The following is a 72,089-nucleotide window of genomic DNA, read 5'->3' as shown; positions in this document are numbered from 1 at the left end:
AAAAAAAATTGACCTCATACATATTTAAATGGGTAGCTTTATCATTTCATAATAAAAAAAATAGAGGAAATATACTAATTCAGGAAAACTTGGCTTATTAGGCAAATCAGGCCTTATATAGTAGGCTGAGAAGTGCGTTCTGGCTACTAGGTACGACATATATATATATATATATATATATATATATATATATATATATATATATATATATATATATATATATATATGCGAACAAGCCTGAATGGTCCCCAGGACTATATGCGAATGAAAACTCACACCCCAGAAGTGACTCGAACCCATACTCCCAGGAGCAACGCAACTGGTAACTACAGGGCGCCTTAATCCGCTTGACCATCACGGCCGGACGAAAGGAAGTGATAGCCGAAGCTATTTGAACCACTTCCCCGCCGGCAACTCGGATGGTAATCTTGGGCATAGCATTTCACCAAATCACCTCATTCTTTGGGGCACACGTGAGGAACACAAATGCGAACAAGCCTGAATGGTCCCCAGGACTATATGCGACTGAAAACTCACACCCCAGAAGTGACTCAAACCCATACTCCCAGGAGCAACGCAACTGGTAACTACAGGGCGCCTTAATCCGCTTGACCATCACAGCCGGACAAAAGGAAGTGATAGCCGAAGCTATTTGAACCACTTCCCCGCCGGCAACTCGGATGGTAATCTTGGGCATAGCATTTCACCAAATCACCTCATTCTTTGGGGCACACGTGAGGAACACAAATGCGAACAAGCCAGAATGGTCCCCAGGACTATATGCGAATGAAAACTCACACCCCAGAAGTGACTCGAACCCATACTCCCAGGAGCAACGCAACTGGTAACTACAGGGCGCCTGAATCCACTTGACCATCACGGCCGTCAAAAGGAAGTGATAGCCGAGGCTATTTGAGCCACTTCCCCGACGGCAACTCGGATGGTAATCTTGGGCATAGCATTTCACCAAATCACCTCATTCTTTGGGGCACACGTGAGGAACACAAATGCGAACAAGCCTGAATGGTCCCCAGGACTATATGCGAATGAAAACTCACACCCCAGAAGTGACTCGAACCCATACTCCCAGGAGCAACGCAACTGGTAACTACAGGGCACCTTAATCCACTTGACCATCACGGCCATCAAAAGGAAGTGATAGCCGAGGCTATTTGAGCCACTTCCCCGAAGGCAACTCGGATGGTAATCTTGGGCATAGCATTTCACCAAATCACCTCATTCTTTGGGGCACACGTGAGGAACACAAATGCGAACAAGCCTGAATGGTCCCCAGGACTATATGCGAATGAAAACTCACACCCCAGAAGTGACTCGAACCCATACTCCCAGGAGCAACGCAACTGGTAACTACAGGGCGCCTTAATCCACTTGACCATCACGGCCGTCAAAAGGAAGTGATAGCCGAGGCTATTTTATCCGAGGCTATCACTTCCTTTTGACGGCCGTGATGGTCAAGTGGATTAAGGCGCCCTGTAGTTACCAGTTGCGTTGCTCCTGGGAGTATGGATTCGAGTCACTTCTGGGATGTGAGTTTTCATTCGCATATAGTCCTGGGGACCATTCAGGCTCGTTCGCATTTGTGTTCCTCACGTGTGCCCCAAAGAATGAGGTGATTTGGTGAAATGCTATGCCCAAGATTACCGACCGAGTTGCCGTCGGGGAAGTGGCTCAAATAGCCTCGGCTATCACTTCCTTTTGACGGCCGTGATGGTCAAGTGGATTAAGGCGCCCTGTAGTTACCAGTTGCGGTGCTCCTGGGAGTATGGGTTCGAGTCACTTCTGGGGTGTGAGTTTTCATTCGCATATAGTCCTGGGGACCATTCAGGCTTGTTCGCATTTGTGTTCCTCACGTGTGCCCCAAAGAATGAGGTGATTTGGTGAAATGCTATGCCCAAGATTACCATCCGAGTTGCCGTCGGGGAAGTGGCTCAAATAGCCTCGGCTATCACTTCCTTTTGACGGCCGTGATAGTCAAATGGATTAAGGCGCCCTGTAGTTACCAGTTGCGTTGCTCCTGGGAGTATGGGTTCGAGTCACTTCTGGGGTGTGAGTTTTCATTCGCATATAGTCCTGGGGACCATTCAGGCTTGTTCGCATTTGTGTTCCTCACGGGTGCCCCAAAGAATGAGGTGATTTGGTGAAATGCTATGCCCAAGATTACCATCCGAGTTGCCGTTGGGGAAGTGGCTCAAATAGCCTCGGCTATCACTTCCTTTTGACGCCCGTGATAGTCAAGTGGATTAAGGCGCCCTGTAGTTACCAGTTGCGTTGTTCCTGGGAGTATGGGTTCGAGTCACTTCTGGGGTGTGAGTTTTCATTCGCATATAGTCCTGGGGACCATTCAGGCTTGTTCGCATTTGTGTTCCTCACGTGTGCCCCAAAGAATGAGGTGATTTGGTGAAATGCTATGGCCAAGATTTCCATCCGAGTTGCCGTCGGGGAAGTGGCTCAAATAGCCTCGGCTATCACTTCCTTTTGACGGCCGTGATAGTCAAGTGGATTAAGGCGCCCTGTAGTTACCAGTTGCGTTGCTCCTGGGAGTATGGGTTCGAGTCACTTCTGGGGTGTGAGTTTTCATTCGCATATAGTCCTGGGGACCATTCAGGCTTGTTCGCATTTGTGTTCCTCACGTGTGCCCCAAAGAATGAGGTGATTTGGTGAAATGCTATGCCCAAGATTACCATCCGAGTTGCTGTCGGGGAAGTGGCACAAATAGCCTCGGCTATCACTTCCTTTTGACGGCCGTGATGGTCAAGTGGATTAAGGCGCCCTGTAGTTATCAGTTGCGTTGCTCCTGGGAGTATGGGTTCGAGTCACTTCTGGGGTGTGAGTTTTCATTTTCATATATATATATATATATATATATATATATATATATATATATATATATATATATATATATATATTATTAAATATGACCGAAAAAGTAAGATTAATAATTCTAACACGAATTTTCTCAATCTTTCGAACATTTCTTTTCACTGTTGGAGGTAATTCAAAAATCAATTCTCCAAAATTCATTTTTATTTCTTGTCTAGAAGAGATTATATAGGAACATATAATCTCTTCCCATAACCAAACCATCGCCAGAGATATCCAAGTAAACAACACAGAAATCATCGATAGATACAGCGATAGCAGATGGCTTGACGTTTGCGGGGCACTGCACATTAAGAAGTCAACACCAGCAATCAACAGCCAATTAATGCACAACTATATTCTACCCACCTCAAGACTCCGCTCCAATATAGAAGCATCAAGAAATATGGACCAATAGGCTTTCTACAATCACTTCCATTTCTATACCCATTGTTTCGTGTTCTGTCTTGTGTTGATGAAATTAATACCCTATTAAATACCACCTCACTCAAATGTAGATATAAACAAATCGGAGATATGTAAGTTCTATTCAGTTGTGTATGTGTAAAGTCTTTGAAAATGTAATAAGTTTTACGAAACGCGCTCAAGTGTCGCGTCAAACTAGAAATAAAAATGAATTTTGGAGAATTGATTTTTGAATTACCTCCAACAGTGAAAAGAAATGTACGAAAGATTGAGAAAATTCGTGTTAGAATTATTAATCTTACTTTTTCGGTCATATTTAATAATATATATCTACAGGAAAGACTGCTACCAAAATATACTAATATATATATTTATATATATATATATATATATATATATTTTTTTTATATATATATATATAGGGGGGTACTACCACTGGTGTAATTATAGGGACCCACAGCCTCAGAGAAGGGAACACAGAGCACTCAGGGAAAAACTTGATATTTAACTCTGAATACGAAAGAGTGTTCACTTCTCCTACCACCCCCTTTTTTTTTTTTTATTACGATGTACACTTTATTATGCAAGGTTATACAGTTACATATCTGATTTTATACAAAAAATGAACATTAAGAGGACACAAGAAAAAGTTCGCTTCCTAGAGGCTGTAGATTTCCTCGAACTCCTCCGACGCCGGGCAGGAACCGAGGATGCAGCGGGCATTTCCCCTCTGGATCGCGACACTGAGGCGCTGAAAGAGAAAACTTGCTGCTCTAGGGTCTCTTGTGGTGTCAATGAGCTTGGAACCAAGATCTTTAAGAAACCTTCTTGCACTCTCACCCCATGGGCCTAGGGTCTCAGACCCTATTGGAACGAAATTGTACCTTTGATCTAATTGCCTGTACTTGACTGACTTTTGTTTTTCTCTGTGTGTCGCTGCGGCTCCTGCCGTGCCGGCAGAGAGGGTGATGTATGTCGTTGCCAGGGTGGATACGCAAGTATAGTCCCATGCTAACTGCCTGCCACCCTTCCACGGACGCAGTGTGATTCCGTCTGGTCGGCCGGCAAAGCTAACAGAGTCACGGTTCAGTAGGTTGCGGGGCTCTCTCTCCGCTGGACACTGAGCAGAGGCAAGGCTTCTTTTAATGATGTCGTTGACTTCGTCGTGTCTAGTGTGCCAACCACCCGATTTTCCACAGTGCAGGCCATGCAATCCATATTCGTCAGCATCTGCCTCGCCGCAAATACACCTGTGAACAGTGTGGATAGGGGCAGCAAGGCGGAGAGCGACTGCAATACGGAGCTCCTGCGGATCAAGACGTGTGCCTGTCGCAGACATAGGGACTGCCAGAAGGAAGTCCCCTGCATGGGGAGCCTGCACAGCTGTGAGGCGTGCACGATCACTGGGGGTTGTTGCTGCCTCCAGCAAAGCTGTGGCTTCTTTGTCTACAATGGGGCTGTCCCAACTGGATTGTTTCTTGGCTTTCGGCATGGCTGGTCTGAGTGCTGGGTCTGTCATGGCACCCCATTTCGTGTCACATTCCGTGTAGTGGGGGTCCTGTATCCCCGCTACATCACTCAGGGTGTCAGGTAGAATTTCCTTAACCAGGTCATCTGATGCTGAGGAGGAAGACAGGAAGGCTGGGACTGCAATTTGGGTGGCGGTGCGGACACCCAAGCCACCGAGCCTGACAGGAAGAGTGGCTTGTTTCCACTGGCATTCGTTGAGAGAGAGGTTAACAACTTTTTCCAGCATGGTCTTCAGTAGGAGGTCATACTCGTCAAGCTTTGGGTTGTTGCACCTCAGAAAGTAGGTTAGCCTCGGAAGGGATAGGCATTTGGTGAGGAGATAAAAAGCATCGTGGGCATCGATGTCACCTATTCTGTCTTCCATCCTCCTAAGGTCTGCGATTTTCTTGTCGAGGATCTCCTCAATGGCGTTAGACCCGAGGGGAGCTCCAAGGAGGGTGCTGTTCTCGGCCCTAATGACATGGGCTCCAGGCAAGGCAGACCTTATTCTAGCTACGATGTCTGGGTTGGAGGAGACTACTTCACACTTGGAAGGGTTCAGGACGAGACCCAGGCTTACTTCTTGCTCCCTTATTTTCCTGATATCTGACAAGAGGTGGTCTACGGTGCCAGCTATAGTGCCATCATCCAAAAACCAGATGTTGAACTCGCTGGACAAGCTTTCGGTGATTTCTTTTAAGACTAAGCAGAAAAGAAGGGGAGCAAGAGGATCACCTTGCTGAACACCTTCACATGATCTGATTTCATGTTCACCAAAGAGCAGTTTTGACTCGCCACTGTAGCACGATAGTATGAACGGGTAGAGGGGCCGGAAATGGCGATGTACGGCACAAAGTACTGCATCTCTTCTTACCATGTTGAAGGCATTCTTAAAGTCCAGTTTGAGCAGGGCCTTTTCATCAGAAATGTTTGTGATGTATGCTCGTGCTGCATGGGCAGCCGCTTCACAGCCTTGGGGGATTCCAAATCCTAGCTGGATTGGTTTCAGCAATTCAGCCGCTTGCTGGCTGACAACCCTCGTAGCAGCCTTGGCAATCAGGCGTCGGAGAGTGTTGCCAACAGCGATTGGCCTGATTCCTTCGTCCTTCTTTTTGAGAGCACAGAGGGAGGCACCAAAAAAGAGAGGCCTGATGACCTCAGGTATCTCACCAGCCAGACACATGTTGACGAACCTTGTGAGTTCCATAAGAAGATCTTGTGCAGCATCACCAACCGCAGGATTTAACATTTGCTTGATATGTTGAGGTTTTAACCCTGTAAAGCCGCCTGCTGACCCAGGTGGAAAAGAAAGGGCTGCTTTGTAGACCTCAGATTCACCAACTGTTAATGGGTCTGAAATGGTGTCGGCTGATGGCGGAACGATGTTGTCGCCTTGATGGGCTCTGGGTGGGTGCTTGCTTTGCAGGGCCCGTGCTGTGGCTGAGTTTCGAGGAGCAATTTTCTCGTCACTGGTGAGGACTCTAATAGCACTTGCGGTATTTCCCTCTTCAATTTTCTTGGTGATTTGTGCTCTGATTTTGTACGTTTCCGGTATGTTGTTGTAACCATTTCTGCGGTGGGTGTGTTTTGCTCGGAGAGGCAGGCGAACTAGGTTGTCCCCCCTTGGGTATTCATTTATCGCCCTCAGGACCGAGGAAGCAAGTGATTTGTCCCTCCTTGGAGGGACGGTGAGGCATACATTGCCAAACAGAAGGACATTATGCCACGCTTGAATGTTTTCCGGTGCATCATTGACCCTTTTCAGAAGATTACAAAGTTTGGCTGCTGCATTTGGGCGGGCTGCTTTTGGGATGTGTGGTAATGTTCTAGCAGACGTCGCTATGATCGCTTGGGTGAGGTTCTCAGATGAGATTAGGTTAATGGGAGTCTCTCCCCTAACTGTTAATGGCAGCTGGCCATTGCTTCCCTTCGGAAGCTGGTGGGAACCACTGCATCTTTCCTCGTTGAAGGTGTGAAAGCGGATAACACCACCGATGGAGTTTATGGCGGTGTTTTTGTTGCAAACTCGGCAAAAACCTCTTTTAGGAGCAGTTGTTGGCACCTCAAGGCTTGTGGAGTCCTGCCCGACCGCTGGGACCCCTTCCATTTCAACTCGGTTGGCCGAGTTAAACTGTGCATTATTCTATAGAAGGGGGCAAACACACTGGGTCATGGCCAAGCAACTGGGTGTGGAGCCAACAACTGGGTGTGGAGCCAGCAACTGGGTGTGGAGGCATCAACTGGGTGTGGAGCCAGCAACTGGGTGTGGAGGCATCAACTGGGTGTGGAGCCAGCAACTGGGTGTGGAGCCAGCAACTGGGTGTGGAGGCCGCGGCTGGGTGTGGAGGCATCAACTGGGTGTGGAGGCATCAGCTGGGTGTGGCGGCATCAGCTGGGTTTGGAGGCCGCGGCTGGGTGTGGAGGCATCAGCCGGGTGTGGAGGCCGCGGCTGGGTGTGGAGGCCGCGGCTGGGTGTGGAGGCCGGTGGGGCGAGGGTCAGCTCAGGTAGTGAGGTGCGGGGGGGGGGGATGGGGTCGGTTTGGGGGGGGAGGCGTGGTATCGAGTGGGCTATACACATGACACAATATACATTCACATATATGTACACCAGGGTATGTATGACACTGAGAATATGGGGTTGGCACTTTGTTATATGTATGACACTATAAACTGGGGTTGACACTTTGTGGTGTGTATGGCACTGAGTATCGGAGTTGGCACTTTGAGATGTATATTTCACTATGGCACTATATATACATGGTATTCACTTTGTATGTCGGGGCCGCAAAGTATACACCAAACAGACAGAAATTGTTCACTATCATTCACTGAGCCCACGAGGGAGGTGGTGGGGTGGTGTGGTGGTGAGGGCAGTTTGAAATGCGGCCACTACCAGCCTCCTCCGCCTGACTGGTGAGCGGGTGTTCCTAGTGACGCCTTACTCTAAGGTTCACTTTCCCTCACGCGCCTCCCTCCGCCCCTGCCCTTCCCCATCCCGCCCCGGCCGTTAAGGTGGTAGGCCTCCCTCACTGGCACTGTTGCTGGTGAGTTCAAGCTTGACAAACAGGAGAAAATTGTAAAATACCGTTGACTGGGACGATGGAGGGACTTCAAACGCTGAAGATGTCTTGTAATGATGTTCACATATGTCCTGACCAACGCCCCACCTGCTTGACCTCACTGTTTTGTGATATATATGATATTGTGATATATATGATAGTTTTGTGATATATTATGATATATATATATATATATATATATATATATATATATATATATATATATATATATATATATATATATATATATATATATATATATATATATATATATATATATATATAATATATATATATATATGTCGTACCTAGTAGCCAGAACGCACTTCTCACCCTACTATGCAAGGCCCAATTTGCCTAATAAGCCAAGTTTTCATGAATTAATTGTTTTTCGACTACCTAACCTACCTAACTTAACCTAACTTAACTTTTTCGGCTACCTAACCTAACCTAACCTATAAAGATAGGTTAGGTTAGGTTAGGTAGGGTTGGTTAGGTTCGGTCATATATCTACATTAATTTTAACCCTAATTAAAAAAAATTGACCTCATACATTATGAAATGGGTAGCTTTATCATTTCATAAGAAAAAAATTAGAGAAAATATATTAATTCATGAAAACTTGGCTTATTAGGCAAATCGGGCCTTGCATAGTAGGCCAAAAAGTGCGTTCTGGCTACTAGGTACAACATATATATATATATATATATATATATATATATATATATATATATATATATATATATATATATATATATATATATATATATATATATATATATATATATATATATGTATGTCGTACCTAGTAGCCAGAACGCACTTTTCAGCCTACTATGCAAGGCCCGATTTGCCTAATAAGCCAAGTTTTCTTGAATTAATATATTTTCTCAAATTTTTTCCTTATGAAATGATAAAGCTACCCATTTCATTATGTTTGGGGTAAAATGTTTTTTATTGGAGTTAAAATTAACATAGATATATGACCGAACCTAACCAACCCTACCTAACCTAACCTAACCTATCTTTATAGGTTAGGTTCGGTTAGGTAGCCGAAAAAGTTAGGTTAGGTTAGGTTAGGTAGGTTAGGTAGTCGAAAAACAATAAATTCATGAAAACTTGGCTTATTAGGCAAATTGGGCCTTGCATAGTAGGCTGAGAAGTGCGTTCTGGCTACTAGGTACGACATATATATATATATATATATATATATATATATATATATATATATATATATATATGTCGTACCTAGTAGCCAGAACTCACTTCTCAGCCTACTATTCAAGGCCCGATTTGCCTAATAAGCCAAGTTTTCCTGAATTAATTTATTTACTATAATTTTTTTCTTATGAAATGATAAAGCTACCCTTTTCACTATGTATGAGGTCAATTTTTTTTTATTGGAGTTAAAATTAACGTAGATATATGACCGAACCTAACCAACCCTACCTAACCTAACCTAACCTATATATATAGGTAAGGTTAGGTTAGGTAGCCAAAAAAAGCTAGGTTAGGTTAGGTTAGGTAGGTTAGGTAGACGAAAAAACATTAATTCATGAAAACTTGGCTTATTAGGCAAATCGGGCCTTGCATAGTAGGCTGAGAAGTGAGTTCTGGCTACTAGGTACGACATATATATATATATATATATATATATATATATACATAAACCTATATACATAATTGTATATGAAGGATATTGGAAAATCCCTTGATGATGGTGGGACAATGTCATTCTGTATTATATCATATATAGGTATGATCACAGCGTATACCAGTCATACTCGTGTATGCTGGATCATAACAGACGCTATAGGACATGACTAGAGTAGAACTACCGTTAGAGAGAATAATATAATTAAAATCAGAAATAGAACTGCTGTAACATCTGCTGATGGAGATTTGACTAAATGTAAACTGTCAGGAGAACAATTCGCATACCTTGCGTCATTATATAATGAAATGTGAAGAAAATTGTGGAATTCAGATATAACACCATCAATGGAGTCCAAGAAATGTGTAAGTACTTCATTCATTATGATGTGCTGCCTGGAACGTTAGTGAAGTATCCAAAGTTTGCTTACTGTAGGTGTTAGCGAAGTATCCAAAGTTTGCTTACTGTAGGTGTTAGCGAAGTATCCAAAGTTTGCTTACTGTAGGTGTTAGCGAAGTATCCAAAGTTTGCTTACTGTAGGTGTTAGCGAAGTATCCAAAGTTTGCTTACTGAAGGTGTTAGCGAAGTATCCAAAGTTTGCTTACTGTAGGTGTTAGCGAAGTATCCAAAGTTTGCTTACTGTAGGTGTTAGCGAAGTATCCAAAGTTTGCTTACTGGAGGTGTTAGCGAAGTATCTAAAGTTTGCTTACTGTAGGTGTTAGCGAAGTATCTAAAGTTTGCTTACTGGAGGTGTAGCCTGCACATGACTTTAAAGCTGCCGCCCAGTTGGGTGGGTGTGGAGCAAGGCCAGTAACTGTGCGACTCACCATAGATGTAAAGTGCCTTGTATAGTGACTGTTGTAAGCCTCTTGTTGAATAATTTTGATATAAAAGATGATCGATATGTATACGTATTTGTGTAAATGACTGTAAATATATGTATATACGTATGTAACATTAACAATTGTGTAACTAACTTCAAAAGATTGTCAGTTCCTTAGCTAAATGAGCTGTGGGGTTCAGTTCCTGAACCACCACAGGATCGGGTTCAGTTCCTGAACCGATTATGTTCCTCTGTAACCCTTTCCATCACCGCCTCAGAATGGGTATGGGATGAATAATAAAGCAAGGAAAAAATATTGAGATTCTGGCTGTTAAAACACGGCCTTGTGTGGATAATGGCTCTACAGGCATACTAACACCTCAGGAAAATGACCCGTTAAAGACGAGTGTTATAATGGATAAAGTGTTATTTATTTCTTGTTTCTTGGGTGCAGGGGTTGTGGTGTGGCTTATTAAATTCTGTGAGTGTACTTCTGTATTCCTTCCCCCCCCCCCCTCCCCATTGTCCCATCCCAAATCCCTATCCTGATCCCTTCCCACTGCAATATAGGCATAACGGTTTGGCGCTTTCCCCTGATAATTCCCTTCCCTCCTGTTACACTTCATATCTACTTTTGTACATTTGTTTCTTTGTAACGCGGGCGGGAATGTGAGTGTTTAAAGGGTGGCAGTAAGTGGTTGTGATGTGTCAGGTGAACCCTTCCATGCTCGCTGCTCTGTTGTGGTTGTTTGGGAGCATTGTACTCACCTAGTTGTGCTTGCGGGGGTTGACCTTTGCCTCTTTGGTCCCGCCTCTCAACCGTCAATCAACTGGTGTACAGATTCCTGAGGAATTGTGATCCTCTGTACCTGAAGTTTGTTGTATTATTCCGTTTGTTTTTGGTTTGTTATACTTAAGTTATATCTTTAGTTCTGCCCAGTTTGGACAATTTTCATTATGTACTTTGAGTGGTCAATTATTTTGGCAGAAACTGCCAAAGGTTGTCCAAGGGCGACCTCGATAAGCCTGCCAGGCTACCTGTCCCCAATTATTTATGGTAATCCATATTAGTAGGTACGTGAGCCATATATAATAACCGTTAATTACATCTTTTAAGTAATATGGTGAAGTACACTTGTTTTTTGTGTGTGTTAAGACTATAGTACTTCAGTGTCTCCATAAGTGACAAAGGACACACACCGTTGCCAGTAGTCACGTGACCAGCCATCATCTGAATATTAAAGTCTGCTTCGAGAAGATTAAAAGTTTACAGATGTGAATTAATGCACATACCACCCCGTGGCCGCCAGCAGGTGCAGGTACACAGGTCCTGGACCCGTCCACCCCGTGGCCGCCAGCAGGTGCAGGTACACAGGTCCTGGACCCGTCCACCCCGTGGCCGCCAGCAGGTGCAGGTACACAGGTCCTGGACCCGTCCGCCCGCCTCGCCACTGTGGACAGCCGCCTCACGCCTCAGTCAGCCACACTCACAGCGCTGGACGGGACGCTGCCAACCACACTAAGTATGTAATACTTTATTATGTATTTTTACCCACATTAAGCAGCTTGTGCGAGATTTATTAGTAAACTATGCTGATCAAGTACTGCAGAGTTAACACCGCTGTAATACTGTAGAGTGAACACTGCTGTAATACTGCAGTGAACACGGCTGTAATACTGCAGAGTGAACATGGTTGTAATACTGCAGAGTGAAGACGACTATAATACTGCAGAGTGAACACGGTTGTAATACTGCAGTGTGAACACGGCTGTAATACTGCAGTGAACACGGCTGTAATACTGCAGAGTGAACATGGTTGTAATACTGCAGAGTGAAGACGACTATAATACTGCAGAGTGAACACGGTTGTAATACTGCAGTGTGAACACGGCTGTAATACTGCAGTGAACACGGCTGTAATACTGCAAAGTGAACACGGTTGTAATACTGCAGTGTGAACACGGCTGTAATACTGCAGTGTGAACACGGCTGTAATACTGCAGTGAACATGGTTGTAATACTGCAGTGAACACGGCTGTAATACTGCAGTGAACACGGCTGTAATACTGCAGAGTGAAGACGACTATAATACTGCAGAGTGAACACGGTTGTAATACTGCAGTGTGAACACGGCTGTAATACTGGAGAGTGAACATCGCTGTAATACTGCAGAGTGAACACGGCTGTAATACTGCCCCGGTGAACACACCGGGGCAGTATTACACACACCTGCACCGGTGGACACGGGGCAGGTGTGAAAAAAAGATTGACAGTTGAGAGACGGGCCGAAAGAGCTGAGCTCAACCCCTGTAAGCACAGCTAGGTGAATACAGTGTGATTTCATCAATAATACTCCAGTGTCAAAACAGGTATACTACTACAGTGTGATTTCATTAATAATACCACAATTTGAACATATGTACTACTACAGTGTGAACATTGTTGTAATACTCCAGTGTCAACACGGATGTAATACTGCAATGTGAACACAAATTTAATTTACATTTCGAACACATGTAATACTGAAATGTAAACACTGCTGTAATACTACAGTATTACCTCGTAATACTAGGAGGCCTCATGGCTGAGTAGACAGCAATCTGGAGTCTTAGTCTGAAGGGCCCAGGTTCGATCCCCAGCAGAGGCAGAAACAAATAGGCAGAGTTTCTTTCACCTGATGCAACTGTTCACCTAGCAGTAAATAGGTACCTGGAAGTTAGACAGCTGCTATGGGTTGCTTCCTGGGGTATGTGTATTCACCTAGTTGTGTTTGTGGAGGTTGATCACTGGCTCTTTGGTCCCACCTCTCAACTGTCAATCAACTGATGTACAGATTCTTGAGCCTACTGGGCTCTTATCATATTTACAATTGAAACTATGTATGGAGTCTGCTTCCACCACATCACTGCCTAATGCATTCCAGCTGTTAACTACTCTGACACTGAAAAAGTTCTCAAATACAGAACATGCATTTGTCGATATTAAAAAGCATTTGCCAGTCATCTGACCATTTGTGTGTGCATGTTATAGAGAAATATATGTGATAGACATAATATAGGAAAAAGAGGTTGGTTAGAAAGACGGGGAACAAGAGCTAAATAGCTCGATTAAGCAGCCTCAAAAAGTGAATACAATGTGAACACAATGTATGGACTTCGTTCATTCTCCTCATTCCTACTTTTAAGCATGTTGCAATTGTAGATTTGTATTGAAACATTTGGCTTAAGATTTAGTAAGGGAAAGTTTAAAATTCGGACAAATTCGCGTCCCCCTCTTACCCCGCTCCATATGCCAACACTCCCTCCACCTCTTACCCCACTTCCTTCTACGGCTACCACTTACTCCCGCCTCTACTAGCCATTACTTCCACCCACAGCTCCACCAGCTTACCCCCTTTTCCACTGGATTTCTTCCCTGCTTTCACCTTACACTTCGCATCCCGCTTCCACCTTACACTATGCACCCCACTTGCACCTAACACTATCCACCCTGCTTCCATCTTACACTGTCCACTCCACTTCCACCTTACACTATCCACTCCGCTTTCACCTTATACTATGCACCCCACTTCCACCTTACACTATCCACCCTGCTTCCACCTTGCACTATCTATTCGGCTTCCACCCGTAACACCCTCGAGGTATAACACCTGAGTCATACTCCTCCACCTATAACACCTGGTCAACACCTGTTGGTAAGTCCCTTGCCCCGTAGTGTACTTACCAGACTCGTCTGCACAGATGTTCATCAATGAAGAACACAAGAACTAGAATTGTTATGCCTTATTAATTAATAAAATCTTACTTTACTGCAACTACCCCCTGTCTGTTGCCCGAATGTGACAGCATTTACTGATTTCCCAGGGAAGGACAAAGACCAATAAATATTCTCGGAGGATGTAGGAATCTTGGCATTTAATACTTGGAATAAATTATAGAAACTTTTATTTACTTATTGAGAACCAGGGGACATCTTTTAGTCACAATGGGATGGAGAGAAACACAGGGAACTTCCAATACAGCATGAAATGAGAAATCTTAATAAGACTCAAAAAATAATAAAAGGGAAAATTAGCTAAACACCAAAATTAATCAAAATTAACTATTCAAATAAATGACGCGAAAATATATCCTACCTTTTAATAAATCCTACCGAGGTAATTGGTGTAGTAAATAACTGAAACGCACAATCAAAATAACACATTGCCCCTCTCCCTGCAGTTACCAGCCACAGATGTTGACGGCCTTCCTAGGTCCCCCTGACTTGTCCAAGTTCACATTCCTAACATTAAGTTCAACATCCTCCAAGTGGAGAATGGCTCCTCCCACATTGCTACAGAATCCAGGCTCCTCAAATTATTTAGGCTACAGCCAATCATTTTAAGACTAGGCCTGGGATCTGGCACTCTGACGTATTAATGCCCGGCCTCTCTTTGGTCTTCCACCAATATGCGGCCACTAACCGAGGCCCTTTATCTGTACCCAATCAGAACCCTGGGTCAACTTGGCCTGCTTCAACCGGTTGCCCAAAGGCTAGTAAGTTTATAGAAACGGATGATTAATGTAAACAACACTGTCACTTGGCCGTGGAGGAACAGACACTTGACTCTAGGGGCCTGTATGGCTGATATGAGAGAGATGAGGCAAGGGGGAGGGGAGGGGAAACAAACTAGAGGAAAGGGAAGATGAAACCAAGGGAAAGGGGGAAAGGGACAGTGGTCGACTACAGCTTTACCGTTACACATCTTACACTATCCACTCCAGTTCCACCTTACACTATCCACTTTGCTTCCACCTTACACTATCCACTCCACTTCCATGTTACACTATCCACCCCACTTCCATCTTACACTATCCACTCTGCTTCCACCTTACACTAGCTACTCCGCTTTCACCATACACTATCCACCCCACTTCAAAGGGAAATTTACCTACCACAGGGTTTCCTGATCTCTCGCGCACCTGTAACCATGCATCACACCTTCTCCTCCCTCCCTCCTGTCAGCTCGGAATGTTTCCTCACCTACCAGGAGGTAGACAAGACAGACACATATAAATACCTTGAAAAACGCAAAACCGGAACACATTTGCAAATTCTGCGCTAAAGGAATATGCAAATATGGAAAATTAGGAGCAAAATGCCATTTTCTGCATCCTCGAAAATGCAGGAACATGTTGGCGAGGGGTACATGCCGTTTTGGAACAGGGTGTAGATACTTCCACCCTAAATTAATTCAAATTTTCAATTAGGGACAAAAATGCTACAATCTTCAGTGTTCGGAATTCCATGTAAGAGGTACACAGCGTTATAGACAGGAAGATCAATATGACACTACTGGAAATTTTTCAGAGGAAGGCAGAAACAGAGTAGTAAATATAAGAGAGAGGAATAGTCAGATGGAACCACTACAGGATTACAGAGGGGAAGGGAGATACCCACAAGACTGGAATACAAATTACCAACAAGCACACAGGTACTACACCACACAACACCCGTCCTACTACCAAAACTGGACGAATCACTTCCAAAACAACACACCCTGGACGCAAACACAGTGGCCTCCTTACCAGAGCCTCAGATATTAACACCAAGTAAGGCATCCAGCACTTCCACTAACACGATAACATCATTTATATTTCCCAACATCCGGGGTATAAAAACACGCAAATCCAAGAAAGTTCACTTTATTGATGGTCTCCTTCATGAGGCAAATTCAGTGTTTGCAGCCCTAACAGAAACCCACACAAAGGACTACCATGATGGTGAAATATGGATCTCAGAGTACAATCTTTTCAGATGTGATAGGAAACACCGGCTTCAGGGTGGGGTCAGCCTCTACATCAAAGACACACTCATCTGTACTGAGCTGCTAAACACCTGAAATGATATGGTGGAAGTGCTGATAATCAAAATAGAGGTTCTAAATGTAGTTATTGTCCTTGTATATAAGTCACCGGAGGCAAACCCTCAGCAGTTTAAAGACCAACTAATGAAAATAGAACACTGCTTGGGAAACCTCACAAATCCAGCTCCGAACATCATCCTGCTGGGGGACCTCAACCTACGGCACCTGAAATGGAAGCACCTGGCTAATACAGTAATATCAGAAAGAATACCAGGAAGTAGCCTAAATGAACAGGCACATGCAAATACCCTGCTACGGATGTGCGACAGGTTTGCCTTAAACCAGTAAATAGTAGAATCAACTAGGAAGGAGAACACGCTGGACCACATTTTCACTAATAATGATGAATTGATCAGGAACATAATGATTACAAATACCTGTTACTCAGATCATAACTTAATTGAAGATATTACCATGGGGAGTAGACCTTCAAAACCAGTCCAGATTCCCGGTGGAGGAGATTTCAGCAAATTCAACTTCAATAATAAACAGATAAACTGGGAGCAAATAAACCAGAACTTCACAGAAATAAACTGTGAGAACAGCTAGAAAATGCAAACCTGAACCAGTGCCTGGAAAAAATAAGCTCAGTAGCACTTGAAATATGTTCAAACCGCATACCCCTAAGAAAAAGAGGAAGAGATGCAGATTGGAACGGGAACGTCGTTCCCAATATAGGCGAAGAAAACGAATCGCGGAACAACTTGAGAGTCGCACCCTATCTCAAGAACGGCGAAGAAGGTTAGGTAGAGAAATAGAAACAATTGAACGCAAGCTACAAGAATCATACAAAACCCAGGAGAGGCAAAGAGAGCAAAAGGCCATCAGTGTAATAGAGAGAAATCCGAAATATTTTTTCTCCTATGCAAAATCAAGATCAAAAACCACATCTAGTATCGGGCCCCTGCGAAAGGGAGATGGAACTTTCACCGATGACAACAAAGAAATGAGCGAGCTACTGAGGAAGCAGTACGACTCTGTTTTCAGTGAGCCATTAAATGCACTAAAGATTGATAACCCAAATAAATTTTTCATGGATATGATACCAACCTCAAATCATATATCAGACGTCACCCTATCCCCACTGGATTTTGAAGAAGCCATAAACAGTATGCCTATGCACTCTGCACCAGGCCCGGATTCTTGGAACTCCATATTCATCAAGAACTGTAAAAAAACACTATCGCAGGCCCTTCACATTCTGTGGAGACAAAGCCTACATACTGGCGTTATCCCTGACATACTAAAAACAGCAGAGATTGCACCACTCCATAAAGGAGGAAATAAGGCAGAGGCAAAAAATTACAGACCGATAGCACTAACATCGCACATTATAAAAAATTTGAGAGAGTGCTAAGAAGTAAGATCACAAAATATATGGAATCACAGCATCTCCATAACCCCGGACAACATGGTTTCAGAACAGGGCGCTCTTGCCTGTCGCAGTTGCTGGACCACTATGATATGGCATTAGATGCTATGGAAGACAAACAAAACGCTGATGTAATTTACACAGATTTCGCAAAAGCTTTTGATAAATGTGACCATCGCGTTAATGCACATAAAATGCGTTCAAAAGGAATTACCGGAACAATAGGCAGATGGATCTACAATTTCCTGACCAACAGAACCCAATGTGTAATAGTCAACAAAATAAAATCCAGCCCATCAACCGTGAAGAGCTCAGTCCCCCAGGGTACTGTGCTTGCTCCAGTACTTTTTCTCATCCTCATATCGGGCATAGACAAGAACAAACCTATAGCACTGTATCATCCTTTGCAGATGACACTAGGATCTTCATGAGAGTAGGTAACATAGAGGATACGGCAAACCTCCAATCAGATGTAGATTAGGTCTTTCTATGGGCTACAGAAAATAATATGGTATTTAACGGAGATAAGTTCCAGCTCATGCGCTACAGAAAAAATGAAAATATAAAAACAGAAACCACGTACAAAACTCAGGCAAACCATAACATAGAACGAAAAGGCAATGTAAAGGATCTGGGTGTACTCATGTCGGAAGACCGATGGATAGAAGGTCGATTGATAGGGGGATGGATGAATATGCAGATAGAAAGATAGATGGATAGAGAGATAGACTGAGCAAAATTCAAATATTTACTTGGTTCATTAGGGTAATCAGTTTCCACCTGTGTCCCCTTGTGGAAACCTGTTAAATAATATTTCTCTTTACCCCTGTCAATTCCCTGAGAATTTTACAAGTAATAATCATGTTTCCCCTAACTCTTCTGTCTTCCAGTGAGGTGAGCAGCAATTCATACAGCCATTCCACATAACTCATACCTCGTCGTTCTGGAAGTAGTCGAGTGGCATACCACTGAACCTTCTTCAACTTCATCTTATGCTTGACAGAGTATGGACTCCATTCTGAAGCTGCATATTTCAGGATTGGTCTGACATGTGCTTTACGAGGTTCTAAAGGATTCCTTACACAAATTTCTAAAGGCAATCCTGATGTTAACCAGTCTTGCATACATCACTGATGATATCCGTTTTATGTGGGCTTCAGGAAATAGGTTCGGTGTGATATCAACTCCTAGATGCTTCTCTGTTAGTTTCATAGAGGACTTTGTCTCCCAGTTGGTGCCTTTTGTATGGCTTCTTGCTGCCTCCACTTAGCTCCATTACTTTATATTTCCATGAGTTAAACTCTAGTAGCCATTTGTTGGACCATTCCATCAGTTTGCCCCAGGTCGTCTAGTACCCTCTTGGAATCTTCCTGTGGCAATCCTCATAATTTTTACATCATTAACAGCAATTGATAGGAATGAGTCTATTACCTCCATTAGATTGCATATATATCAAACAGCATAGGTCCAAGGATTGAATCCCTGTGGAACTCTACTAGTGACGTCTCGTCAGTTTGAAACCTTACCCCCTTAGAGTGACTTGCTGTTTTCTGTTGCTTAGGTACTTCTTCGTCAACTGGAGAACCTTCCTTGTAGTTCCTTCCTGCATCTCCCAATTATGTACCAGTTTCTCAAGGGGTACTGTATCAGAGACTTTCCAGCAATACAAAAGTATGCAGCATGCTCAACCTTCTCTTTCTTGCCTTATTGTTGTCACCTGACCATTGAATTCTATTGCAAATTAGGCAAGATTTATCATCCCTGAACCCTTGCTAGTGATGCATTACAAAATTCATTTCCTCTAGATGTTCTATTGATTTGACGATCACAGTTTCTCACAATTTTCTCCATCACCTTGCATGGTATGCAAATAATAATAATAATAATAATAATAATAATAATAATTTTTTTTCACAATAAGGTACAGTGGGTTGTGAGATTACATAAGATTGGAATTTGTACATTGATTCAAAACAACTAACATGCTTAGCATTTTGGGCAGGTCATTAATCTAACATATCATGTAAGAAGAAAAGATACATTGGAGTAAGGTTTTATATCAACAAATAACTACAATATAAATTGACAGAAGTGCTTTCACTGGTCTTTAGTCCTAAGTACTAATATAGGGGAAGTTGGGTAGCACAAGTTACAGTGTGAGTTTGGTGCACAAGGTACAAAACTACAAGGATGAAATTAGGTACTTTTTTGGTTTTACTTTTGAATATGCCATAGGTTGGAAGCGACTCATTCACAATCGACTTGAGAATGATTCAGGACGGACCGAAACGTCGTCGTCCCTTCATTTTCTAGTGTGTGGTCTGGTCAACCATAGGTTGGATTTTTTTTTTATTTGTCAGGGAGTGAGTTCTAAAGACTGGGTCTTTTTATTTGCATGGAGTGTTTTCACTTATTTAGTTCCACTCTGGGAATATAAAAAAATAAATTTTTTCTGGTTTGGTCTCATGGGTTCTATTACACTTATCAAAGAAAAGTTTCAGATCAAGATTATGATTTAGGGACAAGGTTTTGTGCATGTAAATAGCACATGAGAATGTCTGGAGTGAGTGTATGTTTAGTATGTTATGGGACTTAATCAGAGCAGAGGGGCTGTATGTTATCAGAAGACAGAGTTTGTTATTGTTCTGATAGCAGATTTTTGCTGAGTGATGATGGTCTTGGGGTAATTTTCAGTGCTTGAACCCGATGCACAGATACCATATATAAGATAAGGATGGATTAGTGCGTAGTATAATGAGAGGAGAGCAGAGTGGGGAACATAATATCTGATTATAGAAAGTATACCTACCGTTTTTGAGACTTTTTTATTTGTGTTGTATGTGGATGCTGAAGTTCAGTCTCTTGTCTATGTATTGGCCAAGGAACTTTCCCTCATTTTATTGCTAATGGTAACATTGTCTATCTGAAGTTGAATTTAATTTCGGGATTTACTACCAAATAAAATGAAGTAAGTCTTTTCTCTGTTTAGTGTGAATTTGTTGGTTGACATCCGTGAGTGGACTTTGTTTTTTAATTCATTATTAACAATATTATTATGTGTGTGTGGGGTTGGGGTCAGATTAGATGAAGATACTATCGTCAGCAAATGGTATAGGTTTAAGAATGTTAGAAACATTTGGCAAATCATTGATGTTTTTAAGAAATAGGATAAGTCCTAATATGTTGCCTTATGGCACTCCTACTGTTTATAGTTGAGTGGGGTTGGTTATGTTATGGATAGCTACATATTGGTGTCTGTCACTGAGTTAGAAACGAATATAGTTCAGAGCAAGGCCCTGGATACCATATTGGGGAAGTTTAAGTAAAAGGTAGTTATGGTTTACAGTAGTAACAAAGGCCTTTCTCAGGTCAAGTCAATGAAGAGGACAATTTGGATCTCGATTTGGTCAGGGGCTGTGTAGATTATATTAAGCAGACTAATAATGGCATCATTGAGACTGTTTTGGGAACATAAATCAAACTCGCCAGAACTTAATATGTTGAGTTTTACAAAGTAGGAATAGAACTGTTTGTAAAAAAAAAATATATATTTTTGAAAGTATAGGTTGATTTCATATTGGTCTGAAATTATTTATGTCAGTTGTCTCGCTTATTTTATGAACTGTCGTCACTCTTGCTTTTTAAGGATATCATGAAAAGTATGACATTGGAGATTTGTTGAATAGCATAATTATGGGTAGTGGAAGAGCAGGGGCAGCACTATTTTATATCATAGATGGTATTTCATTAATGTTCCCAGCTTTGGTTTTAAGCAATTGAATTATGGATGTAATATCTGACGGGCTGACTAGTAAAAGGACTAGAGATTTTGGGTAGGGTCCTGTTAGATATGTAAAAACACGTGTCTGGGTCTTTGGGATTTTTCTGACAAGGTTAGTACCAATTGATGAAGTTAGGGACATTGGCCTGTAGTTCAATTCCTCCTGTCTGTCTTGCTTCTTGTATATCAGGACAACATTAGCCGTCTTCAAAATTTTTGGCAGTTCTGTTACCAGTAACATGTTGTATACCTTTGAGAGTGGTAGGTGCAGTGCTTCTGCTCCCTCTTTTGGTATCCATGGTAAGATTCCATGTGAGCCTACAGCCTTTGGTCAAACATTTGAGTATGTGCTGTGCAGTGCAAGGGTTAACGTCATTCTGTATGTTTTACACCTCTCCATCTCATTTTATTTACTTGGTTATAGAGGTTGCTTGAAGTGATGAGAAAATTGATTTTTTTTTAAATAATCATCTGGTAATTGAAGACTCAGTTTGTGACATTGTACATAGTATTTTGTTTCATAAATTCTTAAAGCTTTTTCATATATTTTAAAGCACTCAAATTTTGTAAATTGTATAGAAGTTCAATTAATTTTAAATCAAAGTTAATAGAATACCTTATTTTCAGGTCCTTGGTAACCATATTTTCTTGAAGTTTAAAACATCATCATGGCTCAAGTCAATATTGGAATTCTATTTGAAAAGCTTAAAAGCAGATTAAGCAACAAGATGTCTGAAGTGATGACTATAATGAGGCCAGAAAACACAAACGAGGAAATGTTTTCGTATTTGTGGAGCCTGGATGAAGCCCATGCGACTCTAACGCCAGTTCTGCACCCATCAAGCAAGTCAAAAGATGAGTCCTATGTGCACTGTAAACAGGGAGACATAGCCTACCGCCTTCATGATCTAGTTCAGGCATTAAGCTCTTATAATTTGGCCATATTATCTGCGCCACATCCAGACACAATCACAGATAGTCCTAAGAACTCTGGCAAAGACAAGTATGAAGAATTGGCCCAAGCTTATGAGTCACGATCTGTTGTGCTTTATGACCTGAAGCAGTATACAAAATGCTCAGATGACATTGACCGAGCTCTGGAACTTGGCTGTGTACAGTCACGTAGAAAATTATTAGACAGGAAAAGTATTTGTCTGAAATTAATATCAGAGGGTAAAGACAAGGCATTTGATGCTTCAGCTGAAGCTTTAAACACCTTTGAACCATGTTTTGCATATATCAACCGTGAGCCCCCTAAGTTAGCTGACCATAACCCAGCCATACCGTCACTCAGCAGTGCTGTCAAGCTGGCCTACACTCACTCCCAAGGACGTCACCTGATTGCTGATAGAGACATCAACCCAGGTAACTTATTTTATAAGTAATGAGAAAATGTTATAAAGTTTTACAATTTAATTCTTTTCTGTGAAGGGTTCCCGGTGGCTCCCTGACTACCCTTCTGGTTGCTATAGCGTTGCCTGCGCCTTCAGTTACGGTTCTCTTCCATGAGAGGGCTCAGGAGTCTGCCCCTTTGTGTCATCATTCTCTCAAGGGCCTCACTCCAGGTACTGCATGTGCATCAGCTTATCTGTGGGGCCAAGCTGCTGGCGGTAGGCTGTTGTTGCAACCCGTCCTCTTAAAAATAACGTCACTTTTCGCTCGTATGCGCGCTATGGCCAAATTTGGACGTAATTTGAAATGAAATCGACTCACAAAAGTGACGTTTTGTTCCGTTTTCTGTTTGAGTCGTTGGGCTTACTCGGCAAGCTTAGAAAAGGAAACTTTCCATTAACGTTTTTCATACCGCTTTGAAACTTTATGAGAATTTCCTGCCCACCTAACTTGTCAGAGGACCCTTAACTTACTGTTGTTGAAAAAAAATCCCAATTTTATTTTCATTTTTTTTTCATTTTCAAATTACGTCCATATTCGGCCATACGGGCAAACGGCCAAAAGCGACGTTCTTTTTAAGAGGACAGGTTGCACGTTGTGTTTACATCTTTGCGAGTTCACTGTTTCCAGCATTGTCCTGTGGTGACTTGCAACTCTCTCTTCTCTGTGTTTTTCATGGTAGAGAGTTTGTGAGAGTTTTGCGCTACATTTTCTGGAACTCAGCTTTCCAACTGATCTGTACCCATGTTAGTGCCAGTAGTTTCCTTGTAGATCTTATTTTATTTTGGGGGATGGGGCTTTTGGTGCTTTGCATCGAATCCCCTGCCACACTTTGAAGCTTTTTTGGGATCGTTGTTTGCCTTTGGTCATCTACCTCCACACACCAGCCACACCAGGGTTGGCCACACCAGGGGTCACATCAGTTTTGGTTGAGGTTTTGTGGGTTGCAGTTGTTCTATAGTTCATGGCGCCATTGTTCTTCATTCGGGCTGGAGTTTTGTATGTTTTTCACTCCAGGGTTGTTACTTTTCAATCGAGAAGACTTTTGAGATTGCGCAAAGGCCCGAGGTGGACGGTTGTGTTACATTTTGTCTTTCTTCGGTTCCAAGAAATTACCTATGTGTAGTTAGAGGGTGAATGGTGTCACATCTTCCTGTCATATGCCACTTTGAAACTATTGATTGTTTTAGCATCCACTACCTCACATGTTCCAGCTGCCAATCACTGTTTTCAACAGAAAACTTCGTAATATTTTTTCTGCACCTTTGTTTCCATAGCTTGAATCAATGTTCTCTTTGTTCTTGAAGTTGCAAGTTTCAAGACTTTCTGTTCGTAAGTTATGTTGATTTCTGTTTCTAATTGTATTTAGTGATCATAATGTTTCTTCCTACGATCTTAAAGCTTAGTCATTTAACACCTCAAGTCTCTCATCATAGCTCTTGTTTTTCAGTTCTGGAACCCATTTAGTTGCATGAGGTTTGCATCTTTTTAAGTTTATTGAAGTGCTTCTTTATATATGGGCACCAAATAACTGCTGCATATTCCACTTATGGAGTGAAAACAGCTTATTTAATATTTAAATGTCCATGTACAATATTTATAAACAAATCTAAAGTTGAAAAGGTGTTCTCCTTACACAATGTCCTTTTTATTGTAAGGCTCATCATTGGAAGCTGTACCCTACCATGCGGTTACCTTGCAGTTACCTTGTGATGATTTCGAGGCTTAACTTCCCCGCGGCATTCCTCTTTGTACCTTAGAACACAAACAACAAACCCGTTCTGACTTATAAACAATGGTAGGGATATCTTGATATATTCGACATAAACATAATCGAAAGCAAGAACTCTTATTCAACATGGGACAAGAAATAAATCTTGGGGTACAACTTCACAGTGGGTTTTTATTGAACAACACAGGATATTTTACGCTGAGTAAATATGGGGGCACACTGTCATGTACTAGGGTTGTGGAAATACAGAGGGATACTTCTCAGCAAACATAAATATTAGGATTAAAAAGACTATCGGATCCACACCAACTGGGACTTAATGTCGCCACAATACTCTACCCTTCCTCAGTTATTACGAAGGTGATAAGGGTTTTAACAATACAAGGTTCTGACACTTCAACACTTTACAAATGGGAGACAAATTATATGTGATAAGACTACGTGTTACAGAAAGCTGAGTGAATGAATCAAAACCACAAAACACCAGACACACAGGGTTCCATAAATAAACTTAGTTTTAAAACTGACAATACTAACACAGGGACTGAGCACTACTATAGCACATATGAGATATAAATGCACTGATCATTATTGTAGGAGACCGCCACACAAACGACGACCAGACAATTCTCCAACCCTGCCCAAACCCAAGTGAACGAGACAGCTAGTACATCTGTCTCCAACCGCCAGGTTCCAATAATGTTTCATAAACATTTATATCTCCCAATAGTTCATTGATATGTCTTATAAAGTTCCAAGCTGTTTTTCAACATTCAACACAGTTGTTTCTATATATTTTGCACCACTGGATAAATTTTTAAACATGTATTTTCTTTTCTGTTTACACTGATCTGGGATGACACTTTCCTGCTATGACAATGCTATGTGCCCGTGCAGAACTTACTATGTACTTGCAAGGATTCCAAAAGGAAGAGTTCCAGACTGTTGTTCAACATTTATCACTGCTCCTTGTATGTCTCTCGCCTGGGGAATACACTTCACAAGGGGTCTCTCACACAAGGGGACCGATCGGAACCTCATATTAGAAGAGTACATTTTTTTAAATAAAATTCAAAATATAGGAAATGTTCAACACGTAACAAAAGTTTTGCTAAAAGTAATCAGGTATACATAATGAGTGTTGAGTGTACACAATTTCAATGTATTTTTTAAGGGGATTTTGTAATGTTAACAGTTTCCAAGGGTCAGGTCCAGTTAAGGATTAACAGGGTGAAAGTATATACCAATCATGTGAGTGACAGTTTCCCCCCCCCATTATCGCTCTGTGGACTGTAGTGGACCCCATACCTCTCCTGTTACCAATAAAAAAAAGTTTTAATTATTTTCTACTACAGACGTGGCCACACATTTACAATACTAACCAGCATAAATACATTTTCTTCTGTCCTCCATGAACAGGGTTAGGAATCTGTTAAACATATATTTAAGTGATTTATTGAACAATCTGGGCTGATTGTAGTGCTTTTAAAATGCTAATCTAACCTACAAACATAAATACACATATTTACATCTGTTCTACATAAACAGTGTTCGACGTGTCTTTTTTACATAGTGTCAATATTGTGTATTTACAAAGGTCATTAATGCAACATTTTCTGGGATGTGGAGTTTTCAGTTATATATATATATATATATATATATATATATATATATATATATATATATATATATATATATATATATATATATATGTATATATATATAAATATATATATATATATATATATATATATATATATATATATATATATATATATATATATATATATATATATGTGTGTATATATATGAATATATATGTGTATATATATATATATATATATATATATATATATATATATATATATATATATATATATATATATATATATATATATATATATATATATATATATATATATATATAGAGTGTATTACACTTATTTGTATAATTTGCACGACGTTTCGAACCTCCATGGTTCATTCTCAAGTGAACAGATCTTACAATACTAGTTGATTTTATACCAGCATTAGGTCAGGTGATAATACAATGAAGGTGAAAACATGGGGGGATACATAAGGGATAAACATAGGGGCTGCAGAAGGCTTATTGGCCCATACGAGGCATCTCCTATCCAAACACAAAGATTAATCCAGTGTAATTGGCCTGTTATGTTGGACATTGTCTTCTGTGTTGGCATCGATATGTTCTTGTCTTGTCCTTACTCTCATGGTGGGTAGAGTAAATAGTTCCGTGATTTGGGTGTTCATGGTAGGTCGCTCTATTCTTATGTGAATTGCCTCAAGAATTTGTAATCTTCTTGAATCTTGGGTTTTGTCTATTATGCAAGTATTCTTGTTCAACATTTCTCTTGTTAGAGTAATGTCATGGGCTTGTCTCATGTGATTCCTAGGGGCACCTATGTAAGTACATAGGTATGACGTCGACCAAGCTGACGAGGCGTTTGACATGCCATCTTCAATCTGGTGCCCCTAGGAATCACATGAGACAAGCCCATGACATTACTCTAACAAGAGAAATGTTGAACAAGAATACTTGCATAATAGACAAAACCCAAGATTCAAGAAGATTACAAATTCTTGAGGCAATTCACATAAGAATAGAGCGACCTACCATGAACACCCAAATCACGGAACTATTTACTCTACCCACCATGAGAGTAAGGACAAGACAAGAACATATCGATGCCAACACAGAAGACAATGTCCAACATAACAGGCCAATTACACTGGATTAATCTTTGTGTTTGGATAGGAGATGCCTCGTATGGGCCAATAAGCCTTCTGCAGCCCCTATTTTTATCCCTTATGTATCCCCCCATGTTTTCACCTTCATTGTATTATCACCTGACCTAATGCTGGTATAAAATCAACTAGTATTGTAAGATCTGTTCACTTGAGAATGAACAATGGAGGTTCGAAACGTCGTGCAAATTATATATATATATATATATATATATATATATATATATATATATATATATATATATATATATATATATATATATATATATATATATATTTTTTTTAATAAATGGAAGGGAGTACCACCTCTAGCTGGAAGGGGGACCCATAGCCTCGGAGGAAACCACGCATAACGCATTAGAGGGAATGTTTAGATCCCCTCCAATACAGTTTCTGTGTGCTTTTCTCCTACCACCCCCTTCCTTTTTTACTTTTTGTGCTTTATTATGCATTTGATGGGTACAAGATATACATGGGTTGATACAAAAATAATAATGCAAAAAGGTGCTTAAAGGTTATGGATCTCTTGAAAAACACAACAATGGGAAACATTGATGAATGTCACAGACGGGTTCGATCATTGTTGCAAGTCAAACACTTCTTCGAATTCCTCTGAAGTTGGACTAGTGCCCAAGACGCAACAGGCATTTCCCCTCTGAATCGCAACACTGAGAGCCTGTGTCCTGAGCACTCTCCTTTATGGCAGTGAGTCTTGGACACTCCGCGCCCGTCAGGAAAGACGGCTGAATGCCTACCACATGCGCTGCCTTAGACACATCTTGGACATCACCTGGCAGGACAAGGTGACAAACAACAACGTCTTGGGGAGAGCAAGAATCACCAGCATGTACACAATGCTGAAACAGAGACGAATGCGCTGGCTCGGGCACGTTGTGCGAATGGGCGACGGCAGGATCCCCAAGGATCTCCTGTATGGAGAGCTGAGGCAGGGAAAGCGTCCAGTAGGCAAGCCCCAGCTACGGTACAAAGACGTATGCAAAAGGGACCTGAAAGCCATGGATGTCGATCTTGCTATATGGGAGACACTGGGTGCAGACCGTTCAGCCTGGAGGCAGTCTGTTCAACGAGGTCTCTCCAAGTTCGAGGAGTCACTTGCCAAGGAATCGGAGGCAAAGAGACAGAGAAGGAAAGCCGGTAACCAGGAAGACAGACCAGAATCGGACTTCGTTTGTGCTCGGTGTGGGATGGACTGCCACTCTCGGATTGGCCTCATCAGTCACACCAGACGCTGCACCAGGATTGACAACTAGGGCGCAACTCCATAGTCTCCCGAGACTGAAGGATGCCTACTATAAACATCACTGGTGCAAGAACCGAACCCTGTGGTACTCCACTTGTGACATTTCTCCAGTTCAATACATTGCCTTTGATTACTGCCCTCATTTTTCTATCAGTCAGAAAATTTTTCATCCATGTTAGAAGCTTACCTGTTACCCCTCCAATATTTTCCTGTTTCCAGAACAACCTCTTATGTGGAACTCTGTCGAAAGCCTTTTTTTAGGTCCAGATAGATGCAGTCAACCCAACCATCTCTTTCCTGTAATATCTCTGTTGCTCGATCATAGAAACTGAGTAAATTCGATACACAGGATCTTCCAGATCGAAAGCCATACTGTCTGTCTGATATTATATCATTTCTCTCTGGGTGTTCGACCCATTTAGTTTTAATTATTTTTTCAAATATTTTTCCTATTACACTTGTCAATGATACCGGTCTATAATTAAGGGGGTCTTCCCTGCTTCCACTTTTGTAGATTGGAACTATGTTAGCCTTTTTCCACACATCAGCTACAACTCCTGTAAACAGGGATGCCTGAAAAATCAGTTGAAGTGGAATGCTGAGCTCAGGTGCACATTCTCTCAGAACCCATAGTGAAACTCCTTCTGGACCAACTGTTTTATTCTTATTTAGCTCCTTGAGCATTTTTTCCACTTCGTCTCTTGACACCTCTATGTGCTCTATGTTGTTCTCTGGAATTCTTACTGTATCTGGTTCCCTAAAGATTTCATTTTGTACAAGCACACTTTGGAACTTTTCGTTTAATGTTTCACATATTTCCTTTTCATTTTCTGTGAATCTATTTCCCATTTTCAACCTCTGAATATTATCCTTTACCTGCAATTTGTTGTTTATGAATTTATAGAATAGACCTGGTTCTGTTTTACATTTGTCTGCAATCCCTTTTTTTTTTAATTCTTTCTGCCTCTCTCCTCACTGCCGTGTAGTTGTTTCTCGCATCTTTGTATCGCTGGTATGTTTGGGGGTTTGGCCTCTTCCTGTATTGATTCCATTTTTGTGTCTTTTGGTCTCTGGCCCTCTCGCAATTTCTGTTGAACCAATCCTGTTTCCTAGTTCTGCATCTCTGTTTTGGTATAAATTTTTTTGTGCCTTTATCATATATTTCACAAAACTTGACATACATCTCATTCACTTCCTTGCCTAGCAACAAGTCTGTCCAATTATACTCACTAAAATTTGTTCAAGGTTGCCATAATGTCCTCTCCTAAAGTCAGGTTTTTCAATTGCATCGACCTTATTTATTTATTTATTTATTTATTTATTTATTTATTTATTTATTTATTTATGCATATACAAGAAGGTACATTGGGAATGTGAGGATACATAATATGGTAATTACAATCTTGTAAAGGCACTAGTATGCGCAGCGTTTCGGGGTATAAAAACCTTCATATTTTCAAACCTTCGGGGTATATAAACCTTCATATTTTCTTCCAGATTATAATGCATTGTATACTTTATTCCCAAAAAGACATGGTCACTTTTACCCAAGGGAGGAAGGTACTGAATGTCAAATATTTCTTCCTCTTTCCTAGTAAATATAAAATCTAGCATGGAGGGAACGTCCCCTTCCCTCATCCTCGTAGCTTGTTTAACATGTTGATAAAAGAATGTTTCCAGGATGAGGCCTACAAATTTACAGGTCCAAAAATTTTCTGTTTTAGCTTCATATGCTTCCCAGTCTATGGATTTCAAGTTGAAGTTGCCGACTATCAACAGCCGTGAATTATCCTTATCCGCTCTCGCTATGATCTCTCTCATTATTGTTATAAGACCTTCTCTTTTACTATCTAGCTCCTCCTTTGACCATGTGCTGCTTGGCGGTGGACTACATGCATTTATGATCATTAGTTTATCATCCTCATGGCAGATCTCTAGTGCTATTATGCCAACTTCTTGTGGATTGGCAGTCATTATTTCGTTCACCTTTAGGTGTTCTTTCAACAGCACAGCAACTCCACCGCCTTTCCTAATTTTTCTGTCCCGTCTCCAAATTGAGTAGCCCCTTGGGAATATGACCTCATTTAAAATAACATCTTCAAGTTTTGTCTCCGTGAGTGCAACAATGTCTGGTGTCTGCAGCTGTATTAAATCACTTAACTCCAGTATCTTCGATCTTACTCCATCTATGTTGGTGTATGCAATCTTCAGGAATTTGTTCCCCCTCTTCTAATTTTTCACTCCCCCTCTCTCTAATGATTTTGTTGGTTTGCCTTTATGTACCACTTTACTGGTCTGCCTACCCCTATCACTTTGTAGAACAAAAATTGATTTCTTCTTCATTCCTGCTCTCATTTAAACGCTTTGCCTCGGCGAGGTTCAGTTTCATCTTCTCCCTATCTTCTTTTGAAAGATCTCGTCTTAACGACCACACTTTCCCATCCTCATCACTGTAATTTTCTAGCATTCCTTAGTACTTCTTCCATCTGTTCACCTAATTGTGTTTTGCGGGGGTTGAGGTTTGCTCTTTCGGCCCGCCTCTCAACTGTCAATCAACTGTTTACTAACTACTTTTTTTCCCCCACACCACACACACACACACACACACACACCCCAGGAAGCAGCCCGTGACAGTTGACTAACTCCCAGGTAGCTATTTACTGCTAGGTAACAGGGGCATTCAGAGTGAAAGAAACTTTGCCCATTTGTTTCTGCCTCGTGCGGGAATCGAACCCGCGCCGCAGAATAACGAGTCCTGCGCGCTATCCACCAGGCTACGAGTCCCCCATTCAGGCTACGAGACCCCCATATATATGTGTGTGTGTGTGTGTGTGTGTGTGTGTGTGTGTGTGTGTGTGTGTGTGTGTGTGTGTGTGTGTGTGTGTGTGTGTGTGTGTGTGTGTGTGTGTGTGTGTGTGTGTGTGTGTGTGTGTGTGTGTACTCACCTAATTGTACTCACCTAATTGTGCTTGCGGGGGTTGAGCTCTGGCTCTTTGGTCCCGCCTCTCAACCGTCAATCAACTGGTGTACAGATTCCTGAGCCTATTGGGCTCTATCATATCTACATTTGAAACTGTGAATGGAGTCAGCCTCCACCACATCACTTCCTAATGCATTCCATTTGCTAACTACTCTGACACTGAAAAAGTTCTTTCTAACGTCTCTGTGGCTCATTTGGGTACTCAGCTTCCACCTGTGTCCCCTTGTTCGCGTCCCACCAGTGTTGAAAAGTTCGTCCTTGTTTACCTGGTCGATTCCCCTGAGGATTTTGTAGGTTGTGATCATGTCCCCCCTTACTCTTCTGTCTTCCAGTGTCGTGAGGTGCATTTCCCGCAGCCTTTCCTCATAACTCATGCCTCTTAGTTCTGGGACTAGTCTAGTAGCATACCTTTGGACTTTTTCCAGCTTCGTCTTGTGCTTGACAAGGTACGGGCTCCATGCTGGGGCCGCATACTCCAGGATTGGTCTTACATATGTGGTGTACAAGATTCTGAATGATTCCTTACACAGGTTCCTGAACGCCGTTCTGATGTTAGCCAGCCTCGCATATGCCGCAGACGTTATTCTCTTTATGTGGGCTTCAGGAGACAGGTTTGGTGTGATATCAACTCCTAGATCTTTCTCTCTGTCTGTTTCATTAAGTACTTCATCTCCTATTCTGTATCCTGTGCCTGGCCTCCTGTTTCCACTGCCTAGTTTCATTACTTTGCATTTACTCGGGTTGAACTTCAACAGCCATTTGTTGGACCATTCACTCAGTCTATCCAGGTCATCTTGTAGCCTCCTACTATCATCCTCTGTTTCAATCCTCCTCATAATTTTTGCATCGTCGGCAAACATTGAGAGGAACGAATCTATACCCTCTGGGAGATCATTTACATATACCAGAAACAGTATAGGTCCGAGGACTGACCCCTGCGGGACTCCACTTGTGACGTCTCGCCAATCTGAGACTTCACCCCTCACACAGACTCGTTGTCTCCTGTTGCTTAGGTATTCCTCTATCCACCGGAGTACCTTCCCTCTCACTCCAGCCTGCATCTCCAACTTTCGCACTAGCCTCTTGTGTGGCACTGTATCAAAGGCTTTCTGACAATCCAAAAATATGCAGTCTGCCCACCCTTCTCTTTCTTGCCTTATTTTTGTTGCCTGGTCGTAGAATTCAAGTAACCCTGTGAGGCAGGACCTGCCATCCCTGAACCCATGTTGATGCTGTGTTACAAAGTTCCTTCGCTCCAGATGCTCCACTAGTTTTTTTCGCACAATCTTCTCCATCAGCTTGCATGGTATGCAGGTTAGGGACACTGGCCTGTAGTTCAGTGCCTCCTGTCTATCCCCTTTCTTGTATATCGGGACTACGTTAGCTGCTTTCCAAATATCTGGCAGTTCCCCTGTTGCCAGTGATTTGTTATACACTATGGAGAGTGGTAGGCTCAGTTCTCTTGCTCCTTCCTTTAGAACCCAAGGGGAGATTCCATCTGGGCCTATAGCCTTCGTCACGTCCAACTCTAGTAAACACTTCCTTACTTCCCCACTGGTAATCTCAAACTCTTCCAGTGGTTCCTGGTTAGCTATTCCCTCACTTACCTCTGGAATTTCTCCTTGTTCTAAGGTGAAGACCTCCTGGAATTTCTTATTCAATTCCTCACACACTTCCTTGTCATTTGTAGTGAATCCTTCCGCCCCTATCCTTAATCTCATAACCTGTTCCTTTACTGTTGTTTTTCTCCTAATGTGGCTATGCAACAATTTAGGCTGAGTCTTTGCCTTGCTTGCGATGTCATTTTCGTATTGTCTTTCTGCCTCTCTTCTCATCCTGACATATTCATTCCTGGCATTCTGGTATCTTTCTCTGCTCTCCAGTGTCCTGTTATTCCTATAGTTTCTCCATGCCCTTTTACTTTGCTGCTTAGCTAGCCTACATCTTTGATTAAACCATGGGTTTCTCATCTTCATTTCTCTGTTTTCCTTTTGGACTGGGACAAACTTGTTTGCTGCGTCCTTGCACTTCTGCGTGATGTAATCCATCATATCTTGGGCCGTCTTTCCCCTGAGCTCTGTTTCCCATGCTATATCTGTTAGGAATTTTCTTATCCCCTCATAGTTTCCCTTTCGGTATGCTAACCTTTTGGTTTCGGTATCCCTCCTCGAGTTCAATAACCCTTCTTCAATCAAGTACTCAAACACCAGTACACTGTGGTCGCTCATTCCTACTGGGTCCTCAAAACCGATTTCTCTTATGTCGGAGTCGTTCAGAGTGAAGACTAGGTCGAGTCTCGCTGGTTCGTCATTGCCTCTCATCCTTGTGGGTTCTCCGACATGCTGCGTTAAAAAGTTGCTTGTCACCACCTCCAATAGTTTGGCTCTCCACGTATCCTCGCCTCCATGCGGTTCCTTGTTCTCCCAGTCAATCTTTCCGTGATTGAAGTCGCCCATGATGAGCAGGTGGGATCTATTTCTACAGGCAGCAGAGGCTGCCCTCTCAATTATAGTGTTAACTGTGTGTGTGTGTGTGTGTGTGTGTGTGTGTGTGTGTGTGTGTGTGTGTGTGTGTGTGTGTGTGTGTGTGTGTGTGTACTCACCTAGTTGTACTCACCTAGTTGTGTTTGCGGGGGTTGAGCTCTGGCTCTTTGGTCCCGCCTCTCAACCGTCAATCAACAGGTGTACAGATTCCTGAGCCTATCGGGCTCTGTCATATCTACACTTGAAACTCACACCCCAGAAGTGACTCGAACCCATACTCCCAGAAGCAACGCAACTGGTATGTACAAGACGCCTTAATCCACTTGACCATCACGACCATCACGACGTGTGTGTGTGTGTGTGTGTGTGTGTGTGTGTGTGTGTGTGTGTGTGTGTGTGTGTGTGTGTGTGTGTGTGTGTGTGTGTGTGTGTGTGTGTGTGTGTGTACTCACCTAGTTGTACTCACCTAGTTGTGTTTGCGGGGGTTGAGCTCTGGCTCTTTGGTCCCGCCTCTCAACCGTCAATCAACAGTCTTAATCCAACCGTCTTAATCCACTTGACCATCACGACCATCACGACGTGTGTGTGTGTGTGTGTGTGTGTGTGTGTGTGTGTGTGTGTGTGTGTGTGTGTGTGTGTGTGTGTGTGTGTGTGTGTGTGTGTGTGTGTGTACTCACCTAGTTGTACTCACCTAGTTGTGTTTGCGGGGGTTGAGCTCTGGCTCTTTGGTCCCGCCTCTCAACCGTCAATCAACAGGTGTACAGATTCCTGAGCCTATCGGGCTCTGTCATATCTACACTTGAAACTCACACCCCAGAAGTGACTCGAACCCATACTCCCAGAAGCAACGCAACTGGTATGTACAAGACGCCTTAATCCACTTGACCATCACGACCATCACGACGTGTGTGTGTGTGTGTGTGTGTGTGTGTGTGTGTGTGTGTGTGTGTGTGTGTGTGTGTGTGTGTGTGTGTGTGTGTGTGTGTGTGTACTCACCTAATTGTACTCACCTAATTGTGCTTGCGGGGGTTGAGCTCTGGCTCTTTGGTCCCGCCTCTCAACCGTCAATCAACTGGTGTACAGATTCCTGAGCCTATTGGGCTCTATCATATCTACATTTGAAACTGTGAATGGAGTCAGCCTCCACCACATCACTTCCTAATGCATTCCATTTGCTAACTACTCTGACACTGAAAAAGTTCTTTCTAACGTCTCTGTGGCTCATTTGGGTACTCAGCTTCCACCTGTGTCCCCTTGTTCGCGTCCCACCAGTGTTGAAAAGTTCGTCCTTGTTTACCCGGTCGATTCCCCTGAGGATTTTGTAGGTTGTGATCATGTCTCCCCTTACTCTTCTGTCTTCCAGTGTCGTGAGGTGCATTTCCCGCAGCCTTTCCTCATAACTCATGCCTCTTAGTTCTGGGACTAGTCTAGTAGCATACCTTTGGACTTTTTCCAGCTTCGTCTTGTGCTTGACAAGGTACGGGCTCCATGCTGGGGCCGCATACTCCAGGATTGGTCTTACATATGTGGTGTACAAGATTCTGAATGATTCCTTACACAGGTTCCTGAACGCCGTTCTGATGTTAGCCAGCCTCGCATATGCCGCAGACGTTATTCTCTTTATGTGGGCTTCAGGAGACAGGTTTGGTGTGATATCAACTCCTAGATCTTTCTCTCTGTCTGTTTCATTAAGTACTTCATCTCCTATTCTGTATCCTGTGCCTGGCCTCCTGTTTCCACTGCCTAGTTTCATTACTTTGCATTTACTCGGGTTGAACTTCAACAGCCATTTGTTGGACCATTCACTCAGTCTATCCAGGTCATCTTGTAGCCTCCTACTATCATCCTCTGTTTCAATCCTCCTCATAATTTTTGCATCGTCGGCAAACATTGAGAGGAACGAATCTATACCCTCTGGGAGATCATTTACATATACCAGAAACAGTATAGGTCCGAGGACTGACCCCTGCGGGACTCCACTTGTGACGTCTCGCCAATCTGAGACTTCACCCCTCACACAGACTCGTTGTCTCCTGTTGCTTAGGTATTCCTCTATCCACCGGAGTACCTTCCCTCTCACTCCAGCCTGCATCTCCAACTTTCGCACTAGCCTCTTGTGTGGCACTGTATCAAAGGCTTTCTGACAATCCAAAAATATGCAGTCTGCCCACCCTTCTCTTTCTTGCCTTATTTTTGTTGCCTGGTCGTAGAATTCAAGTAACCCTGTGAGGCAGGACCTGCCATCCCTGAACCCATGTTGATGCTGTGTTACAAAGTTCCTTCGCTCCAGATGCTCCACTAGTTTTTTTCGCACAATCTTCTCCGTCAGCTTGCATGGTATGCAGGTTAGGGACACTGGCCTGTAGTTCAGTGCCTCCTGTCTATCCCCTTTCTTGTATATCGGGACACACACACACACACATCTTGTGTGTGTGTGTGTGTGTGTGTGTGTGTGTGTGTGTGTGTGTGTGTGTGTGTGTGTGTGTGTGTGTGTGTGTGTGTGTGTGTGTGTGTGTGTGTGTGTGTGTGTGTGTGTGTGTGTGTGTGTGTGTGTGTGTGTGTGTGTGTGTGTGTGTGTGTGTGTGTGTGTGTGTGTGTGTGTGTGTGTGTGTGTGTGTGTGTGTGTGTGTGTGTGTGTGTGTGTGTGTGTGTGTGTGTGTGTGTGTGTGTGTGTGTGTGTGTGTGTGTGTGTGTGTGTGTGTGTGTGTGTGTGTGTGTGTGTGTGTGTGTGTGTGTGTGTGTGTGTGTGTGTGTGTGTGTGTGTGTGTGTGTGTGTGTGTGTGTGTGTGTGTGTGTGTGTGTGTGTGTGTGTGTGTGTGTGTGTGTGTGTGTGTGTGTGTGTGTGTGTGTGTGTGTGTGTGTGTGTGTGTGTGTGTGTGTGTGTGTGTGTGTGTGTGTGTGTGTGTGTGTGTGTGTGTGTGTGTGTGTGTGTGTGTGTGTGTGTGTGTGTGTGTGTGTGTGTGTGTGTGTGTGTGTGTGTGTGTGTGTGTGTGTGTGTGTGTGTGTGTGTGTGTGTGTGTGTGTGTGTGTGTGTGTGTGTGTGTGTGTGTGTGTGTGTGTGTGTGTGTGTGTGTGTGTGTGTGTGTGTGTGTGTGTGTGTGTGTGTGTGTGTGTGTGTGTGTGTGTGTGTGTGTGTGTGTGTGTGTGTGTGTGTGTGTGTGTGTGTGTGTGTGTGTGTGTGTGTGTGTGTGTGTGTGTGTGTGTGTGTGTGTGTGTGTGTGTGTGTGTGTGTGTGTGTGTGTGTGTGTGTGTGTGTGTGTGTGTGTGTGTGTGTGTGTGTGTGTGTGTGTGTGTGTGTGTGTGTGTGTGTGTGTGTGTGTGTGTGTGTGTGTGTGTGTGTGTGTGTGTGTGTGTGTGTGTGTGTGTGTGTGTGTGTGTGTGTGTGTGTGTGTGTGTGTGTGTGTGTGTGTGTGTGTGTGTGTGTGTGTGTGTGTGTGTGTGTGTGTGTGTGTGTGTGTGTGTGTGTGTGTGTGTGTGTGTGTGTGTGTGTGTGTGTGTGTGTGTGTGTGTGTGTGTGTGTGTGTGTGTGTGTGTGTGTGTGTGTGTGTGTGTGTGTGTGTGTGTGTGTGTGTGTGTGTGTGTACTCACCTAATTGTACTCACCTAATTGTGCTTGCGGGGGTTGAGCTCTGGCTCTTTGGTCCCGCCTCTCAACCGTCAATCAACTGGTGTACAGATTCCTGAGCCTATTGGGCTCTATCATATCTACATTTGAAACTGTGAATGGAGTCAGCCTCCACCACATCACTTCCTAATGCATTCCATTTGCTAACTACTCTGACACTGAAAAAGTTCTTTCTAACGTCTCTGTGGCTCATTTGGGTACTCAGCTTCCACCTGTGTCCCCTTGTTCGCGTCCCACCAGTGTTGAAAAGTTCGTCCTTGTTTACCCGGTCGATTCCCCTGAGGATTTTGTAGGTTGTGATCATGTCTCCCCTTACTCTTCTGTCTTCCAGTGTCGTGAGGTGCATTTCCCGCAGCCTTTCCTCATAACTCATGCCTCTTAGTTCTGGGACTAGTCTAGTAGCATACCTTTGGACTTTTTCCAGCTTCGTCTTGTGCTTGACAAGGTACGGGCTCCATGCTGGGGCCGCATACTCCAGGATTGGTCTTACATATGTGGTGTACAAGATTCTGAATGATTCCTTACACAGGTTCCTGAACGCCGTTCTGATGTTAGCCAGCCTCGCATATGCCGCAGACGTTATTCTCTTTATGTGGGCTTCAGGAGACAGGTTTGGTGTGATATCAACTCCTAGATCTTTCTCTCTGTCTGTTTCATTAAGTACTTCATCTCCTATTCTGTATCCTGTGCCTGGCCTCCTGTTTCCACTGCCTAGTTTCATTACTTTGCATTTACTCGGGTTGAACTTCAACAGCCATTTGTTGGACCATTCACTCAGTCTATCCAGGTCATCTTGTAGCCTCCTACTATCATCCTCTGTTTCAATCCTCCTCATAATTTTTGCATCGTCGGCAAACATTGAGAGGAACGAATCTATACCCTCTGGGAGATCATTTACATATACCAGAAACAGTATAGGTCCGAGGACTGACCCCTGCGGGACTCCACTTGTGACGTCTCGCCAATCTGAGACTTCACCCCTCACACAGACTCGTTGTCTCCTGTTGCTTAGGTATTCCTCTATCCACCGGAGTACCTTCCCTCTCACTCCAGCCTGCATCTCCAACTTTCGCACTAGCCTCTTGTGTGGCACTGTATCAAAGGCTTTCTGACAATCCAAAAATATGCAGTCTGCCCACCCTTCTCTTTCTTGCCTTATTTTTGTTGCCTGGTCGTAGAATTCAAGTAACCCTGTGAGGCAGGACCTGCCATCCCTGAACCCATGTTGATGCTGTGTTACAAAGTTCCTTCGCTCCAGATGCTCCACTAGTTTTTTTCGCACAATCTTCTCCATCAGCTTGCATGGTATGCAGGTTAGGGACACTGGCCTGTAGTTCAGTGCCTCCTGTCTATCCCCTTTCTTGTATATCGGGACACACACACACACACATCTTGTGTGTGTGTGTGTGTGTGTGTGTGTGTGTGTGTGTGTGTGTGTGTGTGTGTGTGTGTGTGTGTGTGTGTGTGTGTGTGTGTGTGTGTGTGTGTGTGTGTGTGTGTGTGTGTGTGTGTGTGTGTGTGTACTCACCTAATTGTACTCACCTAATTGTGCTTGCGGGGGTTGAGCTCTGGCTCTTTGGTCCCGCCTCTCAACCGTCAATCAACTGGTGTACAGATTCCTGAGCCTATTGGGCTCTATCATATCTACATTTGAAACTGTGAATGGAGTCAGCCTCCACCACATCACTTCCTAATGCATTCCATTTGCTAACTACTCTGACACTGAAAAAGTTCTTTCTAACGTCTCTGTGGCTCATTTGGGTACTCAGCTTCCACCTGTGTCCCCTTGTTCGCGTCCCACCAGTGTTGAAAAGTTCGTCCTTGTTTACCCGGTCGATTCCCCTGAGGATTTTGTAGGTTGTGATCATGTCTCCCCTTACTCTTCTGTCTTCCAGTGTCGTGAGGTGCATTTCCCGCAGCCTTTCCTCATAACTCATGCCTCTTAGTTCTGGGACTAGTCTAGTAGCATACCTTTGGACTTTTTCCAGCTTCGTCTTGTGCTTGACAAGGTACGGGCTCCATGCTGGGGCCGCATACTCCAGGATTGGTCTTACATATGTGGTGAACAAGATTCTGAATGATTCCTTACACAGGTTCCTGAACGCCGTTCTGATGTTAGCCAGCCTCGCATATGCCGCAGACGTTATTCTCTTTATGTGGGCTTCAGGAGACAGGTTTGGTGTGATATCAACTCCTAGATCTTTCTCTCTGTCTGTTTCATTAAGTACTTCATCTCCTATTCTGTATCCTGTGCCTGGCCTCCTGTTTCCACTGCCTAGTTTCATTACTTTGCATTTACTCGGGTTGAACTTCAACAGCCATTTGTTGGACCATTCACTCAGTCTATCCAGGTCATCTTGTAGCCTCCTACTATCATCCTCTGTTTCAATCCTCCTCATAATTTTTGCATCGTCGGCAAACATTGAGAGGAACGAATCTATACCCTCTGGGAGATCATTTACATATACCAGAAACAGTATAGGTCCGAGGACTGACCCCTGCGGGACTCCACTTGTGACGTCTCGCCAATCTGAGACTTCACCCCTCACACAGACTCGTTGTCTCCTGTTGCTTAGGTATTCCTCTATCCACCGGAGTACCTTCCCTCTCACTCCAGCCTGCATCTCCAACTTTCGCACTAGCCTCTTGTGTGGCACTGTATCAAAGGCTTTCTGACAATCCAAAAATATGCAGTCTGCCCACCCTTCTCTTTCTTGCCTTATTTTTGTTGCCTGGTCGTAGAATTCAAGTAACCCTGTGAGGCAGGACCTGCCATCCCTGAACCCATGTTGATGCTGTGTTACAAAGTTCCTTCGCTCCAGATGCTCCACTAGTTTTTTTCGCACAATCTTCTCCATCAGCTTGCATGGTATGCAGGTTAGGGACACTGGCCTGTAGTTCAGTGCCTCCTGTCTATCCCCTTTCTTGTATATCGGGACACACACACACACACATCTTGTGTGTGTGTGTGTGTGTGTGTGTGTGTGTGTGTGTGTGTGTGTGTGTGTGTGTGTGTGTGTGTGTGTGTGTGTGTGTGTGTGTGTGTGTGTGTGTACTCACCTAATTGTACTCACCTAATTGTGCTTGCGGGGGTTGAGCTCTGGCTCTTTGGTCCCGCCTCTCAACCGTCAATCAACTGGTGTACAGATTCCTGAGCCTATTGGGCTCTATCATATCTACATTTGAAACTGTGAATGGAGTCAGCCTCCACCACATCACTTCCTAATGCATTCCATTTGCTAACTACTCTGACACTGAAAAAGTTCTTTCTAACGTCTCTGTGGCTCATTTGGGTACTCAGCTTCCACCTGTGTCCCCTTGTTCGCGTCCCACCAGTGTTGAAAAGTTCGTCCTTGTTTACCCGGTCGATTCCCCTGAGGATTTTGTAGGTTGTGATCATGTCTCCCCTTACTCTTCTGTCTTCCAGTGTCGTGAGGTGCATTTCCCGCAGCCTTTCCTCATAACTCATGCCTCTTAGTTCTGGGACTAGTCTAGTAGCATACCTTTGGACTTTTTCCAGCTTCGTCTTGTGCTTGACAAGGTACGGGCTCCATGCTGGGGCCGCATACTCCAGGATTGGTCTTACATATGTGGTGAACAAGATTCTGAATGATTCCTTACACAGGTTCCTGAACGCCGTTCTGATGTTAGCCAGCCTCGCATATGCCGCAGACGTTATTCTCTTTATGTGGGCTTCAGGAGACAGGTTTGGTGTGATATCAACTCCTAGATCTTTCTCTCTGTCTGTTTCATTAAGTACTTCATCTCCTATTCTGTATCCTGTGCCTGGCCTCCTGTTTCCACTGCCTAGTTTCATTACTTTGCATTTACTCGGGTTGAACTTCAACAGCCATTTGTTGGACCATTCACTCAGTCTATCCAGGTCATCTTGTAGCCTCCTACTATCATCCTCTGTTTCAATCCTCCTCATAATTTTTGCATCGTCGGCAAACATTGAGAGGAACGAATCTATACCCTCTGGGAGATCATTTACATATACCAGAAACAGTATAGGTCCGAGGACTGACCCCTGCGGGACTCCACTTGTGACGTCTCGCCAATCTGAGACTTCACCCCTCACACAGACTCGTTGTCTCCTGTTGCTTAGGTATTCCTCTATCCACCGGAGTACCTTCCCTCTCACTCCAGCCTGCATCTCCAACTTTCGCACTAGCCTCTTGTGTGGCACTGTATCAAAGGCTTTCTGACAATCCAAAAATATGCAGTCTGCCCACCCTTCTCTTTCTTGCCTTATTTTTGTTGCCTGGTCGTAGAATTCAAGTAACCCTGTGAGGCAGGACCTGCCATCCCTGAACCCATGTTGATGCTGTGTTACAAAGTTCCTTCGCTCCAGATGCTCCACTAGTTTTTTTCGCACAATCTTCTCCATCAGCTTGCATGGTATGCAGGTTAGGGACACTGGCCTGTAGTTCAGTGCCTCCTGTCTATCCCCTTTCTTGTATATCGGGACACACACACACACACATCTTGTGTGTGTGTGTGTGTGTGTGTGTGTGTGTGTGTGTGTGTGTGTGTGTGTGTGTGTGTGTGTGTGTGTGTGTGTGTGTGTGTGTGTGTGTGTGTGTACTCACCTAATTGTACTCACCTAATTGTGCTTGCGGGGGTTGAGCTCTGGCTCTTTGGTCCCGCCTCTCAACCGTCAATCAACTGGTGTACAGATTCCTGAGCCTATTGGGCTCTATCATATCTACATTTGAAACTGTGAATGGAGTCAGCCTCCACCACATCACTTCCTAATGCATTCCATTTGCTAACTACTCTGACACTGAAAAAGTTCTTTCTAACGTCTCTGTGGCTCATTTGGGTACTCAGCTTCCACCTGTGTCCCCTTGTTCGCGTCCCACCAGTGTTGAAAAGTTCGTCCTTGTTTACCCGGTCGATTCCCCTGAGGATTTTGTAGGTTGTGATCATGTCTCCCCTTACTCTTCTGTCTTCCAGTGTCGTGAGGTGCATTTCCCGCAGCCTTTCCTCATAACTCATGCCTCTTAGTTCTGGGACTAGTCTAGTAGCATACCTTTGGACTTTTTCCAGCTTCGTCTTGTGCTTGACAAGGTACGGGCTCCATGCTGGGGCCGCATACTCCAGGATTGGTCTTACATATGTGGTGTACAAGATTCTGAATGATTCCTTACACAGGTTCCTGAACGCCGTTCTGATGTTAGCCAGCCTCGCATATGCCGCAGACGTTATTCTCTTTATGTGGGCTTCAGGAGACAGGTTTGGTGTGATATCAACTCCTAGATCTTTCTCTCTGTCTGTTTCATTAAGTACTTCATCTCCTATTCTGTATCCTGTGCCTGGCCTCCTGTTTCCACTGCCTAGTTTCATTACTTTGCATTTACTCGGGTTGAACTTCAACAGCCATTTGTTGGACCATTCACTCAGTCTATCCAGGTCATCTTGTAGCCTCCTACTATCATCCTCTGTTTCAATCCTCCTCATAATTTTTGCATCGTCGGCAAACATTGAGAGGAACGAATCTATACCCTCTGGGAGATCATTTACATATACCAGAAACAGTATAGGTCCGAGGACTGACCCCTGCGGGACTCCACTTGTGACGTCTCGCCAATCTGAGACTTCACCCCTCACACAGACTCGTTGTCTCCTGTTGCTTAGGTATTCCTCTATCCACCGGAGTACCTTCCCTCTCACTCCAGCCTGCATCTCCAACTTTCGCACTAGCCTCTTGTGTGGCACTGTATCAAAGGCTTTCTGACAATCCAAAAATATGCAGTCTGCCCACCCTTCTCTTTCTTGCCTTATTTTTGTTGCCTGGTCGTAGAATTCAAGTAACCCTGTGAGGCAGGACCTGCCATCCCTGAACCCATGTTGATGCTGTGTTACAAAGTTCCTTCGCTCCAGATGCTCCACTAGTTTTTTTCGCACAATCTTCTCCATCAGCTTGCATGGTATGCAGGTTAGGGACACTGGCCTGTAGTTCAGTGCCTCCTGTCTATCCCCTTTCTTTTATATCGGGACACACACACACACACATCTTGTGTGTGTGTGTGTGTGTGTGTGTGTGTGTGTGTGTGTGTGTGTGTGTGTGTGTGTGTGTGTGTGTGTGTGTGTGTGTGTGTGTGTGTGTGTGTGTGTGTGTGTGTGTGTGTGTACTCACCTAGTTGTACTCACCTAGTTGTGTTTGCGGGGGTTGAGCTCTGGCTCTTTGGTCCCGCCTCTCAACCGTCAATCAACAGGTGTACAGATTCCTGAGCCTATCGGGCTCTGTCATATCTACACTTGAAACTCACACCCCAGAAGTGACTCGAACCCATACTCTCAGAAGCAACGCAACTGGTATGTACAAGACGCCTTAATCCACTTGACCATCACGACCATCACGACGTGTGTGTGTGTGTGTGTGTGTGTGTGTGTGTGTGTGTGTGTGTGTGTGTGTGTGTGTGTGTGTGTGTGTGTGTGTGTGTGTGTGTGTGTGTGTGTGTGTGTGTGTGTGTGTACTCACCTAGTTGTACTCACCTAGTTGTGTTTGCGGGGGTTGAGCTCTGGCTCTTTGGTCCCGCCTCTCAACCGTCAATCAACAGTCTTAATCCAACCGTCTTAATCCACTTGACCATCACGACCATCACGACGTGTGTGTGTGTGTGTGTGTGTGTGTGTGTGTGTGTGTGTGTGTGTGTGTGTGTGTGTGTGTGTGTGTGTGTGTGTGTGTGTGTACTCACCTAGTTGTACTCACCTAGTTGTGTTTGCGGGGGTTGAGCTCTGGCTCTTTGGTCCCGCCTCTCAACCGTCAATCAACAGGTGTACAGATTCCTGAGCCTATCGGGCTCTGTCATATCTACACTTGAAACTCACACCCCAGAAGTGACTCGAACCCATACTCCCAGAAGCAACGCAACTGGTATGTACAAGACGCCTTAATCCACTTGACCATCACGACCATCACGACGTGTGTGTGTGTGTGTGTGTGTGTGTGTGTGTGTGTGTGTGTGTGTGTGTGTGTGTGTGTGTGTGTGTGTGTGTGTGTGTGTGTGTGTGTGTGTGTGTGTGTGTGTACTCACCTAATTGTACTCACCTAATTGTGCTTGCGGGGGTTGAGCTCTGGCTCTTTGGTCCCGCCTCTCAACCGTCAATCAACTGGTGTACAGATTCCTGAGCCTATTGGGCTCTATCATATCTACATTTGAAACTGTGAATGGAGTCAGCCTCCACCACATCACTTCCTAATGCATTCCATTTGCTAACTACTCTGACACTGAAAAAGTTCTTTCTAACGTCTCTGTGGCTCATTTGGGTACTCAGCTTCCACCTGTGTCCCCTTGTTCGCGTCCCACCAGTGTTGAAAAGTTCGTCCTTGTTTACCCGGTCGATTCCCCTGAGGATTTTGTAGGTTGTGATCATGTCTCCCCTTACTCTTCTGTCTTCCAGTGTCGTGAGGTGCATTTCCCGCAGCCTTTCCTCATAACTCATGCCTCTTAGTTCTGGGACTAGTCTAGTAGCATACCTTTGGACTTTTTCCAGCTTCGTCTTGTGCTTGACAAGGTACGGGCTCCATGCTGGGGCCGCATACTCCAGGATTGGTCTTACATATGTGGTGTACAAGATTCTGAATGATTCCTTACACAGGTTCCTGAACGCCGTTCTGATGTTAGCCAGCCTCGCATATGCCGCAGACGTTATTCTCTTTATGTGGGCTTCAGGAGACAGGTTTGGTGTGATATCAACTCCTAGATCTTTCTCTCTGTCTGTTTCATTAAGTACTTCATCTCCTATTCTGTATCCTGTGCCTGGCCTCCTGTTTCCACTGCCTAGTTTCATTACTTTGCATTTACTCGGGTTGAACTTCAACAGCCATTTGTTGGACCATTCACTCAGTCTATCCAGGTCATCTTGTAGCCTCCTACTATCATCCTCTGTTTCAATCCTCCTCATAATTTTTGCATCGTCGGCAAACATTGAGAGGAACGAATCTATACCCTCTGGGAGATCATTTACATATACCAGAAACAGTATAGGTCCGAGGACTGACCCCTGCGGGACTCCACTTGTGACGTCTCGCCAATCTGAGACTTCACCCCTCACACAGACTCGTTGTCTCCTGTTGCTTAGGTATTCCTCTATCCACCGGAGTACCTTCCCTCTCACTCCAGCCTGCATCTCCAACTTTCGCACTAGCCTCTTGTGTGGCACTGTATCAAAGGCTTTCTGACAATCCAAAAATATGCAGTCTGCCCACCCTTCTCTTTCTTGCCTTATTTTTGTTGCCTGGTCGTAGAATTCAAGTAACCCTGTGAGGCAGGACCTGCCATCCCTGAACCCATGTTGATGCTGTGTTACAAAGTTCCTTCGCTCCAGATGCTCCACTAGTTTTTTTCGCACAATCTTCTCCATCAGCTTGCATGGTATGCAGGTTAGGGACACTGGCCTGTAGTTCAGTGCCTCCTGTCTATCCCCTTTCTTTTATATCGGGACACACACACACACACATCTTGTGTGTGTGTGTGTGTGTGTGTGTGTGTGTGTGTGTGTGTGTGTGTGTGTGTGTGTGTGTGTGTGTGTGTGTGTGTGTGTGTGTGTGTGTGTGTGTACTCACCTAGTTGTACTCACCTAGTTGTGTTTGCGGGGGTTGAGCTCTGGCTCTTTGGTCCCGCCTCTCAACCGTCAATCAACAGGTGTACAGATTCCTGAGCCTATCGGGCTCTGTCATATCTACACTTGAAACTCACACCCCAGAAGTGACTCGAACCCATACTCTCAGAAGCAACGCAACTGGTATGTACAAGACGCCTTAATCCACTTGACCATCACGACCATCACGACGTGTGTGTGTGTGTGTGTGTGTGTGTGTGTGTGTGTGTGTGTGTGTGTGTGTGTGTGTGTGTGTGTGTGTGTGTGTGTGTGTGTGTGTGTGTGTGTGTGTGTGTGTGTGTGTGTGTGTGTGTGTGTGTACTCACCTAGTTGTACTCACCTAGTTGTGTTTGCGGGGGTTGAGCTCTGGCTCTTTGGTCCCGCCTCTCAACCGTCAATCAACAGTCTTAATCCAACCGTCTTAATCCACTTGACCATCACGACCATCACGACGTGTGTGTGTGTGTGTGTGTGTGTGTGTGTGTGTGTGTGTGTGTGTGTGTGTGTGTGTGTGTGTGTGTGTGTGTGTGTGTGTGTGTGTGTGTGTGTGTGTGTGTGTGTGTACTCACCTAGTTGTACTCACCTAGTTGTGTTTGCGGGGGTTGAGCTCTGGCTCTTTGGTCCCGCCTCTCAACCGTCAATCAACAGGTGTACAGATTCCTGAGCCTATCGGGCTCTGTCATATCTACACTTGAAACTCACACCCCAGAAGTGACTCGAACCCATACTCCCAGAAGCAACGCAACTGGTATGTACAAGACGCCTTAATCCACTTGACCATCACGACCATCACGACGTGTGTGTGTGTGTGTGTGTGTGTGTGTGTGTGTGTGTGTGTGTGTGTGTGTGTGTGTGTGTACTCACCTAATTGTACTCACCTAATTGTGCTTGCGGGGGTTGAGCTCTGGCTCTTTGGTCCCGCCTCTCAACCGTCAATCAACTGGTGTACAGATTCCTGAGCCTATTGGGCTCTATCATATCTACATTTGAAACTGTGAATGGAGTCAGCCTCCACCACATCACTTCCTAATGCATTCCATTTGCTAACTACTCTGACACTGAAAAAGTTCTTTCTAACGTCTCTGTGGCTCATTTGGGTACTCAGCTTCCACCTGTGTCCCCTTGTTCGCGTCCCACCAGTGTTGAAAAGTTCGTCCTTGTTTACCCGGTCGATTCCCCTGAGGATTTTGTAGGTTGTGATCATGTCTCCCCTTACTCTTCTGTCTTCCAGTGTCGTGAGGTGCATTTCCCGCAGCCTTTCCTCATAACTCATGCCTCTTAGTTCTGGGACTAGTCTAGTAGCATACCTTTGGACTTTTTCCAGCTTCGTCTTGTGCTTGACAAGGTACGGGCTCCATGCTGGGGCCGCATACTCCAGGATTGGTCTTACATATGTGGTGTACAAGATTCTGAATGATTCCTTACACAGGTTCCTGAACGCCGTTCTGATGTTAGCCAGCCTCGCATATGCCGCAGACGTTATTCTCTTTATGTGGGCTTCAGGAGACAGGTTTGGTGTGATATCAACTCCTAGATCTTTCTCTCTGTCTGTTTCATTAAGTACTTCATCTCCTATTCTGTATCCTGTGCCTGGCCTCCTGTTTCCACTGCCTAGTTTCATTACTTTGCATTTACTCGGGTTGAACTTCAACAGCCATTTGTTGGACCATTCACTCAGTCTATCCAGGTCATCTTGTAGCCTCCTACTATCATCCTCTGTTTCAATCCTCCTCATAATTTTTGCATCGTCGGCAAACATTGAGAGGAACGAATCTATACCCTCTGGGAGATCATTTACATATACCAGAAACAGTATAGGTCCGAGGACTGACCCCTGCGGGACTCCACTTGTGACGTCTCGCCAATCTGAGACTTCACCCCTCACACAGACTCGTTGTCTCCTGTTGCTTAGGTATTCCTCTATCCACCGGAGTACCTTCCCTCTCACTCCAGCCTGCATCTCCAACTTTCGCACTAGCCTCTTGTGTGGCACTGTATCAAAGGCTTTCTGACAATCCAAAAATATGCAGTCTGCCCACCCTTCTCTTTCTTGCCTTATTTTTGTTGCCTGGTCGTAGAATTCAAGTAACCCTGTGAGGCAGGACCTGCCATCCCTGAACCCATGTTGATGCTGTGTTACAAAGTTCCTTCGCTCCAGATGCTCCACTAGTTTTTTTCGCACAATCTTCTCCATCAGCTTGCATGGTATGCAGGTTAGGGACACTGGCCTGTAGTTCAGTGCCTCCTGTCTATCCCCTTTCTTGTATATCGGGACACACACACACACACATCTTGTGTGTGTGTGTGTGTGTGTGTGTGTGTGTGTGTGTGTGTGTGTGTGTGTGTGTGTGTGTGTGTGTGTGTGTGTGTGTGTGTGTGTGTGTGTGTGTGTGCGTGCGTGCGTGCGTGCGTGCGTGCGTGCGTGCGTGCGTGCGTGCGTGTGTGTGTGTGTGTGTGTGTGTGTGTGTGTGTGTGTGTGTGTGTGTGTGTGTGTGTGTGTGTACTCACCTAATTGTACTCACCTAATTGTGCTTGCGGGGGTTGAGCTCTGGCTCTTTGGTCCCGCCTCTCAACCGTCAATCAACTGGTGTACAGATTCCTGAGCCTATTGGGCTCTATCATATCTACATTTGAAACTGTGAATGGAGTCAGCCTCCACCACATCACTTCCTAATGCATTCCATTTGCTAACTACTCTGACACTGAAAAAGTTCTTTCTAACGTCTCTGTGGCTCATTTGGGTACTCAGCTTCCACCTGTGTCCCCTTGTTCGCGTCCCACCAGTGTTGAAAAGTTCGTCCTTGTTTACCCGGTCGATTCCCCTGAGGATTTTGTAGGTTGTGATCATGTCTCCCCTTACTCTTCTGTCTTCCAGTGTCGTGAGGTGCATTTCCCGCAGCCTTTCCTCATAACTCATGCCTCTTAGTTCTGGGACTAGTCTAGTAGCATACCTTTGGACTTTTTCCAGCTTCGTCTTGTGCTTGACAAGGTACGGGCTCCATGCTGGGGCCGCATACTCCAGGATTGGTCTTACATATGTGGTGTACAAGATTCTGAATGATTCCTTACACAGGTTCCTGAACGCCGTTCTGATGTTAGCCAGCCTCGCATATGCCGCAGACGTTATTCTCTTTATGTGGGCTTCAGGAGACAGGTTTGGTGTGATATCAACTCCTAGATCTTTCTCTCTGTCTGTTTCATTAAGTACTTCATCTCCTATTCTGTATCCTGTGCCTGGCCTCCTGTTTCCACTGCCTAGTTTCATTACTTTGCATTTACTCGGGTTGAACTTCAACAGCCATTTGTTGGACCATTCACTCAGTCTATCCAGGTCATCTTGTAGCCTCCTACTATCATCCTCTGTTTCAATCCTCCTCATAATTTTTGCATCGTCGGCAAACATTGAGAGGAACGAATCTATACCCTCTGGGAGATCATTTACATATACCAGAAACAGTATAGGTCCGAGGACTGACCCCTGCGGGACTCCACTTGTGACGTCTCGCCAATCTGAGACTTCACCCCTCACACAGACTCGTTGTCTCCTGTTGCTTAGGTATTCCTCTATCCACCGGAGTACCTTCCCTCTCACTCCAGCCTGCATCTCCAACTTTCGCACTAGCCTCTTGTGTGGCACTGTATCAAAGGCTTTCTGACAATCCAAAAATATGCAGTCTGCCCACCCTTCTCTTTCTTGCCTTATTTTTGTTGCCTGGTCGTAGAATTCAAGTAACCCTGTGAGGCAGGACCTGCCATCCCTGAACCCATGTTGATGCTGTGTTACAAAGTTCCTTCGCTCCAGATGCTCCACTAGTTTTTTTCGCACAATCTTCTCCATCAGCTTGCATGGTATGCAGGTTAGGGACACTGGCCTGTAGTTCAGTGCCTCCTGTCTATCCCCTTTCTTTTATATCGGGACACACACACACACACATCTTGTGTGTGTGTGTGTGTGTGTGTGTGTGTGTGTGTGTGTGTGTGTGTGTGTGTGTGTGTGTGTGTGTGTGTGTGTGTGTGTGTGTACTCACCTAGTTGTACTCACCTAGTTGTGTTTGCGGGGGTTGAGCTCTGGCTCTTTGGTCCCGCCTCTCAACCGTCAATCAACAGGTGTACAGATTCCTGAGCCTATCGGGCTCTGTCATATCTACACTTGAAACTCACACCCCAGAAGTGACTCGAACCCATACTCTCAGAAGCAACGCAACTGGTATGTACAAGACGCCTTAATCCACTTGACCATCACGACCATCACGACGTGTGTGTGTGTGTGTGTGTGTGTGTGTGTGTGTGTGTGTGTGTGTGTGTGTGTGTGTGTGTGTGTGTGTGTGTGTGTGTGTGTGTGTGTGTGTGTGTGTGTGTGTGTGTGTGTGTGTGTACTCACCTAGTTGTACTCACCTAGTTGTGTTTGCGGGGGTTGAGCTCTGGCTCTTTGGTCCCGCCTCTCAACCGTCAATCAACAGTCTTAATCCAACCGTCTTAATCCACTTGACCATCACGACCATCACGACGTGTGTGTGTGTGTGTGTGTGTGTGTGTGTGTGTGTGTGTGTGTGTGTGTGTGTGTGTGTACTCACCTAGTTGTACTCACCTAGTTGTGTTTGCGGGGGTTGAGCTCTGGCTCTTTGGTCCCGCCTCTCAACCGTCAATCAACAGGTGTACAGATTCCTGAGCCTATCGGGCTCTGTCATATCTACACTTGAAACTCACACCCCAGAAGTGACTCGAACCCATACTCCCAGAAGCAACGCAACTGGTATGTACAAGACGCCTTAATCCACTTGACCATCACGACCATCACGACGTGTGTGTGTGTGTGTGTGTGTGTGTGTGTGTGTGTGTGTGTGTGTGTGTGTGTGTGTGTGTGTGTGTGTGTGTGTGTGTGTGTGTGTGTGTGTGTGTGTGTGTGTGTGTGTGTGTGTGTGTGTACTCACCTAATTGTACTCACCTAATTGTGCTTGCGGGGGTTGAGCTCTGGCTCTTTGGTCCCGCCTCTCAACCGTCAATCAACTGGTGTACAGATTCCTGAGCCTATTGGGCTCTATCATATCTACATTTGAAACTGTGAATGGAGTCAGCCTCCACCACATCACTTCCTAATGCATTCCATTTGCTAACTACTCTGACACTGAAAAAGTTCTTTCTAACGTCTCTGTGGCTCATTTGGGTACTCAGCTTCCACCTGTGTCCCCTTGTTCGCGTCCCACCAGTGTTGAAAAGTTCGTCCTTGTTTACCCGGTCGATTCCCCTGAGGATTTTGTAGGTTGTGATCATGTCTCCCCTTACTCTTCTGTCTTCCAGTGTCGTGAGGTGCATTTCCCGCAGCCTTTCCTCATAACTCATGCCTCTTAGTTCTGGGACTAGTCTAGTAGCATACCTTTGGACTTTTTCCAGCTTCGTCTTGTGCTTGACAAGGTACGGGCTCCATGCTGGGGCCGCATACTCCAGGATTGGTCTTACATATGTGGTGTACAAGATTCTGAATGATTCCTTACACAGGTTCCTGAACGCCGTTCTGATGTTAGCCAGCCTCGCATATGCCGCAGACGTTATTCTCTTTATGTGGGCTTCAGGAGACAGGTTTGGTGTGATATCAACTCCTAGATCTTTCTCTCTGTCTGTTTCATTAAGTACTTCATCTCCTATTCTGTATCCTGTGCCTGGCCTCCTGTTTCCACTGCCTAGTTTCATTACTTTGCATTTACTCGGGTTGAACTTCAACAGCCATTTGTTGGACCATTCACTCAGTCTATCCAGGTCATCTTGTAGCCTCCTACTATCATCCTCTGTTTCAATCCTCCTCATAATTTTTGCATCGTCGGCAAACATTGAGAGGAACGAATCTATACCCTCTGGGAGATCATTTACATATACCAGAAACAGTATAGGTCCGAGGACTGACCCCTGCGGGACTCCACTTGTGACGTCTCGCCAATCTGAGACTTCACCCCTCACACAGACTCGTTGTCTCCTGTTGCTTAGGTATTCCTCTATCCACCGGAGTACCTTCCCTCTCACTCCAGCCTGCATCTCCAACTTTCGCACTAGCCTCTTGTGTGGCACTGTATCAAAGGCTTTCTGACAATCCAAAAATATGCAGTCTGCCCACCCTTCTCTTTCTTGCCTTATTTTTGTTGCCTGGTCGTAGAATTCAAGTAACCCTGTGAGGCAGGACCTGCCATCCCTGAACCCATGTTGATGCTGTGTTACAAAGTTCCTTCGCTCCAGATGCTCCACTAGTTTTTTTCGCACAATCTTCTCCATCAGCTTGCATGGTATGCAGGTTAGGGACACTGGCCTGTAGTTCAGTGCCTCCTGTCTATCCCCTTTCTTGTATATCGGGACACACACACACACACATCTTGTGTGTGTGTGTGTGTGTGTGTGTGTGTGTGTGTGTGTGTGTGTGTGTGTGTGTGTGTGTGCGTGCGTGCGTGCGTGCGTGCGTGCGTGCGTGCGTGCGTGCGTGCGTGTGTGTGTGTGTGTGTGTGTGTGTGTGTGTGTGTGTGTGTGTGTGTGTGTGTGTGTGTGTGTGTGTGTGTGTGTGTGTGTACTCACCTAATTGTACTCACCTAATTGTGCTTGCGGGGGTTGAGCTCTGGCTCTTTGGTCCCGCCTCTCAACCGTCAATCAACTGGTGTACAGATTCCTGAGCCTATTGGGCTCTATCATATCTACATTTGAAACTGTGAATGGAGTCAGCCTCCACCACATCACTTCCTAATGCATTCCATTTGCTAACTACTCTGACACTGAAAAAGTTCTTTCTAACGTCTCTGTGGCTCATTTGGGTACTCAGCTTCCACCTGTGTCCCCTTGTTCGCGTCCCACCAGTGTTGAAAAGTTCGTCCTTGTTTACCCGGTCGATTCCCCTGAGGATTTTGTAGGTTGTGATCATGTCTCCCCTTACTCTTCTGTCTTCCAGTGTCGTGAGGTGCATTTCCCGCAGCCTTTCCTCATAACTCATGCCTCTTAGTTCTGGGACTAGTCTAGTAGCATACCTTTGGACTTTTTCCAGCTTCGTCTTGTGCTTGACAAGGTACGGGCTCCATGCTGGGGCCGCATACTCCAGGATTGGTCTTACATATGTGGTGTACAAGATTCTGAATGATTCCTTACACAGGTTCCTGAACGCCGTTCTGATGTTAGCCAGCCTCGCATATGCCGCAGACGTTATTCTCTTTATGTGGGCTTCAGGAGACAGGTTTGGTGTGATATCAACTCCTAGATCTTTCTCTCTGTCTGTTTCATTAAGTACTTCATCTCCTATTCTGTATCCTGTGCCTGGCCTCCTGTTTCCACTGCCTAGTTTCATTACTTTGCATTTACTCGGGTTGAACTTCAACAGCCATTTGTTGGACCATTCACTCAGTCTATCCAGGTCATCTTGTAGCCTCCTACTATCATCCTCTGTTTCAATCCTCCTCATAATTTTTGCATCGTCGGCAAACATTGAGAGGAACGAATCTATACCCTCTGGGAGATCATTTACATATACCAGAAACAGTATAGGTCCGAGGACTGACCCCTGCGGGACTCCACTTGTGACGTCTCGCCAATCTGAGACTTCACCCCTCACACAGACTCGTTGTCTCCTGTTGCTTAGGTATTCCTCTATCCACCGGAGTACCTTCCCTCTCACTCCAGCCTGCATCTCCAACTTTCGCACTAGCCTCTTGTGTGGCACTGTATCAAAGGCTTTCTGACAATCCAAAAATATGCAGTCTGCCCACCCTTCTCTTTCTTGCCTTATTTTTGTTGCCTGGTCGTAGAATTCAAGTAACCCTGTGAGGCAGGACCTGCCATCCCTGAACCCATGTTGATGCTGTGTTACAAAGTTCCTTCGCTCCAGATGCTCCACTAGTTTTTTTCGCACAATCTTCTCCATCAGCTTGCATGGTATGCAGGTTAGGGACACTGGCCTGTAGTTCAGTGCCTCCTGTCTATCCCCTTTCTTGTATATCGGGACACACACACACACACATCTTGTGTGTGTGTGTGTGTGTGTGTGTGTGTGTGTGTGTGTGTGTGTGTGTGTGTGTGTGTGTGTGTGTGTGTGTGTGTGTGTGTGTGTGTGTGTGTGTGTGTGTGTGTGTGTGTGTGTGTGTGTGTGTGTGTGTGTGTGTGTGTGTGTGTGTGTGTGTGTGTGTGTGTGTGTGTGTGTGTGTGTGTGTGTGTGTGTGTGTGTGTGTGTGTGTGTGTGTGTGTGTGTGTGTGTGTGTGTGTGTGTGTGTGTGTGTGTGTGTGTGTGTGTGTGTGTGTGTGTGTGTGTGTGTGTGTGTGTGTGTGTGTGTGTGTGTGTGTGTGTGTGTGTGTGTGTGTGTGTGTGTGTGTGTGTGTGTGTGTGTGTGTGTGTGTGTGTGTGTGTGTGTGTGTGTGTGTGTGTGTGTGTGTGTGTGTGTGTGTGTGTGTGTGTGTGTGTGTGTGTGTGTGTGTGTGTGTGTGTGTGTGTGTGTGTGTGTGTGTGTGTGTGTGTGTGTGTGTGTGTGTGTGTGTGTGTGTGTGTGTGTGTGTGTGTGTGTGTGTGTGTGTGTGTGTGTGTGTGTGTGTGTGTGTGTGTGTGTGTGTGTGTGTGTGTGTGTGTGTGTGTGTGTGTGTGTGTGTGTGTGTGTGTGTGTGTGTGTGTGTGTGTGTGTGTGTGTGTGTGTGTGTGTGTGTGTGTGTGTGTGTGTGTGTGTGTGTGTGTGTGTGTGTGTGTGTGTGTGTGTGTGTGTGTGTGTGTGTGTGTGTGTGTGTGTGTGTGTGTGTGTGTGTGTGTGTGTGTGTGTGTGTGTGTGTGTGTGTGTGTGTGTGTGTGTGTGTGTGTGTGTGTGTGTGTGTGTGTGTGTGTGTGTGTGTGTGTGTGTGTGTGTGTGTGTGTGTGTGTGTGTGTGTGTGTGTGTGTGTGTGTGTGTGTGTGTGTGTGTGTGTGTGTGTGTGTGTGTGTGTGTGTGTGTGTGTGTGTGTGTGTGTGTGTGTGTGTGTGTGTGTGTGTGTGTGTGTGTGTGTGTGTGTGTGTGTGTGTGTGTGTGTGTGTGTGTGTGTGTGTGTGTGTGTGTGTGTGTGTGTGTGTGTGTGTGTGTGTGTGTGTGTGTGTGTGTGTGTGTGTGTGTGTGTGTGTGTGTGTGTGTGTGTGTGTGTGTGTGTGTGTGTGTGTGTGTGTGTGTGTGTGTGTGTGTGTGTGTGTGTGTGTGTGTGTGTGTGTGTGTGTGTGTGTGTGTGTGTGTGTGTGTGTGTGTGTGTGTGTGTGTGTGTGTGTGTGTGTGTGTGTGTGTGTGTGTGTGTGTGTGTGTGTGTGTGTGTGTGTGTGTGTGTGTGTGTGTGTGTGTGTGTGTGTGTGTGTGTGTGTGTGTGTGTGTGTGTGTGTGTGTGTGTGTGTGTGTGTGTGTGTGTGTGTGTGTGTGTGTGTGTGTGTGTGTGTGTGTGTGTGTGTGTGTGTGTGTGTGTGTGTGTGTGTGTGTGTGTGTGTGTGTGTGTGTGTGTGTGTGTGTGTGTGTGTGTGTGTGTGTGTGTGTGTGTGTGTGTGTGTGTGTGTGTGTGTGTGTGTGTGTGTGTGTGTGTGTGTGTGTGAAGGATAAACACAAATATATGTATAAAAGATATGTGGACACTGATCAGAATTGCATTTCACCTTTGTAAATGCACATTAATGACACTGTAAAAGACACATCGAAAACTTTATGTAGCGCAGACGGAAATCTGTGTATTTATGTATTTATGCCTGTTGGTTAGATTAGCATTATAAAAGCCCTACAATCACCTTCTGTGGTAGATTATTTAATAAATCTCTTAACTATATGTTTAACAGATCTCTCACCCTGTCCATGGAGGACAGAAGAAAATGTATATATGCAGGTTAGCATTGTAAATGTGTGGCCACGTCTGTGGCAGAAGAAAAAATTAATTGGTCTAAATATCCCATGCAGTCCCAGTGGCACAGTGGTAACACACTCACCCCGCACTTCGCCAGCAATTTGTCTGGGCCTCATGGTTTGGTCTGGATTAGCATCCTGGCTGGGAAGGATTGACTAGGCATCAATCATTAACAGTACGCCTCTGTTCATCCAGCAGTGAATGGGTACCTAGCTATTCAATGATTACGGGGGTTATATTACAGGGAAAATTAAGATAAGGACCTTCCCGAAATGCTATGCATGCTAGTGGATTTACAAGAATGTAAGAACTCTTGTATCGATAACTAAAAAAAGGTACTTTGGGACCTGAAGATGGGTTGCAAGATCACCAAGTGTGTGAATGCCAATCAAACAGTAGGCCTCTTATTAACCCTCACATTACACTAATAAAATAATTATTATATAAGTGCTATGCGAATGTCACTTAAGCGGCCTACTATTTGAAAGGTATATCATTCGAGTGTTGCTCTAACAAGACTTGAACACTTTAAGGATATGACTGCCACTTTGTGCTGATAACAATATAATTGTTAAGGGGCCCGGTGCTTGTGGGCCCTAAACTTCCTCAAGCACTCAAATGTTTTGTGAGTAATATCTTCATGGTAAATGCTCCAACGTGTCCTAATGAATCACCATCATACCATGAACAGAAAAAAGTTAAAAAAATAAACATAAAAAAAATTAAATTCGCAATTTCAAATTAGTCTCAAAAATACTTAAAATGTCATCAATTGTTATTTTATTCATTATGGTCTCAGAATGACATATAAGGTTCATATTCCTTGTTAAAAAATATTGTTTGAGAGTATAGTTTTGCTCTAAAATATTTTTTCAATGAGGCCCTCCAAATGTGTGCAAAATTTAGATGCAAAAAATGTATAACTCCAAACGTTATGACTTTATGACTAAACGACATCAAGGAAACTTTGCACATAATATGTAAAAATGGTGAGAATCGGTCTAACACTGAATTTTTTGAGAGGTCTCAAAGTTGAAAATTCTGTTTATATAAAAAAATTAACTTAAAGTTCTCGACACTGAATATAGTACTTCGTATTGATAACATATCTTGTAAGTTTTAATAAACATTGCTTGGCATTCTTACTAGAATATGTGAAAGTTGTAGGTCAATATATATTGAAATGAAGTAAAAAAAAAAATATCCTCCCCCTCAAAAAAAAATATAGGGATACGTTAGGAATAATTTTGATGTTACCTGAAGATGGTTTCGGGGCTTAACGCCCGGTCCGCGACCAGGCCTCCTCGTCGTTGGACTGGTCAATAAGGCTATTGGATGTAACTGTTCACAGCCTTACATATGAGTCACAGCCTGGTTGATCTGTAACAAACAAATATTCCAGTAACTTTATTGCCCATATATAAATGATAAGGCCCTCATCTGGTCTTCATTCAGCAATACAATCTAAACAGACGAAGGTAATAGAGTTTGAAATCTGTAAATAAATCCGCCCCCCAAAAATAAAAGACACAACTTCTGCCACCTATGGCTGATTAATATGTTGACCAATTTCGTTCCAACTTCATATGCTTAGTGCCGGATATGCATTCTCCAAGATGTAGAAGTTACAACAAAATCCGCATAAATATAAAGGAGAGAAAAAACGAGAAAGAAAAGAAAAGAAAAAAAAAACATAAAAAGTGGTTGGTCAGCTTTCCGTACATAGGAACATAAGAAATATTGCCATTGGCCAATGTATTTATATGATGTATAATAAATACAACATAACAACATACTAACTCATTATTACGAGTGAAATCTGGCCTTCCAGGTGGCACCAGGAGCATATCCACTTTGTGGACCTTCCTAACTACTACTTATCTTTTCTGTGCGTCGGATTTCTTTATCCCAGATTTCTAGTAAATAGGAGGTTTTATCGTTATTATCAATACCGGTTGCAACCTGTCTTGCACACATTTATTATTAAAAAATAAAAAAAAAATCGAATTCTTAACATATAAGGATGAAAATTTCACAACGCTGATGCCAAATAATGGGAAACGAAATTTGTTTAAATTTTTTCAATATATTTCATATTTGGAAAGATACTACTCAGTCACCGGCCCCATAAAGAACTTTTGCAAGTGATTTAAATTTTTTAAGTGATATTAAGTGATGAAAGGCATAGACTAAAATGTGGAGATTTTATTTATGACAGTAATACAGATATAGTATTTAATGTTCACAATAACAACATAACACAGAGTGACATGTTGGGTGAGGATATGTGTGAAGAATTGGTTACATAATGTTAATTAGGTATTTCTTATTATCTCTTTTAAACTGGTTGAGAAAAGTACAGTTTTTAAACTCATTTTGGAGGTAAATATTTGGTTGAAAATAAGGAAGATCATTTATACTGCAAATTACTGGGTTAGATATGGGACAATTGGGTTGTTTCATGTTTAGGTTAGACATATATAAACGAGTTTGGGTGGATATAAATAGGAGTTTGGCTTAAAGGTCATCATCAAGAGTTTAGCCAATTACAAATTACAAATATTAATTTGTAATTATTTAATATTTTGTAATATAGGAACAAATATTTTTCTGTTACAAATACTTACTGAAATTGATTACGTTAGGTTTGACAAGGAACCTCTAGTCACATATAGTTCCCTTTATTTGTAAGAATAGTTATTGTGCATATTTACTTAATTATCTTTAAAAGTTGCTAATTTTTATTAAATAAAATATAGCTATGTAAAATACTGAGAAAAATATCACCTTACAGGCTAGATTCAAAATGTGTTGCAGATCTGGTACATTAGCTCATTCTGGTTCCAAGTGCATCTATTAGCTTAAATAAATTTTACATTTTCAGGTGATATTGTAAGTGTTGAAGATGGGTACTGCAGCACACTTTATTCAGAAAAGTTACTAATGTACTGTACTGTGTGTATGAAAAGATGCACTTCACCTTTACCTTGCCCCAGCTGCAAAGAGGTAAGAATTATGATAATATAATAATAATAATAATAATAATTAATTTATGCAAGTGTACATTTATTTATGAAAGTGATACATGAATTGTGGAAAAACATAGGTATGAAAAGTACAATATTATATAAAACCACTAATAATCAGAGCATTTTGGACATGACGTAAAAATAATTAGAAGAATAATATATGAGGTTAATGGGGCTATACTTAATACTAAATAAAATAACTTTTTGAATTGTAAAAAATGAGAAAATTACCTAAAAAGTTTATTTGATAATTGGAAATAACAATTAATTTTATAATTGTAGAGGAGATTTAACAGATGATATAGAATTTTTAATTATATATAGAAATGGCAGTTTAGTAATTGTGCAAATTTAGTAAATAATGTTTACAATAACAGCAGGACACAAACTGAAATGTAGGATGAGAGGAGGTCGAGTAAAGTTGGTGGCATAAAATTAATTAGGTAGTTCTTAGTTTCCCTTTTTAAACTGGTTACGAGATGTAGAGTCATTACTATTATTAGAGAGGATATTCCACAGGTTAGGTATCTTGATTTGCAGAGCATTTCTGCTTTGGTTAAGTCACACTCTATGAATATTATAAAAAATATTTGTTTCTAGTAGAGCCCTGGGCATTATCAAGTCATTTGGTTCACATGACTTCATAATAGTCCAGGAGGGACCGTAACATAGTCGTTTCTTCCTTTTCTCATGTGAGGTTTGGTCATCAAGACTCTTTACATCATGAGGAACCTTACTCTTAATTACTGACGTCTGATTCCGTATAGTTAGTGTTATCCTCCTACCTCTTGCATTTGGTTTGCATGTCTTTTCTAAATAACATTCCCAAAACTCTGAACTTGCACTTAGATATTCCTGTGGCCCACGACTTCAACAACCTTCCCTTCCACCTAAGGCATACCAGTTCCAAAATTTCTTGCTTATACTTCATCTGACTCAACTTCATTTTCCTGTCACAACTGATTGACAAGGTTAGTTACAGATTTTCCTTGACCCGAATCTGTTTTTGCTGCATCCTTGTTCATTTTGAAATGTACATGGACGTAAATGTAATGTAGAGCCTTTTGATTGAAATGCCTTTTAATCAGTAATTCAGAAGTTAATTTACCAGTGGCAGCATGTTTAGTTTTTCTTTGATAATAAAAAATTTACAAATCCTTGTGTTAATAGAACCTTGCATAACCTCTGTGACTCTTCCTTAAGGATCTCGCTGCTCTATCAGCCAGACCTTTTGAAGAAGGATTATATAGAGCTGCTTTTACATGTTATTTACCATTATTCCTGCAAAATCCTCTTATTTTCCCAGACACAAAATATGAAGCATTATCGGACACCACCATCGTGTCTGGCAATCCAAAATTACAAAAGGTTTTCCTGGGCGGAAAACCTTTCCCTGGGCAATTCACTTGTTACAGATATCACACATGACCATCCATAACTTTATTTTTATTTTTGAGATATATACAAGAGTTGTTATATTCTTGTACAGTCACTAATACGCATGGCATTTTGGGCAACTCCTTAATCCTATGGTCCCTGGAATACGACCCCCAGGAGTCAATAACTAATAATTATAAAACTTAGTCAATAATTTATGTTCTTAACATAACATAATAATAATAATTCATATAAACTAATTGGAAACAATATTTTGAAAATAAAAAATCACTTGGCCTATTAGGTAAATCGTGCCTTGCACAGTAGACCGAGAAGTGCATTCTGGCTACTAGGTACAATATATATATATATATATATATATATATATATATATATATATATATATATATATATATATATATATATATATATATATATATATGTCGTACCTAGTAGCCAGAACGCACTTCTATGCCTACTATGCATGGCCCAATTTGCCTAATAAGCCAAGTTTTCATGAATTAATTGTTTTTCGACTACCTAACCTACCTAACCTAACCTAACCCAACTTTTTCGGCTACCTAACCTAACCTAACCTATAAAGATAGGTTAGGTTAGGTTAGGTAGGGTTGGTTAGGTTCGGTCATATATCTACGTTAATTTTAACTCCAATAAAAAAAAATTGACCTCATACATAATGAAATGGGTAGCTTTATCATTTCATAAGAAAAAAATTAGAGAAAATATATTAATTCAGGAAAACTTGGCTTATTAGGCAAATCAGGCCTTGCATAGTAGCCTGAGAAGTGCGTTCTGGCTACTAGGTACGACATATATATATATATATATATATATATATATATATATATATATATATATATATGTCGTACCTAATAGCCAGAACGCACTTCTCAGCCTACTATTCAAGGCCCGATTTGCCTAATAAGCCAAGTTTTCATGAATTAATGTTTTTTCGTCTACCTAACCTACCTAACCTAACCTAACCTAGCTTTTTTTGGCTACCTAACCTAACCTTACCTATAAATATAGGTTAGGTTAGGTTAGGTAGGGTTGGTTAGGTTCGGTCATATATCTACGTTAATTTTAACTCCAATAAAAAAAATTGACCTCATACATAGAGAAAAGGGGTTGCTTTATCATTTCATAAGAAAAAAATTATAGTAAATATATTAATTCAGGAAAACTTGGCTTATTAGGCAAATCGGGCCTTGAATAGTAGGCTGAGAAGTGAGTTCTGGCTACTAGGTACGACATATATATATATATATATATATGTCGTACCTAGTAGCCAGAACTCACTTCTCAGCCTACTATTCAAGGCCCGATTTGCCTAATAAGCCAAGTTTTCCTGAATTAATATATTTACTATAATTTTTTTCTTATGAAATGATAAAGCAACCATTTTCTCTATGTATGAGGTCAATTTTTTTTTATTGGAGTTAAAATTAACGTAGATATGTGCCCGAACCTAACCAACCCTACCTAACCTAACCTAACCTATATTTATAGGTAAGGTTAGGTTAGGTAGCCAAAAAAAGCTAGGTTAGGTTAGGTTAGGTAGGTTAGGTAGACGAAAAAACATTAATTCATGAAAACTTGGCTTATTAGGCAAATCGGGCCTTGAATAGTAGGCTGAGAAGTGCGTTCTGGCTATTAGGTACGACATATATATATATATATATATATATATATATATATATATATATATATATATATAAATGTCGTACCTAGTAGCCAGAACGCACTTCTCAGCCTACTATGCAAGGCCCGATTTGCCTAATAAGCCAAGTTTTCCTGAATTAATATATTTTCTCTAATTTTTTTCTTATGAAATGATAAAGCTACCCATTTCATTATGTATGAGGTCAATTTAATTTTACTGGAGTTAAAATTAACGTAGATATATGACCAAACCTAACCTATCTCTATAGGTTAGGTTAGGTAGCCGAAAAAGTTAGGTTAGGTTAGGTTAGGTAGGTTAGGTAGTCGAAAAAACATTAATTCACGAAAACTTGGCTTATTAGGCAAATCGGGCCTTGCATAGTATGCTGAGAAGTGCGTTCTGGCTACTAGGTACGACATTTATATATATATATATATATATATATATATATATATATATATATATATATATATATATATATATATATATATATATATATATATATATATATATATATATATATATATATATATCATCCCCAACTTCCCGTTCTTTCGTCCCCACCATCCCCAATTCCCTCGTCCCTTCGTCCCCACCATCCCCAACTACATCCCTTCTTTCTCCCTACCATCCCCCACTCCCCTGTCCCCGTGTCGTCCCCACCATTCTCCATTCCCCCGTCCCCTCGTCCCAACCATCCCCAACTTCTTCATCCACTCGTCCTTCCCACCATTACCCCGTCCCCCTGTCCCCTCGTGCTCCCTTGTCATCCCCCACTACCATCCCCTCGTCCTCCCCACCATTCCCAACTCCCTCGTCCAATGCATTCCAAAATGATCTGATGTTCCTATCAGAAAATTGGGATCATCAAATGATCTGATGTTCCCATCATTGAAAAATAAAATGAACAGTGAAAAAAATGAAATGAAAAAAATAAAAAAAAATAAACTATACTCATGAAATGAATGATATGGTAAACAACACAGCTCAATTCCAATGCAATGTCACATAAAATAATTAAATCAAAGTGAAAATAAATCGAAATCTATGAAAATTCACTTTATGAATGCAATCAGAAACATTGAAATGGAATCATAACATATTTAGTGTAGTGTGTGTTGCTTTTACGTGTAAAATATGGTGTTTTTTTTTTTTAAAAAAGCATGTTTTTACCTGTCACAGGTGTGGAATCTATATAGTATGTATACAAAAACATGCGCGTATTTGAATGGAACGTTGTGTCAAAATTTCAAAGCAATCAGTGAAGAACTTTCGGAGATTACAACGTGCGTTGCTCTTACGACCAACAGATGGTGCTGTTTTTCAAAAAAACATGCTTTTTCCTCTCACAGGTAAGGCATGTATATAGTAGGTATATAAAAACATACGCCTATTCGAATGCAACGTTGTGTCAAAATTTAAAAGCAATCGGTAAAGAGATTTCGAAAATTTTCCCCTCACCTGAAAATAACATGAAAAACATAGTTTAAAAAAAAAGCATGTTTTTGTCCGTCACAGATGTGACATCTATATAATATGTATATAAAAACACGCTCGGATGCGATTGGAATGTTGTGTGAAAATTTCAAACTAATCGGTGAAGAACTTTCAGTGAGTAGAGATATTAAGCAAACGAACATTTCCATTTTCATTTATATAGATTAACTAAACACGTTTTTGTTGTCTATTTCAGGGCTAACTAAGATATTTAAATGCACCTTGAACTAATACAAATCAACAGCATTTTATGGCTATTGTATTATTTATATATTGATGTGAAAATTTTCCACAAGGAGAGTATTCTCGATGACCAGACCACACACTAGAAATTGAAGAGACGACGACGTTTCGGTCCGTCCTGGACCATTCTCAAGTCGATTGTGTGATTGCATGCACACAATCGACTTGAGAATGGTCCAGGACGGACCGAAACGTCGTCGTCTCTTCAATTTCTAGTGTGTGGTCTGGTCATCATACTTCAGCCATGTTATTGTGACTCATCGCCTGCGAGAGTATTCTCCTTTGGGTATGTAATGGGTATCTTATGAACATTTTTAACTAACAGTACCCAGGTACATAGTGTATATTCAGAGAGCTCTATCTTTTACCTTGTTCGAGCAAAGATAAGATAAAAAAAATATTTACAGCCTCTCCACCTGCCCAACCTTACTTAATCATCTCCGTTCCTTCCTCATTTTTCTTTGCTTATATAGTATTTTTAGTGAATGACGAAAAAGCATGCATCTCTTCCGATCAGAACAGTACGTGGAATATATTATCTTTCACAAATAGCAGGGTAGTTTGAGGGTAATATGAGGGAAGACTCACCCCTGCATCTTCAGGCCATTGTTCTTGCTCGGAAAAAGACTCATGCATTGTAGCACATTAAGAAAAGAAGAGAGAGAAACCTTAGCACGTTTGCAAAGCAAGAGATATCATCGTATGTGTACAAATCACGAGACATGTTACCAGTCACATTTCAAATCCATCGTATCGTATCGAGTATCGTAAATCTGTACAAGTGTTCTTTAAATATTACTGAATCAGTTTAAGAAGAAACATATATATGCTTAGTGTGAGGTTATTCTCCAACTACCCCATATTTTTGTTTTTGCATTTCTTGCCACCATTCAGTAGAATTAGTCAAGAATCTAACTAGATAAGTAATACATCATCCCTGCACAAATTTTCAACGTAACTCGCAAATTTTCACCGTGGCACACAAGATATCTAAGATATTTCTTAGATATCTAAGAATTTTAGATATTTATCTCTTAGGTAAATGTCACCATCAAAAAAGGATTTTCTCAATTACATAGTTAATTCACTCGCTTTTTCTCATACTCTTGTTCAATTTGCACTATTCACTACCATAAACACTCATTTGAATAAAACTATTTAACACAATTTTACAAGCACAAAATACTCTCCATGGTTCCTTTCACTTACAATTTTTAATGTCACATACGCCCTTGGACTCTTACACAAACCACTTGCTCATTTACTTTTTCATTCAAACGCGCTTCTCACAAAGCATTCCAAAGGCATTTCTTACGCATGCAATCGTTCTCATTGATCTTACACAAATTTTCTGATCATATACAAATTTTCACAAACACATACACTCGTACAAAAAGACACATACCATGTTTTTTATTCTTACAAATGCTACCATAAACTTGCACATCCCTTTCTCAACCTTACTCAGTCTCATCACACAAATGCACAATCATACACAATTTCCCAAACACAAAGTCACTTCTACTTAATTCACTCAAACTCACTCTATCTCTCATGAGCACTACATCCTTATTCTCTTATACAAATTTTCAATTTCACAAAGTACCCATTTCTAAACTCTACACAGTCTCATTTCACAAATGCACAATATTACACTTTCTCAAACACAAGCTAACACAAATTTACTTCTACACTATCTCTGAAACTTGCACAATCCTCATTCTCTTATACAAAGCACATACACTCTTCTTTCACCCCCAACTTATCCATACCCCTAACCTATCTTAGTGTTCCAACACAATTCACATTCATCTATCCTCTGTGCATCTCTGAATATCGTTACACAGAACACAATTTTCACAGCACGATTATTCGTTTCTACTTATCTTAATGTTCGTAATTTCACAACTTTCCACTGTTCTTCTCTGCATAAGGATACACCAACTCATTACACAAGATCTCTTCACAACTTTCCTGTATCATACTCCTGTACTTTGTGAGGCAAATCTTTTTGTTACTGTATAAGTTTATTCAGCATGTACTCCTTCCACTTAATCAATCTTAATTTAGGTAACGTGATTTCCACGTCTCGTTCTCTCATCACAAATATCCTTTCGGTTTCACAAGTTCTTAATACAAACCTTATTCTCACCCAGAAAGTGTTCTTGGTCACATTAACAATACTTGTTTGCATAAGTGCTGTTCCCGGTATTCGTACAAAGTTCAGTACTTTACTCACTTTGTTAAGAAGAAAACAGAGCTTCTCAGATTCACCTCCTTCGTACAGTTGAATACCATACATTAGGTAGATCATCACATCTTAGGTAGAGACATCACACTCACTAGATGTCTCTAATATATACAAACAGTCGCTCATTCCACAATTTCAAACACAAAAAATTTCGCTTTCACACTTCTACACACACTCATCACAACTCGCCAAACTAACCTAACCGATTATAGTGTTCATTCGTAACTTTACAACTATCCTCTGACCAACTCTGAATATCAATTCAGCATATCATCACTCACCAAAACTTTCATCTGAATCTCTACCCAAATTTGTTTGTCTGTATCATACTCTTTCTGCACTTTGCGAGAGATATCTTTGAGTAAACCACTGATCACTCGGTGTACTCTACTTTCTTTTGCGAGCTCATCTATCAATCATTTATTTTACCAATGTCTCACTTCAAGTAACCTTTTTCATTTCATCTGTTCTCTGATTCAACATAAATTACTGTGCAAGTGATGCAATAATCAATCCAGTTTCAAAGCTTTCACAACTTCTCACTACAACACTTCCGCATGTTACTCAGTTAATCCCTACGTACTTCATATGGGTTTACTAATAAAATTACCATTTTCATCTTGCCAAAAAGGAGTAGCTATTTCCAATACTTGGTTAAATTATAATTTCAATGCAAGATTTGCATCATCAGGTTCTCGTAGATTTATCCTTATATGTACTTTCCACAAAAGGAGCTTTTCCCATTACTTCACATAAGATAAGAGCAACCTACCGAGCCTAACTTGACCTAGAGAGACTCAATCAACTTTTGCTTCATCTGGGCATGGTACTAACAAGCCATCAGCTCAGTCTTCTGTATCCTCTATACTTTGTTTTGCTATTCTTTAGGTACTTCTATATATGAACTTGCTTTCTCACTATTTCTTCAGTCACTTCATATTAACAAAGAAATTTTCCAACAACAGGAACTTGTAACTCATCGTTACATCCACACAATATCCCTACACATTTTATCTGGCACACAAGGTCTTGTTATCAGGGTGTATCAGATTTGTGCAGATTTCCACAAATGGCCCTACTATTACCATTACCAAACTGTCTCATCAAAAGTTCATTTTGCAAGCTTTCCACCTCGTTCCACTTTGCCCCAATCAGTCTCGGCAAACTCCACTATAATTTTTGTCCCCATGATCTGGGTATATTTGTAAGAAATTTCTCATACTAAAAGAGAGTCAACCTAACCTCACCTAGTGAATTCGGTCATCCTTTGCCTTGTTTCTAAGTTAACAGTGTTTTGGAATTTATCTATATAAATAAAAATGGAAATGTTCGTTTGTTCAAAATCGTTAATCTCCGAAAGTTCTTCACTGATTACCTTGAAATTTTCACACAACGTTCCTCGCATCCGAGAGGGTTTTTATATACATACTATACGGATGTCACGTCTGTGATGGGTGTAACATTGTTGTGTGTGTGTAAACTAAAGTCTTTGAAAATGTAATAAGTTTTACGAAACGCGCTCAAGTGTCGCGTCAGACTAGAAATAAAAATGAATTTTGGAGAATTGATTTTTCAGTTACCATCAACAGTGAAGAAAAATGTAAGAAACATTGAGAAAATTTGTGTTAGAATTATTAATCTTACTTTTTTGGTCATATTTAATAATATATGTCTACAGGAAAGACTGCTACCAAAATATACTAATATATATATATATATATATATATATATATATATATATATATATATATATATATATATATATATATATATATATATATATATATATATATATATATATATATATATATTTTTTTTTTTTTTATATCCATCTATTGGTGCATGCAAGCAACAGTGGTCTTTGCCTAACTGGTCTCGTCTTCTTATATATATACCCATCTATCGGTGCATGCAAGCAACAAGGCTCCTTGCTGACAAGTTGAAGAATGATCTGGAGAAGTGTGTGGATGTTACCATACCAACTATCAGTACAGAATCTGTACTGTGGTGGTTTATTGAATTTATTTATTGATTGGTTGATTTACTGTAGTAGCTGATGTAGCTACTACAGTATACTTTCCCTCCTTGGCAGGAGAGTATTGTAATAGAATGTATTTGTTTCTTCTTGGATCCCTGGTGGAGCAGCTTTATCCGGAGCCATTTAGTTTCATATCTTTACACTACACAACTGCTGCATATTTTAGTTTAGGTCTCACGAATGTTGTGATCAGTTTCTTCAGTATTTCTCCATGTATTTATTTAAAAACGGTTTTGGAGTTGGCTACGGATGGGGGTGGCATTTGAATATTTTCAATCTAGGCGACATTACCTTGGTTTAAAGATTTTCTGAATAAGACTTACAGTGGTACGGGTTTTCCAATTGCTGGTTTACAATTTTTGAGGATTGAATTTCACCCACAATTGGAGCTTTAGATTCAGTTAATTTGTCAATGTTCTTCCTGATTATTTTGCCCATTATGGGTATTTCCATGAACTCATTCTTGTATGCTTAAAACATATAAGTTATTGTTTATATGTCGTCTAACCTCTCGAATGTAAATATTTATGCAAGGTATTCATTCAGTATTGGCTGCCTTTTATAATCAAGTGTAACTTTTGTTTGGTCTCATTTTCAAGGTTTTACTCCTTATAAGCATAAAAGAACTTGGGATATTTCTGAATATTTTGAGCAAATTTTCTTTCATAGTGACCATTGGCTTATCTAAAATGTGATATTTACTGCTAAATCCCTGATGTCTGTCGTATCCCTTGGTATCCCTTGGTATCCGTCACTGGACGGATACCAAGAACGACCAGAGATAAATTGTCGTGCTAGGCATCTGGGCGTTCCGTCATCCTGTTGGACTCCAGATGATAGGCTGTGTTCCGATTTTGGGTGACGCCGAGGAATTACAGGCAGTCCGTCTGCAGGTGGAAGTTGAACTGGCATCCTTGGTCTGTGACGATAGCAACGATGGAGGATTTGCCAAATTGAGCAATGCAAATGGAGGGATATGCATGAGCCATTGACTTGGCTGTGATTCAGATCAAATGATTACCATAGGCTCCTTGGAGAACTAGTAGATGTAAATGAGGTGGGAGCAGTATTCTGTGATAAAGGCCTTATTATGTCATAGTGCATAATCTCAAAGCCACCAGAGAATAACTAGAACTTATCCTGTGGCGGTTATTTTCTTTTGGTGGTGGTGGACTTTGCCCATTTACTCTGGAGACAGAAGCGGGACCAACAACGTTCATCATATTGATTCTTAATACACTAAACATTCTGTTGGAAGATGAGCAGTGTCCTGACTGTCTCGATAACAAATCTGACACAGTAACTTAACACGATTACATATATTGTTGATTAGTACCCTGTATTTCAGTCTCCATCTGTCTACATATCATAGTTACACACCAGTTAGGATAGGAAATCAGACCTGCATTCATAGTAAAGTCAGTTACATTACATTTTTAAGTTAAAAAATAATTGGGGGGTTGAGCTAATATTGTAGGTAGAATTGTAAAATATATTTAGTCTGTAGCAGAGTACTTCTTTAAAATTATTGATGTCCTTTATTTTTAGGTGATATTTTGTAGCGAGGAGTGTCAGAAACAGGGATTATCAAGCATCCATTGGCAAGAATGCCCTATTGTGTCAACCCTGCGTCTACTGGACATTAAAAGTTTTCTTGCATTGGCATACAGATTAATGATTAAGACCTCTCATGCAAAGCTCAAGGAGATGATACCACTACTTCAATGTGAGACCAAAGACCAGCCTCTCAAGAATCTTGGATTCAATAAAAATGGTGTCTATGATTCATCAGATTATAGTGCAGTGTATCACCTGACAACCAACAAAGAAAAGATACCTGGACATGAACTATTTGTCAGGTGCATGGAGGCTTTTGTTGTAACTAAACTTCTGTTGCTGAGTGGTCGCTACTTCATCAGTTGTGATGGTGAGCCCTTCACTCCAAGTCATGAAGACATAGTCCTGACTGGCAGCACACTCATCCATCATATGATGGTCCTCCATTGCAATAGTCTTTGCATTGCAATTCCCATCGTAAGCCTTTCAGTTTATTGTTATTTTGTTCTCTAGCCTTACCTCAGCATACAGTACCACCACCTTTGGCACTTGTTTTCCTGATTGGACTTATTATTTTAATATTTATGTTTTCCATGTAATAACCATTGCATTTCATATTACATTTAAGTATACTTAAATAGGCTAACATTTTTGTTTGCAGTTTTCCTCCTTGACATAGTGCATATTGCTAATATATACTATATTTTTTATTTCTAGTTTAATGTGAATGGCCATAAGGAGCGTCAGATGGAATTATGTGGCAGGGGAGTTCACTCTGCATCAAGCCTTCTGAATCACTCCTGCAATCCAAATTGTAGTGATTTTTGGTATGGCACAACTTTGCTAGTAAGAGCAATACTGTTCATCCCCGCTGGCAAGCCATTAACCTTCTCATATGGATTAGATGTTGCTGTAGACACAAGAGATTCCAGGAGGTTAAAACTGATGACTCATTTCAAATTCAGTTGTACTTGTGAAGCTTGTGAAAATAACTGGCCAACTATCTGGGAATGGCCAACATTCTATATTATAAAATGCACCAAATGTAATGAAGGAGAAGGTATCAACCCACGTACAAAAGTTTGCCCTAATTGCAATCTGAACTATGATAAAGGTGGCATGCAGGGACGAGCCCCTTATAATTACAGGCTCATCAGCAAGAAAATGCAAAAGGTTCATGAGGATTTTTTAATTGCTAATAAAAACATCTTGGAAGAAGGCAGTAACTCTGAAAAGGACATTAAGGCAGTGCGTGCTTTAATTAAACTTTTCTGCAAGTATGTGAAGCAGCCAAGTCTTGGTCTCCGTCTTGCTCAAGAAGCACTATGCGTGTTCTGTTTACGTCGTTGTTCTTGTGTTTATGTTAAACATGATACTGGAAACACCCTGATAAATCTTCTGAGTGCTGAGATGAATCAAGCACTACAACTGTAAGCAGTGTTACAAAATGAGTCTAAAAAGTGGACTGTGGTAAATCATATTTGTTTTACTTGTCTATTAAATGACATCAACTAAAAATACTTAGTTCCAAGGTTAGAATTTCCATACTCTAACCTTGGAACACTAGAAGTAGTAAATCATGATTTGGGTCTGGTGTATTGTTTCAAAACATTTATTTGTAATGAGATTGTTCCTGTTCTTTATATTCACTGATCTTAAATGATGTCTGTAAGTAGTTTGCTTATAATTTTTAAGTTTATTTTTAATATACAAGGAAGTTTTACATATCCAGATCGTATTTTGCACCCCATCTTTACACTTTAAAATCACCTAATCAATTAGAAAATAATAATAAGTAAAATATAAAATAAATAATATGGCAATGTAAAAATGAACAGTTACTATTTAACATAACACTTAATTACATGTAAAAATGCAGGTGATGGAAAATCATATAGAGTCAATGGAGAAAAACACTGTGCCATTTTTATATTGTCCTTGTAGGATCTTGCGAGGTATGGAATCTCGCGCTATGCATTTGAGGCATTTCATCATCTCGTTTGGCTCCATATGATATGCTGTGGTCCGGTTTTGGGTTGGGTCCGGTCCGGTATATAATAATGTTTATAAACAACATATATCAGTCTAAAATGATAAAAAGTGAAGGAAGATGCTATTAATTGAGGAAAATGTTGTTTTGATTGGAAAGTGTGATCACGGGTATTTTGCTAAGAACATAGCAAACTAATAGTTACAACACAGGGACCTGATCAATATAGATTCAGTTTTCAAAATAAATGAATTTAGATGACTATAAACTCTATATATGGGAATGTACTGCAGGTGTCAAACTACAATTTGAAGCA

At 42.2% G+C, this 72,089-nt stretch overlaps 1 protein-coding gene across 1 annotated transcript; it reads left to right on the top strand.

Moving 5' to 3' along the window:
- Nucleotides 1–11,737: 11,737 nt before the first annotated feature.
- Nucleotides 11,738–71,513, top strand: LOC123755060 (SET and MYND domain-containing protein 4). The gene is made up of 5 exons (XM_045737523.2): nt 11,738–11,874; nt 22,038–22,775; nt 58,992–59,113; nt 69,775–70,260; nt 70,501–71,513. The coding sequence occupies exons 2-5, from the start codon at nt 22,079–22,081 to the stop codon at nt 71,215–71,217; spliced, it is 2,022 nt and encodes a 673-aa protein (XP_045593479.1). The 5' UTR covers nt 11,738–11,874; nt 22,038–22,078; the 3' UTR covers nt 71,218–71,513.
- The last annotated feature ends 576 nt before the right edge of the window (nt 71,514–72,089 follow it).

This window comes from Procambarus clarkii, chromosome 28, assembly GCF_040958095.1.
Source record: "Procambarus clarkii isolate CNS0578487 chromosome 28, FALCON_Pclarkii_2.0, whole genome shotgun sequence".
NCBI lineage: Eukaryota > Metazoa > Arthropoda > Malacostraca > Decapoda > Cambaridae > Procambarus > Procambarus clarkii.
Note: the sequence above shows the minus strand (reverse complement) of the source record. Positions and strands in the feature narration are given on the sequence as shown.

Coding starts and splice junctions, on each gene's coding strand:
- LOC123755060 (XM_045737523.2), top strand. CDS start 22,079: ATGGCTCAAGTCAATATTGGAATTCTATTTGAAAAGCTTAAAAGCAGA. Junction 22,776..58,991: donor TGATAGAGACATCAACCCAG/GTAACTTATTTT, acceptor TTACATTTTCAG/GTGATATTGTAAGTGTTGAA. Junction 70,261..70,500: donor TTTGCATTGCAATTCCCATC/GTAAGCCTTTCA, acceptor TTTTATTTCTAG/TTTAATGTGAATGGCCATAA.